The sequence below is a fragment of the Nannobrachium achirus genome (genome assembly GCF_963921795.1).
Source record: "Nannobrachium achirus genome assembly, chromosome: 24".
Lineage (NCBI taxonomy): Eukaryota > Metazoa > Chordata > Actinopteri > Myctophiformes > Myctophidae > Nannobrachium > Nannobrachium achirus.
In genome coordinates this window covers 4,809,651-4,881,739 of record NC_137831.1, presented here as the reverse complement: position 1 = coordinate 4,881,739, position 72,089 = coordinate 4,809,651, and the positions used below count along the sequence as shown (strand labels likewise).

Here is a 72,089-nt window from a genome sequence, read left to right as displayed (position 1 = left end):
CAGGTGTTAGATCCCATGGTATGTACTGTAAAAAATGTGTGTCACTCCCGGTTCCTGATTGGAGGGGAACTCTTCACAAACTCTAGTGTGTGACTCCCGGTTCCTGATTGGAGGGGAACTCTACACTACCTGGAGACCAATCACCGCTCCCCTCATCCCAGTGATTGGTCTCCAGGTAGTGTAGAGTTCCCCTCCACTCAGAAAGCGGGAGTCACACACTAGATTTGAATAGGTCTCCAGGTAGCGTACAATTCCCCTCCACTCAGAAAGCGGGAGTCACACACTAGATTTAAATAGGTCTCCAGGTAGCGTAGAGTTCCCCTCCACTCAGAAAGCGGGAGTCACACACTAGATTTAAATATGTCTCAAGGTAGTGTAGAGTTCCCCTCCAATCAGGAACCGGGAGTCACACACTAGATTTGAGTAGAATGACACACATTATTCACAGTACATACCATGGGATGTAACAGAGAGAGAGAGAGAGAGAGAGAGAGAGAGAGAAAGAGAGAAAACTATTGGATAGAAACAACAAAAACCCAAAGTAAACTAAATTGCTATCTGGCCCTAAAAAGACAATACGCCGTGGCAAAATATTTGAGCATGGTGTCTGATAACAAAGTGAGAAAAACCTTAACAATGTACAGACTCAGTGAGCAAAGCCTGGCCATGGAGAAAGGCTGACATAGACAAACATGTCTGCCCAGAGAGGACAGGCTGTGTTCTCACTGTAACCTGAAAACCCAGGGAAAAGCAGACAAAACCCGATATTTCATCTTTGCCATACCCTAGCTGTTGCAGCCAATTTGATCATTTTTATTGCAATACATTATTTCTATGTAAAGGTGCTTTTGTGTGGTTGCCATGACTACTGTTAGACCTGGGCACAGGTGGGGTGTCGGCCAATAGCAGGGCAGAGTCTAGATTAGTCACTGGGGCACAGCTGGCAAGGGATTGGCAATCACAGTGGGAAGCCACAAAGTTTTTCTACCGTGCTCTGCATTTGTTTGTTTTCAGTTATTTTGAGTTATTCTCTGTTTATTTTCAGTCACCAGTTAGTTGTTGATTTACAGTTAAACACCCGGCTTTTGTTCATGCTGTCATCATCTCATCTGGCTTCAAAATAAACGCTTTTAAATGCACTCAAGACCTGTTTTTCTAGACAACTGCACCACGCGTTGGAAAGAGCTTCACAAATGACCATATCCCTCACTGGCAAGTTTTTGTAGTCCGATTGCCTTTACATTAGCTTTTTGCTGAACTGATGCCACTGGTAAGACACCACTGGTCGGGCGCATCACTGGTTATTGGGACAGAATGCACTGCAAACACAAATAGTTTATGCTCCCACAGCCACACCATGGTGTTATCACGCCTGTAGATGAAAATATAACTTTCCTTAAAAGGTTTCTGACCTTTCACACACACACACACACACACACACACACACACACACACACACACACACACACACACACACACACACACACACACACACACACACACACACACACACACACACACACACACGCCCCTTCTCCACTGCAGGGCCGAACCAGATCTAGATCATGTAGAGCTATTTTTGGAAAATGTACTGTATCAGGATTTGTTTGACATGGAAACGATTATGAAGATTATGCAAAATAATAGCAATTAATATCCAGGACAGGTAAAGGAGCATTAATGCCAGAACAGGCAGGATGTGAAACATCCTGAGTTCAGTGAGGACTGTCAATAAATGGAGCCCCATAAATTATAATATAAAAAAAATACATAAATCACTTTAGCCCTATTATATAACCAGGCTGTTTGAAAATAGAAGATCTACAAGCTCACAACATGTCGCAATGCAAGGTGTTGTGAGCTTGTAGATCTGCTATTTTCAAATATTTTGTACTGTTACTTTTGGTGTTTTAAGTAAGCACCATTTTGATGCCAATACTTACTTACTTTTACTCAAGTACATTTGGAATTCCGGACTTGTAACAGAGTATTTCTATATTGCAGTATTGACACTTTTACTTAAGATATACTTTTCCAGCAGTACCTGGGAGTAGTATTTGATGGAGCTGGTGGTGTGTCTCCCTCTGATGGAGCTGGTGGTGTGTCTCCACCTGTGTGTAGGGAAGTGACGTTAAGCCATATTATCGTTTATCACGATTAAAAAACACTCACAATAATTGTATAGTGGAGATTTAATTTATCGTGAAATCGTCCTCCGTCATGCACTGGGATCAATTCACCTTTTATTTGCCGAGCTGATTATCTGGTACCATTTTAACCCTTTATAATTGATAAAAGCTACTTATAATATACGTACTCGATACAGTCTTTTTTTACTCTCTAACACATCTCTTTGCCCTACAGATCAACAAGCTCACAAAGCATCGCAACGCGGCGCGTTGTGAGCTTGTAGATCGGCTATTTTTTGGCAAATGTTCCACCCCAGGATAATAGACGTTGGGGATATTTTGATTATCGCGATAACATCGTAAAACGCGATGACCAAATTTCTTTGGTCACAATAATCGTAGTCTAACCTAACGCGGACATTGTATGCTGCCCGGCAGATCTCACCGGGTCCTCCGGCGTCTCGGAACGGACGCGGAGGGGGACATGACTCCTTCTGCTGTTCGCTTTGAGTAAATGAGGAAGTGATCCACGGTGGAAAACCAGTGATAAATCATGGGAGAGTGTTTTCTGCTGGTGTTTCAGTCCGAGTGTATCAAAGGGTGCGTTCGGAAATGTGCACCGGGTCTGGTTAGGGTTAGTTTTAGGCATAGTTTTACTGAGGTTAGGGTTAGGGTTGGGTTTAGGCATAGTTTTACTGAGGTTAGGGTTAGGGTGTAAAACATACTGATGTAAAATAAGATATCTGAACGGCTACATTTATTTCATATACAATTAAAATGTCATGATATTGTTATAGATGTTATAGAGGGGCTCGCCCAGCTTTATTTTTCTCCCGATCGCCAAAATAAGCCTGGGTTTCCGAGGCTACAATCATTGTGATATGAAATGTTCGTGCGGTCCCGTCCCTACCTGCGCGACGTGGAACAAGAGGACGAGGCGCCTCCGAGCGGCGTCTCCACCAGGGGGCCTCGTTCGCTCTGCTGCAGCCACAAGGAGGAGCAGGAGGAGAGGCGTCGAGCGCAGCGCACCACCTGCACCCCGGTCACCTGGACACTGACTGACATTATGGGATGTCTCTACGTTGTCTGGAGCACTGGTTCACAAACCTTTAGCCTGGGACCCAAAAGAGAAATTAGATATTCGCCCGGGATCAAAGCCATATAGTGAAAACAGCAGATAAATGGTGAATGGTAAATCTACAAGCTCTAGCAACGCGTCGCTTTCACGCTGCGTTGTTGCTTGTACTGTAGATCGACTATTTTCACTACTTGTTAGACATTTGTGTTCTAATTTCTGGAAATTACGGGAAAAATCTACTTTTATTCAAGAAAATCTTTGCTTTTTTGTGAATGTTTTTTGAAAAATGCTTTGAAATAATAATGATTAAAAACAAAATGTAGGAAACCGATAATTAAGGGACCCATAAAAATGTGTCCAAAACCCACCGCTTGGGAACCAGTGGTCTAGACAGAGAGATGCTCAAAGTCGTAGGGCTGTGATCATCCTCACTGAGTGACCTGTAGTCAAATTGTATTGACTATACTTGTACTGTTCTCCATTTTTGTCTAATAAAATAATCAATCAATCAAAAGCTGCTTTCTCTTCACCAACGCTGGAGACAGAATGGACACCAACACCATGGCAGTCAGTTCAACAAGCCTACATCATGCTGTTGATATTCCTGCTTAGGCCTACATGTACATATATTGTGATTATGATTAGAAACATATACAGTAACTGCTTCCAACAGCATGTGCTTTGTTTTGCTTTGTGTTGTCTTTGTGGACTGTCTGTCGGCAGCTTGAGGAAAACAAAAGTGCACTGGGAATGTATTATCTCTCTCTCACACACACGCACGCACGCTCGCACACGCTCGCTCGCTCGCACGCACGCACGCACGCACGCACGCACGCACGCACGCACGCACGCACGCACGCACGCACGCACGCACGCACGCACGCACGCACGCACACACACACACACACACACACACACACACACACACACACACACACACACACACACACACACACACACACACAGTTTACATTTACTTTATTTAATTAATACCACCACACCCCACACATTACTGTCTTATCATACTGGCTTCACCTGAAATGAATATAGATGTTAACTGCTTTGTTATTACATTCTGTTCTTTCATTCTATCTTGTATGACTCCTGGTCAAGTAATGCACCAGTACAGTACTACTACTATGTATTAATATTTCTGTGTTTATTAACTAATTGTGGGCTCGCCTGGAAGGCGAGCACACGTATGTTATCTTCATTATTTATTAAGTGTGCCTATGCATAGCATGGGCAGACTTATTGTTATCACTCATACTTAAGCCAGACATGGACACACACATGTATTTCCCCAAAGTTTGGCACGCTACTCCTCCCACAGTTTTTGCACCACACACTTGCGCCATATGTCAAATCGACCGGCTTACGCGGGAATCGTGTGCTATCAACTTGCTAAGAGAAAGGTTCTATAGTTTAATTGATATGAATTTATTAAGAAATTAATTAACCCTTACCTGTCCCCATTGACTTATAATGGGAATCGCATTCAATAATTTTTCTCTCGCAAACCATAGGGGCTACAGTTTCAAGACTCAGAGAGGAGGTTCATAATGATTACAAGGAATAAATAAAAAATAATAGCGTCATTTGGCCTCATGGTGGCGCTATAACAGCCCAGTGTACGTTTTGGCCTGTAACTGTTGAACCGTAGGTCGGAAAATTAAACTTATTTTTTCCCCGGATTCCTTGGGCCAAGACGCATCTCCCCATATAGGCCACGCCCATTTGCGCCAGGATAGATTTTCCGCCATCTTGAATTTTCTCCGAAACACACTTTTTGCTCCTTTTCCTACATATTTTCTTCAAATGTCTTAAAAACCGGTACACATGATCTATGAAGCCACGCGATAAACATAGTCAAAGGATATGTCGATAGTCAGTACCCTTCGTTCGTAACGCGCTTCCAAAGTTAGCGGGAGGGGCACGTTTCGCAAACGATAGCCATAAATCACAAACAATAGGTCGAGTCGACACTGAATTTCAACCACAGGTCGGGGGTGGCATACTCAACGGATCCCCAAAAGCATTTCCACTTCGACCCCTAGGGGGCGTCACAAACGCGCGAAACGTAACCGTTTCATGCCAGAACGCGTTTTTCACGGGGACCGACCCTCTCACGACGAAACGCAGACGACAATTATTTTTCTCTCGCAAACCATAGGGGCTACAGTTTCAAGACTTGGAGAAGAGGTTCAAAATGATTTCAAGGATTAAATAAAAAATAATAGTGTCATTTGGCCTCATGGTGGCGCTATAACAGCCCAGTTTACGTTTTGGCCTGTAACTGTTGAACCGTAGGTCGGAAAATGAAAATTCTTTTTTCCTTGGATTCCTTGGGTCATGACGCATCTCCCCATACAGAACGCATTTTTCACGGAGACCGACCCTCTCATGACGAAACGCGGACGACTCGGCAAACGGTCTCACGGTCCGAACCGCCGCGCGAGGTCGCGCATTTAGCGCGCTGCAGGCACACTTGTCAAAATTGACTCTGTCAATTCTAGTTAAGTGTGCCTATGCATAGCATGGGCAGACTTATTGTTATCACTCATACTTAAGCCAGACACACACACATGTATTTCCCCAAAGTTTGGCACGCTACTCCTCCCACAGTTTTTGCACCACACACTCGCGCCATATGTCAAATCGACCGGCTTACGCGGGAATCGTGTGCTATCAACTTGCTAAGAGAAAGGTTCTATAGTTTAATTGATATGAATTTATTAAGAAATTAATTAACCCTTACCTGTCCCCATTGACTTATAATGGGAATCGCATTCAATAATTTTTCTCTCGCAAACCATAGGGGCTACAGTTTCAAGACTCAGAGAGGAGGTTCATAATGATTACAAGGAATAAATAAAAAATAATAGCGTCATTTGGCCTCATGGTGGCGCTATAACAGCCCAGTGTACGTTTTGGCCTGTAACTGTTGAACCGTAGGTCGGAAAATTAAACTTATTTTTTCCCCGGATTCCTTGGGCCAAGACGCATCTCCCCATATAGGCCACGCCCATTTGCGCCAGGATAGATTTTCCGCCATCTTGAATTTTCTCCGAAACACACTTTTTGCTCCTTTTCCTACATATTTTCTTCAAATGTCTTAAAAACCGGTACACGTGATCTATGAAGCCACGCGATAAACATAGTCAAAGGATATTTCGATAGTCCATACCGTTCGTTCGTAACGCGCTTCTAAACTTAGCGGGAGGGGCACGTTTCGCAAACGATAGCCATAAATCACAAACGATAGGTCGAGTCAACACCGAATTTCAACCAAATGTCGGGGGTGGCATACTCAACGAATCCCCAAAAGCATTTCCACTTCGACCCCTAGGGGGCGTCAAAAACGCGCGAAACGTAACCGTTTCGTGCCAGAACGCGTTTTTCACGGGGACCGACCCTCTCACAACGAAACACGGGCGACTCGGCGGATATTCTCACCGTCCAAACCGCTGCACAAGGTCGCGCACTGCAGGCACACTTGTCAAAATTGACTCTGTCAATTCTAGTTAAGTGTGCCTATGCATAGCATGGGCAGACTTATTGTTATCACTCATACTTAAGCCAGACATGGACACACACATGTATTTCCCCAAAGTTTGGCACGCTACTCCTCCCACAGTTTTTGCACCACACACTTGCGCCATATGTCAAATCGACCGGCTTACGCGGGAATCGTGTGCTATCAACTTGCTAAGAGAAAGGTTCTATAGTTTAATTGATATGAATTTATTAAGAAATTAATTAACCCTTACCTGTCCCCATTGACTTATAATGGGAATCGCATTCAATAATTTTTCTCTCGCAAACCATAGGGGCTACAGTTTCAAGACTCAGAGAGGAGGTTCATAATGATTACAAGGAATAAATAAAAAATAATAGCGTCATTTGGCCTCATGGTGGCGCTATAACAGCCCAGTGTACGTTTTGGCCTGTAACTGTTGAACCGTAGGTCGGAAAATTAAACTTATTTTTTCCCCGGATTCCTTGGGCCAAGACGCATCTCCCCATATAGGCCACGCCCATTTGCGCCAGGATAGATTTTCCGCCATCTTGAATTTTCTCCGAAACACACTTTTTGCTCCTTTTCCTACATATTTTCTTCAAATGTCTTAAAAACCGGTACACATGATCTATGAAGCCACGCGATAAACATAGTCAAAGGATATGTCGATAGTCAGTACCCTTCGTTCGTAACGCGCTTCCAAAGTTAGCGGGAGGGGCACGTTTCGCAAACGATAGCCATAAATCACAAACAATAGGTCGAGTCGACACTGAATTTCAACCACAGGTCGGGGGTGGCATACTCAACGGATCCCCAAAAGCATTTCCACTTCGACCCCTAGGGGGCGTCACAAACGCGCGAAACGTAACCGTTTCATGCCAGAACGCGTTTTTCACGGGGACCGACCCTCTCACGACGAAACGCAGACGACAATTATTTTTCTCTCGCAAACCATAGGGGCTACAGTTTCAAGACTTGGAGAAGAGGTTCAAAATGATTTCAAGGATTAAATAAAAAATAATAGTGTCATTTGGCCTCATGGTGGCGCTATAACAGCCCAGTTTACGTTTTGGCCTGTAACTGTTGAACCGTAGGTCGGAAAATGAAAATTCTTTTTTCCTTGGATTCCTTGGGTCATGACGCATCTCCCCATACAGAACGCATTTTTCACGGAGACCGACCCTCTCATGACGAAACGCGGACGACTCGGCAAACGGTCTCACGGTCCGAACCGCCGCGCGAGGTCGCGCATTTAGCGCGCTGCAGGCACACTTGTCAAAATTGACTCTGTCAATTCTAGTTAAGTGTGCCTATGCATAGCATTGGCAACTTATTGCAATCGCTCATATTTATTAAGTGTGCCTATGCATAGCATGGGCAGACTTATTGTTATCGCTCATATTTACTTACTTAAGTCTGTCCATACTTTTCCCCAAAGTTTGGCACGCTACTCCTCCCACAGTTTTTGCACCACACACTCGCGCCATATGTCAAACCGACCGGGTTACTCGGGAATGGTGTGCTAGTAACTTGCTAAGAGAAAGGTTCTATAGTTTAATTGATATTAATTTATTAGTGAATTAATTTTCCCCATTGACTTATAATGGGAATCGCATACAATTATTTTTCTCTCGCAAACCATAGGGGCTACAGTTTCAAGACTCGGAGAGGAGGTTCATAATGATTTCAAGGATTAAATAAAAAATAATTGTGTCATTTGGCCTCATGGTGGCGCTATAACAGCCCAGTTTACGTTTTGGCCTGTAACTGTTGAACCGTAGGTCGGAAAATTTAAATTATTTTTTCCCTGGATTCCTTGGGTCAAGACGCATCTCCCCATATAGGCCACGCCCATTTGCGCCAGGATAGATTTTCCGCCATCTTGAATTTTCTCCAAAACACACTTTTTGCTCCTTTTCCTACATATTTTCTTCAAATGTCTTAAAAACCGGTACACATGATCTATGAAGCCACGCAATAAACATAGTCAAAGGATATTTTGATAGTCCATACCGTTCGTTCGTAACGCGCTTCCAAAGTTAGCGGGAGGGGCCCGTTTGGCAAAAAATTGCCCTAACTCACAAACAAAAGGTCGCGTCGACACTAAATTTCAACCACAGGTTGCGGGTGGCATACTCAACAGATCCCCAAAAAGATTTCCACTTCGACTCATAGGGGGCGTCACAAACGCGCGAAACGTAACCGTTACGTGCCAGAACGCGTTTTTCAGGGGGAACGACCCTCTCAAGGGCACAAAGTATCAATGAAGTATTAAAAGTAAATGTACTCATTAAGAATATAAAAGTACTCATTATGAAGTAAAACATATTTGAGTAAAAGTACTCAAAAATACCAAAGAGTAAAAGTATTGTTAAAGTATGAAAAGTAATCATTGTGAAGTAAAAGTATATTTGAGTAAATGTACTCAAAATACCAAAGAGTATAAGTAAAAATGCCAAAGAGTAAAAGTATTGTTAGTATTAAAATGTATTCATCATCTGATCCACAAGCCCACATGCAGCCTTGTAGATCGGCTGTTTTTATTGTTTTATTTTTTAAATTGTTTCCCCCTGACTTAGTCTTTTCTAGGATCACCTTTTAGTTGAGCTTGTACCAGTGACTGTACTGTCAATGACACTGTATACCTATGACAGTCCTATATCAATAATTAGTTCATTCGTGAATGACTTCCCTGTGGAAATAAGCCAAAAACATTACTAGGATCTCCTTTTAGTTGAGCTTGTACCAAATCATGTTTATTACGTATCTATCTATCTATCTATCTTCCTAAGTCACATGCATTCACATTGCACTGAACGAACGAACGAACGCACGCACGCACGCTGCGCAGGTCAGCTCAGCAGCTGGCTTTTTTTTTGTTTGTTTTTTTTGTAAAGCTCCAGCCAGAGTCAGGCGCCGAGGTGGGGGGACGGCACCAAGCCGGACTTGCGTGCTCAGGCAGCGGCCGAAGGCCGCTGCCCCCTCCCACCCCCTGGAAGTGCGGTAGGCTGGAAGCCTCTAGAACCTATCTGTAGGTCCCCGTCCATAGATGTCGCTCTATCCAAGAAATTCTTCCCCACTCACTCACCTGACAACCAGGAACTGCTGCTGCTGCACATTCAATTATTTTTCTCTCGCAAACCATAGGGGCTACAGTTTCAAGACTTGGAGAGGAGGTTCATAATGATTGTAAGAATTAATCAAAAATTAATTACATCACTCGGCCTCATGGTGGCGCTATAACGGCCAACTTTACGTTTTGCCCCGTAACTCTTGAACCGTAGGTCGGAAAATTAAAATTATTTTTTCCCTGGCTTCCTTGGGTCAAGACGCATCTCCCCATATAGGCCACGCCCATTTGCGTAGGGATAGATTTTCCGCCATCTTGAATTTTCTCCAAAACACACTTTTTGCTCCTTTTCCTACATATTTTCTTCAAATGTCTTAAAAACCGGTACACATGATCTATGAAGCCACGCAATAAACATAGTCAAAGGATATTTTGATAGTCCATACCGTTCGTTCGTAACGCGCTTCCAAAGTTAGCGGGAGGGGCCCGTTTGGCAAAAAATTGCCCTAACTCACAAACAATAGGTCGAGTCACCACTGAATTTCAACCACAGGTCGGGGGTGGCATACTCAACGGATCCCCAAAAGCATTTCCACTTCGACCCCTAGGGGGCGTCACAAACGCGCCAAACGAAACCGTTTCGTGCCAGAACGCGTTTTTCGAGGGGACCGACCCTCTCACGACGAAACGCGGACGACTCGGCGGACGGTCTCGCGGTCCGAACCGCCGCACGAGGTCGCGCATTTAGCGCGCTGCAGGCACACTTGTCAAAATTGACCCTGTCAATTCTAGTGTATGTATGTCCATGCTTTTCCCCAAAGTTTGGCACGCTACTCCTCCCACAGTTTTTGCACCACACACTCGCGCCATATGTCAAATCGACCGGCTTACTCGGGAATGGTGTGCTAGTAACTTGCTAAGAGAAAGGTTCTATAGTTTAATTTATATTAATTTATTAGTGAATTAAATTGTCCCCATTGACTTATAATGGGAGAAAGCAAAAATTCACATTCAATTATTTTTCTCTCGCAAACCATAGGGGCTACAGTTTCAAGACTTGGAGAGGAGGTTCATAATGATTGTAAGAATTAATCAAAAAATAATTACATCACTCGGCCTCATGGTGGCGCTATAACAGGCCACTTTACGTTTTGGCCTGTAACTGTTGAACCGTAGGTCGGAAAATTAAAATTATTTTTTCCCTGGATTCCTTGGGTCAAGACGCATCTCCCGATATAGGCCACGCCCATTTGCGCCAGGATAGATTTTCCGCCATCTTGAATTTTCTCCAAAACACACTTTTTGTTCCTTTTCCGACATATTTTCTTCAAATTGCACAAAAAACGGTACACATGATCTATGAACCCATGCAATGAACATACTCAAGGGATATTGCGATAGTCCATTACGTTTGTTCGTAACGTGCTTCCAAAGTTAGCGAAAGGGGCCCGTTTTGCAAACAATAGCCATAAATCACAAACAAAAGGTCCAGTCAACACTGAATTTCAACCACAGGTCGGGGGTGGCATACTCAACGATCCCCAAAAGCATTTCCAATTGGCCACATGGTGGCGCTATAACGGACCACTTGCCTCGTAACTCTTGAACCATAGGTCGGAGAATTAAAATTCTTTTTTCCCTGGATTCCTTGGGTCACGACGCATCTCTCCATATAGGACACGCCAATTTGCACATGGGAAGATTTTTCACCATTTCAAATTTTCTCCAAAACACACTTTTTGCTCCTTTTCCTACATATTTTCTTCAAATGTCTTAAAAACCGGTACACATGATCTATGAAGCCACGCGATAAACATAGTCAAAGGATATTTCGATAGTCCGTACCGTTCGTTCGTAACGCGCTTCCAAAGTTAGCGGGAGGGGCCCGTTTCGCAAACGATAGCCATAAATCACAAACAATAGGTCGAGTCAACACTGAATTTCAACCACAGGTCGCGGGCGGCATACTCAACGATTCCCCAAAAGCATTTCCACTTCGACCCCTAGGGGGCGTCACAAACGCGCGAAACGTAACCGTTTCGTGCCAGAACGCGTTTTTCACGGGGACCGACCCTCTCACGACGAAACGCGGACGACTCGGCGGACGGTCTCACGGTCCGAACCGCCGCACGAGGTCGCGCATTTAGCGCGCTGCAGGCACACTTGTCAAAATTGACTCTGTCAATTCTAGTTGACATTTACAAGCGCACTCTCTAAACTTCGCCACGCTACTAGTGCCGCACCATTTACGCCACCCGCGCAATATATACATCAAAACGTTCGGCTCGGCCGGGAATGGTGTGCTAGTAACTTTCTTTCCGATCCGCGTTACCATGGCGACGTAATTGGCAAAAAACTATGCTTAATTTTCCCCATTGACTTATAATGGGACAATGCAAAAAGTCACATTCAAGTATTTTTCTCTCGCAAACCATAGGGGCTACAGTTTCAAACCTCTGAGAGGAGATTCATAATGATTTTAAGAATAAATCGAAAAATAATTACATCACTCATCCTCATGGTGGCGCTATAACGGCCTACTTTACGTTTTGCCCCGTAACTCTTGAACAGTAGATCGGAAAATTAAAATTATTTTTTCCCTGGATTCCTTGGGTCAAGACGCATCTCCCGATATAGGCCACGCCCATTTGCGTGGGGATAGATTTTCCGCCATCTTGAATTTTCTCCAAAACACACTTTTTGCTCCTTTTCCTACATATTTTCTTCAAATGTCTTAAAAACCGGTACACATGATCTATGAAGCCACGCGATAAACATAGTCAAAGGATATTTCGATAGTCCATACCGTTCGTTCGTAACGCGCTTCCACAGTTAGCGGGAGGGGCCCGTTTCGCAAACGATAGCCATAAATCACAAACAAATCGTCGAGTCAACACTGAATTACAACCAAAGGTCGCGGGTGGCATACTCAACGTTTCCCCAAAAGCATTTCCACTTCAACCCCTAGGGGGCGTCACAAATGCGCAAAACATAACCGTTTCGTGCCAGAACGCGTTTTTCAGGGGGACCGACCCTCTCACAACGAAACGCGGACGACTCGGCAAACGGTCTCACGGTCCGAACCGCCGCACGAGGTCGCGCATTTAGCGAGCTGCACTGCAGGCACACTTGTCAAAATTGACCATGTCAATTCTAGTTTATAGCTATATGTGTATCTCCTCAAAACTTTGGCGCGCTTCATCTCTTAAACGCTTACACCTTTCAACACCATTCAAATTTTTATGTGTTCAGCTTACTGAGGACAAGTGTGCTTGTATTTTTGGTTTTGAAATGTTTTGTAGTATAAATATAAAAAAATAAAAATGTTTAACTTTAAGCACCCAATGCATTTCCAATGGGTCCCCAGAGTGGAGAGAAGGATAATAGACCCATGTTTATGTTAAGGCGCTGTGGCTGCAGTGTTCACACTTCAGATATGCTATCTATATCATTGCGTTCACACAGGTCTGCTCTCTGATTTGATCCAAATGTCTAAGCTGTGTGATGTATAAAACTATAGTTATAGTTAAAACTATAAATAAATGTCCCTCTCCACTCTACTGATTACACAGCTGTGATCAAGAATCAAGTCCGGGCGATGGGATGTAAATCCCATAGCCATATATCCTAGAGCCCGCAGGGACAGTCAGCCATATTAGTGGTTGTTGTTGGTTGTCAGGGAGATATCAAAACCAATGCATTTCCAAGTCAGATCCACAAACACAATAAAAGCCATGCTCCACTCCTCAGTCTGGAGTGGCCACATAGAAGAACGCCTTGGTTATAGACATAGTGGAGGACATATGTGATCTGGGATTGTTAGCCTACAGTATATGCACTCAATATACTCCACTACAGTTGGAGTCCATTTGACAGTTGCTGGTTCCCAAACACAGAATCAAAAATGTAGATCTAGAACACATATAATATGTACAGTACAGTAAGGTTCAGTAGAGTACAGTAAAAGTACAGTAAGGTTCAGTAGAGTACAGTAAAGTACAGTAAGGTACAGAAAGGTACAGTACAGAAAGGTACAGTAGAGTACAGTACAGTAAGGTACAGTAAAGTACAATACAGTACAGTAAGGTACAGTAGAGTACAGTAAAGTACAATAAAGTACAGTAAAGTAGAATAAAGTACAGTAAGGTACAGTGGAGTACAGTAAAGTACAGTAGAGTACAGTAAAGTACAGTATAGTAAGGTACAGTAGAGTACAGTACAGTAAGGTACAGTACGGTACAGTAGAGTACAGTATAGTATAGTACAGTAAGGTACAGTACAGTACAGTAAGGTACAGTAGAGTACAGTACAGTAAGGTACAGTAGAGTACAGTAAAGTACAGTAAGTTACAGTAGAATACAGTAAAGTACAGTACAGTAGAGTACAGTAAAGTACAGTAAGTTACAGTACAGTACAGTACAGTACAGTACAGTAAGGTGCAGTACAGTATAGTAAGGTACAGTACAATACTGTAAGGTACTGTACCTTACAGTACCTTAAAGTATCCTATTTGTTGGGTTGGAACCGAGCCCACACTGTTTCGAAGGAACAGTATTTCTAGTTAACATTAATTGCTTCACTGCAAGAAAGTTTACAAAGGACTACTTCAAAATGAATCATGATCCCTCACAATACATAATGTGTAAATGCACAACTATGTACATTTACGTAGGCCTACTTATGTAATTACTTATTATTATGTATTTATGTACTGTACTTAAGTACACTTCTGAAGTATTTGTACTTTACTTGAGTATTTCCAATACTTTTACTTCTACTCCACTATATCTCGGATCCAAATATTGTACTTTTACTCCACTACATTGCAGATCACAAAAAAAAAAACGCCTTTTTCTATTAGGATCCCAGTAAAGTGGAGCAGCAAACAGAAGCAGAACATAAATGCACACACAATGAAAACACAACTACAACTCTCTCAACCTGGGTTTATAAGCCCAGGAATAAACATGATTTAAAAGCAGCTGTGAGTAGAGGCCAGCCTGACATGAGATAAACAGATAGATTAGTCTTTATGAAGACACAAGTAAAGTTAAAGCATGAATAGACATGACATTAGTTACCTAACAGAAGTCCATGATTCCTCCAGCACGTTGTTTATGCAACCACAGCCACGCCCCCTCCATGCTGTAGAGGTGGGACGTTCGCGAACGAATCGAGTCTTTTGAACGGCTCTTTGAAATGATCCGGTTCGCAGTATAGGGCGCCGTTCCTTTCTAATGAACAGTGGTGGGAAAAGTACTCAATTGCTTTACTTGAGTAAGAAAATATCAATAGCCCACTGCAATCAATGTGGAAATACTCTGACACTAGTAGAAGTTTGGAATGTTGAGTAAAAGTACAAACGTATAAATGTAATTAAAGTAGCCTACAAAGTACCAATAGTAGAAAGTAGTATTATGCAGAATGTCCTGTTTCACAGGTTTTCCAATGAGAAAAAATCATTAGAAAATAGCAGATCTAGTTGCGATGCATTGTGAGCTTGTAGATCGGCTATTTTCAAATGCTATTTACCCTATGTCAGAAATAAATGTACATGGGGTTGAAGTTAATCAAAATCCACAAAGTACTCAAATGAGGTACGACTGCATAGTAGCCTACTGCATAGTAGCCTACTGTGTTCTATTGGTCTGTCATTCAATGTTATATGAGATACTTTAATGGTTTCCTATGGAAATAAGCTTAGTCTTTTCTAGGATCTCCTTTTAGTAGACCTTGTACATGTGAACTGTTCCGTCATGAAACGGTACCTTTTCCTATGCAAACTGACAATAAAGTATTCAATCAATCAATCAAAGCCAGTCTTTTGAACAGCTCTTTGAAAGGAACAGATCCCACAGATCCGGCTCACTTCAAAGAGCCATAAATCCCATCTCTACTGTGCGTTGCCGATATAGTTCCCCCAACTCTCTGTTATGCAAACATAAAATTACATGCATTCATAATAATAATATAAATTCAAAAATAACACTATAATAATTCATATCAATGTATAGTAGGCCTATGGCGTGTAAATGTTTGTATATGGTTGGTTAGTACTAGGCATATGTAGTTATTTATCTAATACTTCTTCATAATGATGCATTACTTGCTTGTTTCCTCGTGGGACGCAGTTGAGGCGACACCAACCGTTACCTAGCAACGGACGCCATCCAGACAGACAGAAATGGCCAGGTTTGTGCTTGCTGGTAAGAACAAACTTAAACGTTTTTAGAGACAAACAAAGCAAATAGGCCTATTTGTTTTACTAAATCAGTGGTTCTCAACCTGTGGTTCAGGAGAATCGGGACAGACTGTCCTTATGACGTATTGTGATGTTTTTCAGGGAGACCAGACTGTCCTTATTACTTAGTGTGATGTTTTTCAGGTAGAGCAGACTGTCCTTATTACTTATTGTGATGTTTTTCAGGGAGATCAGACTGTCCTTATGACTTATGCTGCATTCACACTGAGAGAAGACAAGCTAATGGTTTGCTTGGTAATTCAATGTATTCTCTATGCAAACCAGCTTTAAAAATGTCCAAGCTTTTTTTTCCAGCTTGGAAATTTTAAAAGCTGGTTTGCATAGAGAATACATTGAATTACCAAGCAAACCATTAGTTTGGCTTTTCTGTATGTGAATGAGGCATTAATGTGATGTTTTTTCTTTTTCTTTTTTTTTTTTTTCAGGTCGAGCAGACTGTCCTCATTACGCCAAAGCAGAACACCTGGCAGATCTTCTGCACAGAGCCCTGCCTCACTTCTCCATTCACTACATCTGCATCCATCCTCCTGCATGGCAGGTAAACCATTCACTGCACCTCCATTCATCTCCATTCACCTTCATAAATACCAGAACCCTCGCCCCAACACACAGTCGCCTCGGGCGTCTATCCGGCGGAGCGGTAGAACGGTCTCTGCCTGGTATTCCTAAACGTCACCACTGTAAACTATACACCTAAACGGCTAAATTTCACCTTATTCCTATCCTAATGCTGCATTCACACTGAGAGAAGCCAAGCTAATGGTTTGCTTGGTAATTCAATGTATTCTCTATGCAAACCAGCTTTAAACATTTCCAAGCTTTTTTTCCAGCTTGGAAATGTTAAAAGCTGGTTTGCATAGAGAATACATTTAATTACCAAGCAAACCATTAGCTTGGCATTTCTGTATGTGAATGAGGCATTAACCCCAGTAAAACGTTGCCAAAACCAAACACAACTTGTTCATCCACAGCACCCCAATTACACAGTACATTTTTAGAATCTTACATCATATTACGCTACGTAAATATGCACATCTTTCCAGCTGAGATACGGTAGGCCATGTCTCAGAGAAATATCAGTTTCCATCAGAACTGACTGAAAACAACTTTATACTTGACGTTTAACCACTTGAACCTCAGCATCAATATTCTGGAGGGGAGGTTCACCAAAAATAGCTGCTACAAGCTCACAAAGCGTCACAATGTAGATCTTATAGATATTTATTTTTGGCCATAGATGGAAAAAGAACTCATCAAGTACAGTGCAAATCAGGTCTGTTTTACTAAACATATAGTGAAGTGATATTGATCTAGTGATATTGATGAATTCCAAACATCATCAAAGTATTCTGAGGCACCCCTGGACTGCCATCACGGCACCCTAGGGTGCCACGGCACAGCACCCACTTTGGGGAACCCTGCTCTATACTATCAGGAATGAGTGAGCAGCATGTGCTCTGTCCTCTGGTTGGACCAGGAGTGGCTGGAGAACACATGCAGAGCCAACGGGTGGAGCCACCAGCAGTCTCCTCTGGTGTGGAGGGAACTGATCCATCGTGGGGGCAAAGCCCTGTACCTGGGAGGCTTCACTGACTTCATGGAGCACTGCCAGGTGAGCATGCATTGCATTCTGATTGATTTATTGATTGATTGATTGATTGAATGATTGATTGATTGAATGATTGAACGTGCAGAGAATGTTAGAGAGGCAGGGACTGACATTTCTAAAAGGGCCTTTTGGTACAAATATTGAAAATAGCAGACCTCCAAGCTCTGCGACGCGTTGTGAGCTTGGAGGTTGGCTATTTTCGGTACTTGATACCACACTAAACTCTGCATAATCAAGTGAATTATGGAGATGTGGCGTAACCGCATGGATTTGTACACAGAGAGGGCAATTATGTCAACATAAGATGCTGCATTCAAGTTCAGGAGAGTTTGGACAAGGCCATTCTCTTGAATGCTGCTTTCAGGTATGGCATGGAAAGCGGATCTGTCCCATTTCCCATATTCCCTCCTGATTGGCTACGATTGCCTTCTAAAGTTGCTTTATCTCCCGATTAGGGAGTCTTACGGGTGTCTGTGTGTGCACGTTTTTTTTCCTGACTATATCTACTGCATAGTACTGTGTTCTATCCGTCTGTCATTCAATGTTATATGAGATACTTAAATGGTTTCCTATGGAAATAAGCTTAGTCTTTTCTAGGATCTCCTTTTAGTAGACCTTGTACCAGTGAACTGTACTGTCATGAAACTGTACTTTTTCCTATGCAAACTTCTTCTAATAAAGTCATCAATCAATCAATCAATCAAACGTGCCTGATCACAGGGGACTGAAGCAAGTTTTATAATGTGTCAACAGGAATACTACAGCATCACATCAGACATGTCTACAGAGGTGATGCTGAAGATAGTTTTATAATGTGTCAACAGGAATACTACAGCGTCACATCACACATGTCTACAGAGGTGATGCTGAAGATAGTTTTATAATGTGTCAACAGGAATACTACAGCATCACATCACACATGTCTACAGAGGTGATGCTGAAGATAGTTTTATAATGTGTCAGCAGGAATACTACAGCATCACATCACACATGTCTACAGAGGTGATGCTGAAGATAGTTTTATAATGTGTCAACAGGAATACTACAGCATCACATCAGACATGTCTACAGAGGTGATGCTGAAGATGGTTTTATAATGTGTCAGCAGGAATACTACAGCATCACATCACACATGTCTACAGAGGTGATGCTGAAGATAGTTTTATAATGTGTCAACAGGAATACTACAGCATCACATCAGACATGTCTACAGAGGTGATGCTGAAGATGGTTTTATAATGTGTCAGCAGGAATACTACAGCATCACATCACACATGTCTACAGAGGTGATGCTGAAGATAGTTTTATAATGTGTCAACAGGAATACTACAGCGTCACATCACACATGTCTACAGAGGTGATGCTGAAGATAGTTTTATAATGTGTCAACAGGAATACTACAGCATCACATCACACATGTCTACAGAGGTGATGCTGAAGATAGTTTTATAATGTGTCAGCAGGAATACTACAGCATCACATCACACATGTCTACAGAGGTGATGCTGAAGATAGTTTTATAATGTGTCAACAGGAATACTACAGCATCACATCAGACATGTCTACAGAGGTGATGCTGAAGATGGTTTTATAATGTGTCAGCAGGAATACTACAGCATCACATCACACATGTCTACAGAGGTGATGCTGAAGATAGTTTTATAATGTGTCAACAGGAATACTACAGCATCACATCACACATGTCTACAGAGGTGATGCTGAAGATGGTTTTATAATGTGTCAACAGGAATACTACAGCATCACATCACACATGTCTACAGAGGTGATGCTGAAGATAGTTTTATAATGTGTCAACAGGAATACTACAGCATCACATCACACATGTCTACAGAGGTGATGCTGAAGATAGTTTTATAATGTGTCAACAGGAATACTACAGCGTCATATCACAGTGAGATTCCGTTAGCCGGTATTTACCGGCCATTGACCGGTAAAATGTTTAATTGGCCGGTAATTATAAAGTCCACCGGCCACCGTGGCCGGCTGGGAAAATGCCTCTTAGGCTATTTTATCATTTAATCTTATTATACAAATAATTATTTGTCTAAAGTAGTAAAGCTACAACCATTAAAACCTATCATAATTTTAAATATGTATCATGTTCTGTCTTCTGTGAGTCTGACGACAGCGGAGCTGCTGCTTCATGCTGCGCTGTAAGAGGTGGGACGTTCGCGAACGAATCAAGTCTTTTGAACGGCTCTTTGAAATGAACGATATGATTCGGTTCACAGTAGGGAGCCGTTCCTGAACAGTGGTGGGAAAAGTACGCCAGTCTTTTGAACGGCTCTTTGAAAGGAACGGATCCCAGAGATCCGGCTTACTTCAAAGAGCCATAAATCCCATCTCTATGCGCTGTGCGCACGCATTGGAAATATCAGAGCTTCAAGCTCACAACAAGTCGAAACGCGCTGCGCTGTGAGCTTGTATGTCTGCTATTTTAGACGCACACGGCCTTACGGAGAAGCATCACGTTTCACGGCTGACAGTTCAAGCACCTTGTAACAATCAGCGCTATACAGCGTGGGGTTGGGTTAGAATCAGAACAGAACTGGGGTTCTTCCAAGGTAATCTAGATCAAGCTGGACCCAGTTCGACGATAATAAACAAGAGACCCGAACTCTGTGGAATCATGGATATTATACAAGCACGCACATTACTTTCTGATCGCATGGATGTGATCCCATCGTGGTCAAAGCAACAGAGGCAAGTCAAGTTAGTAACCTTCCTTGCGCCAACATAACATTAACAAAACAAAACAAATGTTGTGTTTGCATATTAAGGTTTAATGAGACATGAAGCCAAAATCATATACAATTAACTTATTCATTTGTAGGCCACTGTGTGGCAGCTAGGGCGCGCAAACGGTTCGCTTGAGTTGCGCGCCCACTTTAACCTATTCACTTCTTTTTTGGCAAGCGATACTACTACACAAGTAGATATAGTTAGGCTATTATTTTGTTAACTCAGGAACAGATTGCAATTGCATCTGTGATAAAGAGGAAGGAAGCCCAGCGCTAACATAAAATGGTGTAATTATCAGTTGGGTGCACCATGCACATACAGTAGCCTATCTCATCTGCAAACACGTATGTGACGTTCAATATAATATGGCCGATAAATTAATTGATTGGCCGGTAAAATATAATCCTGCCGGCCAAGGTGGCCGGCGCCAAAAATGCCTAGCGGAAACCCTTAATCACACATGTCTACAGAGGTGATGCTGAAGATAGTTTTATAATGTGTCAACAGGAATACTACAGTGTCACATCAGACATGTCTACAGAGGTGATGCTGAAGATAGTTTTATAATGTGTCAGCAGGAATACTACAGCATCACATCACACATGTCTACAGAGGTGATGCTGAAGATAGTTTTATAATGTGTCAACAGGAATACTACAGCATCACATCACACATGTCTACAGAGGTGATGCTGAAGATAGTTTTATAATGTGTCAGCAGGAATACTACAGCATCACATCACACATGTCTACAGAGGTGATCCTGAAGATAGTTTTATAATGTGTCAACAGGAATACTACAGCATCACATCACACATGTCTACAGAGGTGATGCTGAAGATAGCGGAGGAGAACCTGGAGAGCAAGGTGAAGCTGATGGAGGAGGAGGAGCGTCGCCTCAGCCTCATCCAACCTCACCACATCTGGATCGCCGGGTGGGGACAAGCTCCAACCAATCACCAGACTGTCACCAAACATTATGATCGTCTCTGTTGGGTGGAGAACTCATTATGTCCACAACTCTTACTGTTCAGGATTCAGATTCAGACATGGTTCAAAAGTAGCAGATCTACAAGCTCGAAATACATTTTAGTTCAAAAGAAGCAGATCTAAGTTCGACAGTTCAAAGTAACAAATCCATAAACTCAGACATCTGCTACTTTTAAAGGGATCCCTGGCTAATACGACAAATATGCCTCATAATTGTCCTCTATAACTACAATGTAAAATTAAAAACACCTTAATTATTGTATTTCTTCTAGAAATAGCTAATCTTTCACTCAACAGGGGAAATGCCTGTCGCAAGTTGATGATGTCATAAATGTCATGTGTGATCTATCCCTATGGAATTTATGGCATGCATGTGAAAATAAAAACAAACTTAATAGGCTAGGGTGTCTTTTTTTGCACATGCATGTATTAAGGCATATTTGTCGTATTAGACAGGGATCCTTTTATTACTTTTGTGTGACACTGTAATATGATCACGCAGGGCATTCATTTGCGGAAAAAAACACAAAAAGGTAAAAAATGGAGATGAGAGGTTCCTGCCCCGACAGCAGCGATATACGTTCTCAAAGTGGTGTTCGGGGACCCCCAGGGGTCCCTGGAGGGACCCCCAGGGGTCCCTGGAAAATGTGTAAATATACAGCAACCACTTAAACTACATATTAGACCAACTGGAAAATATCTGATCGACAAGCCAAAAGGTGTTGCACTGCGATGCATTGTGAGCCATTTTCGCCAACTTTGAAAGCTGTGAACATTTTAATAGCACAAATCTTCTCCTATGAGGGTCCCTCCCTGGGACAACATCTTTTCAGATGAGGGGTCCGTGGTCAAATACTTGATCATTTTGGGGGTCACAGGATAACATGCATCTGGAAGTGACGAAAATCAGTTGCCCAGAGGCAGCACAGCAGTTTAAGTTTCAAAGAATTAAGAACAAGAAAAAGAAGTACTGTTGTGTACAGTAAAAAAAAAGCCTGTCACACAAAAAGAATATAAACATAAAGTGTCCAAGAAACATTCAACGCTCATAAGTGACACGTCACACTCTAAAAAGCTATACTCAAAGCACAACTTAACAAAGCAGTGCCAAACAAAAAGTGTACATAACAGTCAATGCCTTATCAACACAGCAACAATACTCAATACCACCAACACAGCCCAATAGTGCAGGGCCAACAAAATAAGTGTCCATAGTCAGTGCAAATAAAACAAGAATAAAAAAATCATTACATCCTGACCTGATGTGAAAGGAAACATGTCTACAGAAGAACTGACTGACTATCAAGAAGTAAGACCTTGTCTTCCCCCAGGGCTCTGAACCCCACCTGCCAGAGCCTGCTCCCCCACCTGCTGTCTAGTGAGCTGTTCCCCCAGCCCCAGGTGTCCACCTCCATCAGCCTCCACCTCCCCTCCAGTGAGGAGTTCCCCCAGGTCTCCACCTCCATCAGCCTCCACCTGCTGGACCTGGAGGCAGAGGTGGAGGTCCTGCATGGCCTAAGGATGGAGATACAAGACCTGGCCCTCCCATTACTACATCAGGTTCACACATTTTCTTTTTTCTGGATCCAGAAAATGTTTTGAATTGTAGGAATATTATGTGGCATATGTGCTGAGGTAAATGTGTTGATTTGCAATATGCACCATTATTCGCCTACCGGTATATTTGGTTACATTTGTACACACTCTGAATTCTTAGATCTACAAAGCGTCCATTTGATTTGTTTTTAAGAATAAGTTCTGGGTTTCAGGGTTAATACCTTCCGGAGCAGGGCCCAAATAAGGTTCTGAGGAACCCTATGGAGCCTTTTCCACCAAAAGAACCTTGGTTCAAGAACCAGTGCCGTTCAACTTTCTTGGAATCTTGGTTCGTTCTTGCGAACCGGCTTGTGTTTCCACCAGATTGAACCAGATTGAACCATGATTGAACCAGATTGAACCAGATTGGACCAGATTGAACCAGATTGAACCAGATTGAACCAGAGGAACCAAGGATTTTGCGGTTCCCGTTCAGAACCAACTTATACGGTTCGGAAACCAACTCCGGTTCTCGGTGGAAAAGCTCTCCTCTGGTTCATCCCATAGGCGGGAGAAAGAACCAGAACCGGTTCTTTGCCGGTCGAAAAGCGCCCAATGTGAAACCGAGACATAGAACTTTAAGGCAAGGACACCAGCACTCACTTTAGAATGAATTCTTCATGATTTATTGAAGGGATTTCTCCCAGCAGCTGCTGCACACAAACGCGAGTATATAAGTACTGTTAAAATATGTATGTGTACGTAGGCTTATACTGTAGGTAGAATAGTGTACTTAAAGTATATGTGTTTACTTCCTGGTAAAATAGTATACTTAAAGTATATGTGTATACTTCCTGGTAAACTAGTATACATAAAGTATATGTGTTACTTCCTGGTAAACTAGTATACTTAAAGTATATGTGTTTACTTCCTGGTAAACTAGTGCACTTAAAGTATATGTGTTTACTTCCTGGTAAAATAGTGTACTTAAAGTATATGTGTTACTTCCTGGTAAACTAGTATACTTAAAGTATATGTGTTTACCTCCAGGTAAGCGTTCACGTTGACTTAGAGCGGGCGTTCCAAGACGCAGACCTCATCATACTGCTGGACGACCGCTGGCCTGAAGAGGGCGACGCACAGAGCGAAGAAGAGGAGGACGAAACCAGGAAGAAGAAGAAGGATTTGCGAAGGATCTCGGCGCGCTACGAAGCTTACGGACGGCTCATGGACCAGAGGGCTCACAGGGAGGTGAAGGTGCTGGTAGCAGGTGACTGAAAGCATCCTTTATCTTCCTAATGCTTGTTATTTGGCCACCATCTTAGATACTTTGTTCCAGGGCCGTTTGTTCCCCCCGTTTGTTTCCCAAATCCCTATTAAAATGCTCGAGTAGCCTAGTGTAGTCTTGCCAGTCGCTACAAGTTGGACCAAAATATTCATACCAAACACATTTTCCAAAAGCAAAACTACGCCACATCAAGGGGTTTATTAGTTAGGTCCTAAAAGTATGTCCTTGAGCGCAGAGGAATTATTTTGGGTTAAAACAGAATCCGGTTTGACCTTTCCTGCCATAGTGTAGTCCGTTTATGACTACAACATGACGTAGAGTGGTTTCCGCTCCCGACCGGATCAAACCCCGAAAAGTGAAGGGACCCTAGGCTAGATTTTTCTAAAAAGGCAGATCTACAATGTAGATCTTCTGTGCTGGTTATGAACCCCTCAACAGAAGATTTGTCAACATTTGAGTGCACTCACTGCACACTGCGCACAGCACTCACTTAACACTGTACTGCGAAGTGAATACTGCGCACTGCATTGTGCACTGTACACTACACTCACTGCGCACTGCATTCCAGTGGACACTGCACACTGTACAGTGCTGCAAAAGTGTTGTGCGATATAGCAAAAAAGTAGGCGATCTATGTGCTATTTTCACTATAGAGGGTATGCGCGTGACATCATCATCATACCCAGAAGTTAGGCCTACTGAGTGGCAAAAACCTAGCCTTGGCAGCCCATACATCCGAAAAAAATCTGATTGCATTAAACAACGTTAAACTCACTTTGCCACTCAATTTGCCATGCACTTTATGCATGCGCAACAGATAGATAGATCAATGATATGATCTCTTGCTCCACCTACAGGTGACACCTTGGTCAACCTGAAGTGCTCCCTGCTCCTGGGCCACGCCCCCTCCATCCACAGCTGGCGCTTCGTCGCCGTGGCAACGCAGCTGGAGTATGAAGCCAGGGCCCACGTTGCTAGGAGGCTGGGTGTCAGGCCTTCAGGTAGATGTGTTCTGATCCATAACTATATAGAATATTGTGTTAAACAGGGTTCCCACGGTCATGAAATTCCTGGAAATATTTTGAAATTTTCCAGCACTGGAAAGGTTTTGGAATTGATCAAGGGTCCTGGAAGGTCCTGGAAAAAATAGCTATGCATTGTCTTTGGTCATTGATTTTGTTAATACCTCTGAAGTGACAAATTAAATATGGGCCAAATTGTCTCATATTAGAGGCAGACATTGTGAAAATGTCTGCCTCTGCGTTGCAAGGCATTGTGAGCATGTAGATCGGCTATTTTGACAATAAAACCGTGTTATACAAAATTCCTCTACTCTTAGTGCTTGTCAGGGTGCCGGGGTCCCCAGTTGAAATGTGATCATTTGCGCATAGGAGTAAGCGACTCATTATTGAGCTGAATTATTGTTATATAGTCCTGGAAATCGGGTTACATATTCTGGAAAAGTCTTGGAAAAGTTTTGGAAATGAATTGGTAAAGATGTGTGGGAACCCTGGTTAAAAGCAGCAGATGCCATAGCACCCCAAAGCATCACCGACTGTGGAAACAGTCAGACATTTCTGTATTATAAATCCTTGTTTTGAGTGGTAATATTGTAATTGTTTGAGATATGGATTTTTGATATTCATGAGCTGTAGGCCATGAAAATAAAAGGTTTTGAATATTTCACTGCATGCGCAATGTATCTAGAATATGGAAGTTTCACGTTTTGAATTATTAGATGGGAAGGGGTTTCATCACTGGAAGAAAACAATACACAGTACATTTTATTTAACCCAGATGTTACAGATGTCATGGTATGGGGGAACATCAGCGGCAGTTCCTACGTTGACCTGCAGCGGGCGCAGGTTTTCAACTATGCCGGTGCGATCAAAGGACCAGCGTTCTTCTCCAGAGCAGTTCTAGAGGTGCTGCATGACAGGTGGGAGGCAACACGGACATGTTCTTAAAGGAGTAGTTCACCCCCAACACAATGTTTTTGTCACATTCCTGAAATTCCCTCAAAGAGACTCAAAGACTCTAACCTTTCATTATCCAGACTGAACATGTCATTGGTTAGACCTCCCTTAGAACACCTAAACCTAACCTTAAGGTTAGGTTTAGGTGTTCTATTAGCCAGGGATCCTTTTAACCCTAACCTCAGTAAAACTAACGCTGGTGAATTCTAACCAACAGGAGGTCTAACCAAGAGGCCGTCCCCCCCATGGATTCACTCACACGTTCCTCCACGGTATGAGGAATCAGATCAAATGACCGGGCCAATCAGCGACTGCATTACACTGTTTCAGTTGAAACTCAGTCACCGATTGGCCCGGTCATTTTCTGATTTCTCATACTCGCTCCCTATAGGCCGAAGTCCAGACTGATACCGTGGATGAACGGGTGGTGTGAGTGAATCCACGTTCATCAGTCTGGCTAAAGCCAGGCTACTGATTGTTCATAATCTGAGTTTGACGCTAAAACTAAACGTAAACACCTTCCTGTCCGTCCGGGTTCTACCGCACAGGAAATGGTTGAACACAGACTTACCAGCCCTGGTTGGCCGTCAGCGAGCAGCGACAGTGACCTCTAGAGGCCAGAGGACAGGCTCCATGTCAGCCACCAACGCTATCCTCCATGTCCTGAAGGCCTGGAGCCAAACCTCCTCCAAGCCTGAGCAGCTGCTGTCTCTGGGGGTTCTGTGTCCAGGTAGGAGGCTCTGTCTCTGGGGGTTCTGTGTCCAGGTAGGAGTCTCTGTCTCTGGGGGTTCTGTGTCCAGGTAGGAGTCTCTGTCTCTGGGGGTTCTGTGTCCAGGTAGGAGTCTCTGTCTCTGGGGGTTCTGTGTCCAGGTAGGACCTCTGTCTCTGGGGGTTCTGTGTCCAGGTAGGAGTCTCTGTCTCTGGGGGTTCTGTGTCCAGGTAGGACCTCTGTCTCTGGGGGTTCTGTGTCCAGGTAGGACCTCTGTCTCTGGGGGTTCTGTGTCCAGGTAGGACCTCTGTCTCTGGGGGTTCTGTGTCCAGGTAGGAGTCTCTGTCTCTGGGGGTTCTGTGTCCAGGTAGGACCTCTGTCTCTGGGGGTTCTGTGTCCAGGTAGGAGGCTCTGTCTCTGGGGGTTCTGTGTCCAGGTAGGAGGCTCTGTCTCTGGGGGTTCTGTGTCCAGGTAGGAGGCTCTGTCTCTGGGGGTTCTGTGTCCAGGTAGGAGGCTGTCTCTGGGGGTTCTGTGTCCAGGTAGGAGGCTCTGTCTCTGGGGGTTCTGTGTCCAGGTAGGAGGCTCTGTCTCTGGGGGTTCTGTGTCCAGGTAGGAGGCTCTGTCTCTGGGGGTTCTGTGTCCAGGTAGGAGGCTGTCTCTGGGGGTTCTGTGTCCAGGTAGGACCTCTGTCTCTGGGGGTTCTGTGTCCAGGTAGGAGGCTCTGTCTCTGGGGGTTCTGTGTCCAGGTAGGGACCTCTGTCTCTGGGGGTTCTGTGTCCAGGTAGGAGGCTCTGTCTCTGGGGGTTCTGTGTCCAGGTAGGGACCTCTGTCTCTGGGGGTTCTGTGTCCAGGTAGGAAGATCTGTCTCTGGGGGTTCTGTGTCCAGGTAGGGACCTCTGTGGGGGAGTGGGACTGAGTTACCAGGGCCCAAGGTGGAGGGGCCTTAATTATGTTATACTTTAGCTATAAAAGAAAATAGCAGATATACAAGCGCACACCGTGGAACCGAGTGCCGCGCTGCGAGCTTGTAGATCTGAAAGATCTTTTGAAAAGTCGTGAAAATGCGTGCAAATCTTTGAATATGTATTTTTAAGCAAATATTTGTAACTCAAATTTTGCTTAATCTGGGGGGTCCCTGGAACTAAATATTTTGAGATGGGGGTCCGCGGCCAAATACCCTACATTTTGGGGCTCCTTGACATGAAAAGGTTTGAGCACCACTGACATAGAAACATAGGTTTTAAAAAAAAAACCTTAGAAGGATTTGAAATTATTCAAAGACTTGCACAAAGCCCTTCAAGTACTTGGTGCAAGTCTTTGAATAATTTCAAATCCTTCTAAGTTTTTTTTTCTCTACCATAGTCCAGGGTGAAGAGCTACTGTATCACCTCACGTGGTGTCGTTTTCTAGCTAGATAACTAACTACACCACGGTGAGGTGGTATGCTCTTCACCTTGGACCATGATAGAGGCTTAAGTATGTGTAGACACACATTACTGGAGTAAATGATGACAACTCAAGTACGGCTGCTCTTGATTGGTTCCTCAGGCCACTACGAGCTCCCGGAGGGCGTGGTCCTCTCCCTGCCTGTCACCTTCAAGGAGGGCAAATGGTCTGAGCTGTTTGACCGGACCATGATGGGACATGACCTGAGGGGGGCGCTACAGCGCTGTGCAGAGGAGCTCAAACAGGTCTGCACACCAACCTACACCACATGACATGATGCTGGGCCATAGACCATATTACAGGCATGCCTTAAAGACGCACTGAAACGGAAGTTCTCCTCATGTACACTTCCTTATGGTGACGCCGTTCCTAGGGAAACAGTCCAGAAAGGAGGGACATAACGCTGGAGGGAATGTGAGGTCAAAAAGTAGGCGGGCCAGAACTCATTGAAGCTGTAATTGTCTTGTTATAATATACCCATTCAAAGAAAAAAATAACGCACAGCCTCCGTTCTTTAACACTGGGAACAAAGACAGTAGCTCGCACTCACTTTTGGTCGCTCCAATATTTATTGACAACAAGCAGCCAGATAGATGTTTTGACCGTTAGGTCCTCTTCAGTACGGTTGACATGTCTATCTGCCACTAGGATGGGTTAGGACGTGGTGACCGCGTATCGCAGGGTTCCCCGATTAGTTTTCCCCAAGGGCCGAATTATGTCTAGGGTACCAAGCCGAGGGCCACAACATTGAATTATGTCTAGGGTACCAAGCCGAGGGCCACAACATTGAATTATGTCTAGGGTACCAAGCCGAGGGCCACAACATTGAATCATGTCTAGGGTACCAAGCCGAGGGCCACAACATTGAATTATGTCTAGGGTACCAAGCCGAGGGCCACAACATTGAATTATGTCTAGGGTACCAAGCCGAGGGCCACAACATTGAATTATGTCTAGGGTACCAAGCCGAGGGCCACAACATTGAATCATGTCTAGGGTACCAAGCCGAGGGCCACAACATTGAATTATGTCTAGGGTACCAAGCCGAGGGCCACAACATTGCAGGGGGGCGACGTCGGCGTTCCCGCTACTCCAGTGACAGTTCAGATATCGTCGTTGTCGGGTTAAAATCTCGGTCCAAAACCGTTCGTTTTGCATTTATCATTTTAAAAACAATTTAAACTAGTGAAAACAGCAGATCTACAAGCACACAACGCCTCGCACCACGAGGCGTTGTGTGCTTGTAGATCTGCTGTTTTCACTACTTTTGTGCGACGGATTCGTATGATGAAGCAGTGCTTTACTTTGTGAAAGAACGTACAAATTTGGAGATACGAGGTTTCCACCCGACAATGACGATATACTAGTGTTGTTGCTGTTCTTATACCACCATTATTACTGGGGTTGGTGGGGGCCAGACAAGTAGCCCCCCGTGGGCCGCAAATGGCATATCATCTGGACGGCCCTTTAGTCTAAAAGTTTCCTTCTGTCTTCTCCAGGAAAGGATAACGTGCTTCCAAGCGTGTTATGAAGACAGCCTGAAGACCACCGTACCTTCAGACCCCCAGCCCTCCCTGCTCACCTAGTGAAGCCAACACCATTTACACAAAGAATGTAGGCATTTAATAGATGCTCTTAATCCAGAGCGACTTACATTAAACAAGGTAAAATGTTTTATTGTATAATCTAAACCAGGGGTGGGCAACTTTGCTTATGGAGAGGGCCACTACATTTTCACACACACTCCAGGGGGCCACAATGCACAGTCAAAAATAGCCGATTTACAAGCTCAAAACACATCACACTGTGACGCGTTTTGAGCTTGTAGATCGTCTATTTTTTAAATTAGAATCCTGAAAAGTATTTTTTTTTGTATTTATTTCAAATGCATGTACAGGTTCTTGTGTTACTTCTTACTTTATGCCTTGTACTTGCACTGTACTACATTTCAATTGTATTGATTATACCAGTGTCATATAAATAGAGAGTTATGACACTTACGTCGACTCCCATAGTAAGCGTGGAAAGCCTATTTACTCTATGGTGGGAAGCTAACTTAGCCTAGCTTACGCATGCGCACGCATGGAGCCTGTTCTCATTCCTAGCGAGCCTCTGCTGCTCTTCAGCCCCGTCCGCCCCCATTATAACCCAGGCATCTTTTCCCCTCTTTTAATAATGTTATCTACCTCGGAGAGGCCCGTGAATGCGTTAACATGGTGAAAAAGTCTACTTACCAGCGAGTGAAAATACCTGGGCTAGAATGGGGGCGGACGGGGCAGGAGAGGAGCAGAGGCTCGCTAGGAATGAGAACGGCTCCATGAGACGGTACTTCCGGTCTGCGGCGAGTTCAAAGAGTGACGCCACTCTGCTTACACTGCTCTGGATTATACTTCATAAAAATAATCAATCAATCAGTCACATGTCAAAGAGTCAGAGACAGACAGTGAAATGAAAAGCCAACATCACAGGTTTCAGTTTGTTCTTTTATTCCGTGGTAACTTTCACATGTCCAGATGCACTGCTGCTGCTGCTGCTGTCACCGCTCTTGTATTAATGGCAACACATGGATTTCAGCTTTTTATTAAACTTGTGTCCCTTGTTGCCGTTGTTGACATTTATATATTATTATTATGTAAAAAGATCAAACTGAGTACTTTCTGGAAAAAAAGGAGAAATTAGAAAATAGATTTCTTTTTTTTTTTCTTTCTTGATTTTTTTTTATATTGTACAGTTCTCATTAAGTGCCTTTTTCTTTATATTAGTTCAGGAAGCGATACTTTATAAGCATAAAACAAACAAACACACAACTACAAATACACAAACTAGTTCTCTGTTAATAACAACCTTCTCTAAAATGTGACGCCGCGACTTGCCTGTATTCATTTACAACGGGGGAGTAGTTGTAAAAAATAGAAAGGAAAAAAAGAAAGAAAACAGAACAATGCAGGTGCGTTAAATTAAACGACAAGTTACACGTTTTCCCGACGGGCTGGCTTGACCTGAAAAAGCCTCAGATTGCATGTTTGTCACCAACTGTGCAGTTTCACGCGGGCGTTTTTACATGCAGGAATATCAAAACGTTCCGTTAGAAGGGTCTTTGTACACCGGGAGGCAGAGACGCCAAGACTGTAAGCCACGTTCATCATACTCAAGGTCTGTACACATCCCAGGCGCTTTCTGAGTCTTTCTCTGTTCATTAATTAGCTCGAAAATAGTATTTCTCCAAACGTATTGCTTGTGTCAACACGAGCCAGCAGATCCACTGAACATGAACGTTACGTGGCGATAAAGCAAACACACTTTTATTTCCAGGAAACAAAGCCTATATTTATCGCCGCGAATAAAGTCATCGACTTGTGTGAATGAGGCCTGAATAGCTCAATAGTTCCCATGTAAAATACTAAACGTATTCGATGTGTAAAGACCCTTTAGTTGATCGCCAGTATCGCGCAATGAAAACGACACGGCTACGAGCTCGGTAGCTTGTAAAGTAGATGTGCCGTTTACGGTGTGCGATGCTGGCGCACAACTACGCGTAAAAGAGACGTGGGAGAAAAGGCGAGGTTATTATTAGTAAAACAAGGTGCACATAATGTTTATTAGTACAAACAGTGCACTCTGGTTAGTCTACAAACGTTGTGCGCGAGGCCAAGATGGCGTACGATGGACGATGTCCCGATCACACAGGTACAGCTCACCCCTGAGAATCAGACGCTGACTAGTAACGTCAAGTACCTGAGACGAATAAAAGCCTAAGTCCGTATTTTAAAATTTTGGATAAAGACATTCTTTTGATTTACCAGACTCTAAACCACAAACTAGAAGTTTTTAATTTCTTAAAGTCTTGATGTACTCCCCCCTCATTTTGTTGAGTTAGATTTTTTTACTTAACTCATATATATTAGGAATTATAAGACATAATACTTATGGAAAGTGTAAAAACAGTATATCTCCAGCAGTTTGTGGAACAACAGTCTAAGTCCCTATAAGCAATATTCAGCAGACAAAGGGAGCAGATAACATTAAAACGGACAATTAAACAAAATGAAGGGGGATTGCATTAACAATTTAACAGATTAAAAATGACTATTTGTGGTTTACAGTCTGGTAAATCCAAACATATATATATACTTATACTGTTATTCGTCTCAGGTACTCAATTAGGGCTGGGCAATTAACCCCAAATATGTCTAAACCAATTAGGGCTTGGCAATTAACCGCAAATATGTCTAAACCAATTAGGGCTTGGCAATTAACCGCGAATACTGTACACTCAAGCCCATATTTAGTAACCTTGCTCATGAAGGTCAAACGAACTATTGAGAACACATACTGATACAACGAACTGATACCAGAAATGAAAATGTTTATAGATTTTGTAGAATCTACTAAATCGATGAGTCGAATCGAAGCCCACAACTTGTCGCGTGAGCTTACAGCGGTTCTATTTTCACTCCTCATGAGAAAAATAAATGATATCATGAATCATAATCAAGGTAAAGGTTAGACGTAATCGCGACATTGATTTGAAGTCATATCGCCCCCGGCCCTGACGTCAATGCAAAAACCAGCCTCTTCATAAAGACGAACTTCGTACAGCTAGCATTTCTGTTGTTTTTTTAATGTTTTTTTTTTTTTTTTTTTAATTAGATGAAATGTCCAGCAGAGTCCCCAGATGCATAACGTGTTAATTAGGGATGTCCCAATCGGATCGGCAGATCGGAAATCGGAATCGGGAGAAAAAGGTCAGGAAACACCTTGTCTTTATATATTTAAAAAAATATAAAAGCTGATGAGCTTTATTTTTAATGTTTTGATACAATGCTGCACTAAGTGAAAAAAGAAGCTTGGATAGAATGGATACTGTTATTTAAATAAAAAAATAAAAAATAAGGGACAACATAAAAGCATTTTTCTTTTCTTTTTTCCTTAATGCATTGCCGAAAGATCGGATCGGGATCGAATCGGGAGCAAAAATATGTGATGGGGACAACCCTAGTGTTAATGAACCTCCAAGATGTTTCTCCAGTAAGAAAATATCAATCTTTTGATTCCAATGGTTTGATTGAATGGGATATTAAAACGTGGTGCATTAGGTGGTACTGTATATGTATATATACATGCGTGAATGCATGGCATGCGCAGGGCTCCAGTAGTTAGTGGCACAGAGTAGATCTTTTTACTTTAGCCAAGTCGCGCGTCGCTGTAACCAGGGTTCCCACACATCTTTACCAATGAAAACTTTTCCAAAACCTTTCCAGAATATTTAACCCGATTTCCAGGACTATATAACAATTCAGCTCAATAACGAGTTGTTTACACCTATGCGCAATGCCCAAAGACAGGTAGTGTATGCCAGTGGTTCTCAACCTTTTCAGGCCGTTACCACCAAAATAATCATATAATACGGTTCTATTGTGAAAACGTGAGGCGAAAACGCGAGGCGTTGTGAGCATGTAGATCTGCTATTTTCACACTTTCTGCCTCTGATATGAGACAATTTGGCCAATGTTTAATTTGTCATTTCAGAGGTGTTAACAAAATCAATAACCAAAGACAATGCATAGCTAGGGGGGGCCTTTCTGCTTGGCTCGTTTCGTTTGAGAAAAAAGAGAGCGAGAAAAAAAAAACACTGGAACACAAAGAAGGTGTTTAGGATCGCAACATTCAAATTATATATATATATATATATATTTACATATACACATATATATACTGTATATATGTTCACAAGTATTTTCGATACAAAATTAGGCCTCGGGTCAAAACTTAGAAAGAAAACGTGAAAGCGATGCTTTCATGTTGCCATGTTCGTTCGCATCGCTATGATGTACAGCAGTGGTTCTCAACCTGTGGGTTGGGACCCCCAGGCCAGGGGGGTCCCCAAATTATTTTGGGGGGGTTCCCAGATGATTAACTTAATGTGAAACACGGTTTTCTCACTCGAGCAGTGAGAAAACAACGCCGTGCGTTGTGAGCAAGTAGATCTGCTATTTTCAAAATATAAGCGTGTTATACAAAACATAATGCCTCAACTCTTAGTGCTCATCAGGGTGGGGGGTCCCCAGGTAAATATGATTTTGTTTTTGGGGGGGGGGGGGGGTCCACAGCCTGAAAAGGTTGAGAACCACTGGTGTACAGGGCATAGGCAGGGGTTCCAACGTTACAAAGCCCATTCATCGCTTTCACTTAAAATATTTGAATATTGAATCATAAACCATATATTTAACATAGAATCTGTTTATGGTTATGATTGACCTAGTGCCTGGATGGCTTGGTTCCCCCTCACATACCTGGAACGCGTCCGAGTCGCGTTAGATTTTAACCACTTTAACCATTATTCTGTGCTTTAACTATTGAAAAGCAGATAGCAGATATACAAGCTCACGGCGCGGCACCGAGTGCCGCGCTGCGAGCTTGTAGATCTGCTATTTTTTTTAAAACGTGAAAATGCGTGCAAGTCTTTGAATATATTTGACCCGATTGTTTGACCCGACTCCTAAATACTTCCTCTAAATTAGTGGTTCTCAAACTTTTTCATGTCAAGGATCCCCAAAATCACATTTATTTGGCCGCGGACCCCCATCTCAAAATATGTTGTTCCAGGGAGGGACCCCCCAGAAGCAGAGATTTGAGTTACAAAAATTTGCTTTGAAAAATATATATTGAAAAGTTTGCACACATGTTCACGATTTTTCAAAGAAATAGCAGATCTACAAGCTCGCAGCGCGGCGCTGTGAGCTTGTATATCTGCTATTTTTTAAATAGTCAAAGCAGTGAATAATTCTAGGCCTAAATGGGTTAAAATAAGGTACATAAAATATTTAAACCGTAAAAACAAATTGGCTTTGTATCAATATAGAACCACAATATGACCTATGCTCTGCTGCCCCCTATGGGTGAAGAGCTGCACCTGTGCACATCAACACATTAGGATCCCATCAACACAGAGGAGTCCGTCAACTCTGTCATTATTGGATGGAAAGGATAATGCCCAGACCATATCTTCTTTAAGGCTCGGACACACTGTACATATGGTTAAGGTGCTGGCTACACAGAGCTGGATATTTCTGAAGCTAGAAATTCTTTTGTGCTGTTGGGGCTTGCAGCCACACGAAGATGGATATGTTGGCCGCAAAGCTGGATATTTTTGAAACCGGATAAATAAGTGGAGACATTGAAAAATATCCGATTCACTGGATCCGTGTAGGCATTGATCCGAGATGGGGGTCTGCGGCCAAATCCATAATAATACTAAGGGGTCCTTGACATGAAAAGAGTTTGGGAAACACTGACATAGAAACATAGGGTTTTTCAAAAAAACCTTAGAAGGATTCAAAAGACACTTATAGAATCGGGTCAAAATTCAAATTTTCACGATTTTTCAAAAATAGCAGATCTACAAGCTCGCAAATCTGCTATTTTTAAATACTTAAAGCATAAGCGTACCCGGTCTGAATGGCATAAAATAACAGTTAAAAGTGGTTAAAATCGAGAGTAACATAATTGCGTTCGGGGGTCTTAAAAGGGGGGCATTTATCCATCAGACGTATGATGTCATCCGACCACCACGAGTAACCAGACGACATAACCCCCCCCCCCCCCCCAAAGAAAAACACCACCACCTCACAGCGACAACGAAGTGCCGCCACTCACTGACCGTTAAATAAAATAATTTATATTATATATTAATAGCTATATATAACCCAAACCTTCTCTCCGTAATAAGACCTTCACAACGGACCTCCCGTAAGCCACTGAAAAACAGAGCGGTTTCAGCTCGGACTAGTGGCGCTTCTAAGCTGGATATTTCTGAAGCTAGACATTTGCTAGACATTTCTTTGTGCGTTTGGGGCTTGCAGCCACATGAAGCTGGAGATTTTGGCCCGCGAAGCTGGATATTTTTGAAACCGGATAAATAAGTGGAGACATTGAAAACTATCCGATTCACTGGATACATGTAGACACGGTACCCGGATATCTCTGAAGACTTTACTGTGTGTGTGCTTGTCCCCCTAGTGGAGGTCTGGGGACTCTTTGTCGTATGTGGACCTAGATATTTTTCTATGTGGATATCTGAAAAACCGGGATATATGAAATATCCAGCTCCGTCTGGCCTAGGCCTAAAACCTCTCCTTTTCCTCTCCCTCACCGAGAACGTACAAATTAGTTCCGTTTAGAACCCCTCAAGGGAACCCCTGGAGCCTCGCTCTGAAAACACGCCCTCCTGTGGCGACGCGAGGCATTACAACCGGGCCACGTTAGCAAAACACATTGCATTATGGGTAGGGAAATCAAAATCTCAGGACGGAGGTACGGGCTAACAACAATCAAACTGTCCTCCCAGGGGTTTGTGTGTTTTTCTTTTGTAACCACAAGAAACCCTAGCGTTAGTCCTTATTCTGGGGCAGGTAGGTCATAGTGATGGGCGAACATTCTGCAAGGAAAACAAAAACAAAAAAACAGGCGAACATTCTTGAGAAAACATCCAGTGTGCAAAGCTCGCGGTCTGGAGTGCCGTGGCGAGCTTGTCGGGGTCGTCCGTTTTGACTTGCAACGAAGCGGACGGGGTTTTAAAGTGGTTTGAACATCAGCGCTCCACAGCTTGTAGCACGCTGAACGGAGCTTCACCGCGACCGACAGGCCTTCTGGCTGTTAATTATTATCCCTGGAAGCAACCCAACCCAACCCAACCCAACCCAACCCAACCCAACCCAGAAGCCCCACAGCTGAACAAACCATGGACAGTCTCACTTCAACCACCCGCACCTCCCCACCCCATGTCTGTGTGACACACTAGGGCATTAACGACTTGTGATTTTTGCAAGTCGACTCGACTCAGCAAAAAGTTGAATTGAAGTCGACTTTATCGTTCACACACAACCCCCTAATTATTTTGGGGGGTCCCCAGATGATTAACTTAATGTGAAACATTGTTTTCTCACTCAACTGTAAACAAACCAACATAAAGTTTAAGTGTATAGAGGGTATCTGCACTTTTCTAAAGTGCCAATTGAAGGACTTTTTAATACCTCTAAAATGGCAAATTAAACATTGGACAAATTGTCAAATATATAGAGGCAGAAATTGTGAAAATAGCAGATCTACATGCTCACAATGCCTCGCGTTCAACTTCGACTTTCTCTGGTGGGAGTCGACTTGTGTAATGAAGTCGACTTGTCGACTTTTTCGTTAATGCCCTATGACACACGTATCTATAGCAGTAGGTATGTTTATAAATGGAGTTGTGACGTACAGATTAAACCCATTTAGGCCAAGCATTACTTAATACTTTAGCTGTTGAAAAATATATGTCTTTGAATATATCTTTTAAAAGCCAACATTTGTAACTCAAATATTTTGCTTCTGGGGGGTCCCTGGAACAACATGTTATTTTGAGGTGGGGGTCCGCGGCCAAATACATGTAATTTTGGGGGTTTGAGGACCACTGATTTAGAAGAAGGATTTAGAAGACATCTATAGAATCGGGTCAAACATTCAAAAATAGCAGATCTATAAGCTCTCAGCGAGCTTGTATTCATGGGTTGCATTTGTAGTCCTACACCAGCCATGTTGAGGACCAACACAGGTGTTCTGATTAGGCCTGTCAGAATGAAATTCGTTTTTCGACTATAATTAGAATATTAACTCACTTACTGCCAATTAAAAATGCCCTCGAGTGGCATTAGTGCCAGCCCTCTCCATAGACTTCCATGTAATTTGTAGTGCACAGATCATGCACACCCATGCACAGATCATGCACCATGTTTGTGCAGGCTGTTCACAGCTTTCAAACAAAAAAAAAAGATTGGAAATCCGTTCAGGCATTCTTGAGATAATAGCCATTATGTTTTCCTAAAATGTAAACAAAGATGGCTGCCATGTTTGATAGATGGGGTTGCTATGGGGGTTAAACATGCAATTTCGCGATTTCTATCATGCCTACTACATTTTTTGGGGTCCAAAAAATTTTTTTGAAAAAAAAATTTTTTTGAAAAAAAAATTTTTTTTCTAAGTAAAAGTCGCCCAAAGTCGCTTGGCAGGGAAGCCCATAGTGAGAAAGTTGCTCTAAAAGTCGCCTGGCACTGTATGAGTTAAAGAAATGGATGAAAGTCCAATACTTCAATTACTATTCGAAATGTAAAAAAAAAAGTAAACAAAAAACGTTTTTCCTGACCTCCCATTGCGAAAATAAATGCTTTCATCAAGTCACAAATGATCAACAATTACGTGTGTACATGGCATGCACTGCAGTGGACACAGAGAAAGTTATGCCACAGCACGTTGTGTGTGAGACACCCGACACCACCGTTTGCATCGCTGCAGTCTGGAGCTCTCCTCTGCCCCTCTCCTCTCCTTTCTTCAATGTATTAGCTGGTTAGCTACTTGGCTATTTCTCCTGCTGTTTCCAAGCTTCAGTTGAAAGTAACATTTAAGAAACTTATGACAACAGCGGACAGCCAAAGACTAATGTAATATTTATCTGTCAGTAACGTAGAGGAGCTGGCTTTTATGCGAGCTGCTCCTCTCTCTCTCGTTGCACTGTTGACTGTTCTGGTACGCTGGGAAGACACGCTGTCTAAACAAGCTATTTAGCTGCTAGCCACGCCTCTGCTGATCTACAAGCCCACAGCCTGTCGATGATGCAATGTAATTAGGGCTTGTAGCTTAGCTTTTTTTTCTCAGCCTGTTATAGCATCTGAATTTGCGCACATAATGTGCTTATTATTTTACAACTATACATTTTATTAAAAAAAACAAAAAAAAACTATACATTTTATATATTATATAACATATTCGACTATTTTCAAAACATTATAAAAATGAATGAATGAAATTCAAATGGAATTTTAGAGGCAAACTGACAGCTCTAGTTCTGATTAACGTAGAACATTAGTTCTATGCCAATGAGACAAATTGAACACCTGTGTTGGTCCTCAATATGGCCGGTTTAGGACTGCAAATGCAACCCATGAATATCTGCTATTCTTTTATAGTTAAAGCCTAAAATAATGGTTAGTGGTTCAAATCCAAAGTGACACGTATATTTGCGTTCAGGTCTAAATGGGTTGGGACTAATAAACGATGGGTTTAGGATCGGTGGGGGATGGGGGTGGAGTGAGTCGGGTTCGGGTTCGGGGCGAGGGGAGCCATTGGGGGGGGGAAGCTAGGACTCCCGGGGTTGGCGCTGGGGAGACGGGGGCGTGTCTGTAGCTCCCGAGGCCCCTCCTCCCACCAGGCCCAGCCCCTCCCCCTCCTCCTCAGCCTGCTCCAGTTCGCTCTGGTCCAGCAGCTCAAAGTCCTCGTCCTCCGCCAGCGTCGTCGCTTCCGCCTCGTCCACGGCGGCGGGCGTTACGGCGGCAGTCGGCACGGCGGCGGCGGCCGGCGCAGCCTCATCGGTTGTCGTCTCCGGCGGGGGGCCGGCGGGGTCCGCCGTCGTCTCTGTGGGAAGGTCCGGAGAGGGGGCCGTTTCGCCGGCGGTACGGCTGTGATCGGCGGCGGCGGTCGTCGTCTCCGAGGCGCCGGGCGACGTCTCCTCAGGGACGTCCGGAGTGGAGGAGGACGTCATGGTCGTCATCGTCTCGGTGGGGAGGGTCTGCTCCAGAGGGGAGAGGGTCTCGACGGCGGGGGACTGTCCCGCTACGGAGGGGGACGTCGTCTCGGTGGGGGTGAGCCCAGGGTCCAGGGGCGTCAACTGGGTATGGCAGGGGTATGCAGGTGCCATACCCTGGGGCCAGAGGGGGGGGAAATAAAAGTTACTTTTAAATACAAATCCATGAATGTCTCTTTGTCTATCTGTGCTGGTTATTATGTTGTTAAATTACAGTAAAATAACTACAAATGCAAAATGTTACAAAATGGTCACTTTAACAAGGTATTATAATGATATTCTCCACACTTGTATTCTCCCCATCTTGACAGAATGGTATATTCCCAGGTTCCGCAGGTCAGCTGCACAGGTGCAATGCATTATTGTTAATTGTGGCACGTTTACTAACATGCCAAGTTTAGCTGCACTTGAACAACCGTTCCAGGCTGCCATATCCAGCCCAAGAAACCATAGAAACCTGGGGAAAAAAAATGGCCAAAACTTTTTTTTTTTTTTTTCAGACATTGTGAAAATAGCAGATCTACATGCTCACAACGCCTCGCAGCGCGAGGCGTTGTGAACATGTAGATCTGCTATTTTCACTGGGGCAGTCATTTCGGAAGCCACTACTTTAGACCACAGCTGAAATTACTTTTTTTTTTTTATGTGATAAAGCCACAAAAGCATGTCATAAATATCAGGCTACATTTCACTTAAACGCCAGAGCTTAACTCTGCATGTAAATAAGACTTTTTTTTTATTAATGTGAGAGATCGGGACATAATTCTGTTGGTCCTCCCAAATTTAGAACTTGAATATCTCAAAAGTAGTATTTCAGCATGGCATCATTCTATAAGCCATATCTTCAAAACTGTTGGGTCAATCTCCACAACCAATATATCATTTTGTAGCTATGATTCCCAGCTTTCAAATGAAATGAAAAAATGAAAATAAAATTCAATGACTAGCCGTCAGCCGCGCTGGGACACATAACCGTGTTATACACAATGTAATGCCTCTTATCCATGAGGACTCCCATCTTTGCCATACCCTAGCTTCTGCTGAAGTGACGTCACTGAGCCGGTCCGGGGTGGAGGACGTCTCCGTCGGGTGGAGGTGGTGGTGGTCCAGGGAGGACAGGGTCTGGGTGGGCAGGAGGAAGGGTTCCAGGGACCCCCCATCCTCCTCATCCTCCTGGTCCTCCTGGTCCTCCTCAGAGCGCAGCAGGGCAGACAGAGTGTTCTGCACCACGGTGGAGATGGCCGTGGACACGATCTCCTCACTCAGGGCCTCCAGAGGGGAGCGATGGGGCTGGGGAGGGGCGGGACAGGCTGCTACTCCTGGGGGGTAGGGGGCGAAAACACAACATCATAATATACGATCGTATCACGATTCTTTTTCATGTTGGGTTTTATGGTTATTTTTCAATTTACTTAACAGTACGACCAGCTACAAGGTAACACAAACTAAAAGAAAAAGGAGTAACAGACCATTTAGACCAGCGGTCCTCATAGGGGCCTTTTTCACCGGCAAAGAAACGGTTCTGGTACTTTCTCCCACCTAGGGATGTCCCGATACCACTTTTTTGCTGACCGAGTACAAGTACGAGTACTTCATTTTGAGTACTTGCCGATACCGAGTACCGATACGAGTACAATTAATAATACAAAAAAAATATATATATTTTTTTTAAATCAGATGTTCCTCACTTTCTGGCTGTATATAACACGTTAAATTGCATTGCTTTCCCAGAACATGGCACAACTGCCACACATTTCACTTTTTTTTTCAGGTTTAGCCCATGGAAATTCCTGTACTGTGCATGATCTTCTAGATCTGCTATGCTCAAACATTTTGTATTTTTACTTTTGATACTTTAAGAGAGAGAGAGAAAGGTGAAGTGGCGGAACACACAGGGTACTCGGGTGCTTTGTGAGCAGTATCGGACGAGTACCGATACCGCAAAATAGGCCGGTATCGGGGCGAGTACCGATACCACGAGTACCGATACCGCATCCCGAGTCCCACCTATGGGATGAACCAGAGGTGAGCTTTTCCACCGAGAACCGGAGTTGGTTCCGAGTTGGTTCTGAACGGGAACCACAGAATCCTTGGTTCCTCTGGTTCAATCATGGTTCAATCTGGTTCAATCATGGTTCAATCTGGTGGAGACACAAGCCGGTTCACAAGAACGAACCAAGGTTCCAAGAAAGTTGAACCGGCACTGGTTCTGGAACCAAGGTTCTTTTGGTGGAAAAGGCCCCAAAGTGGGGTCCAGGGACTCTCTGGGTTCCTTTTGGGAGGTCTAAATTGACCCTTACAAGTAGGTAACTCTGACAGTATACAAATGAAACCAAATGGACCCCCATTTGGTTTCATTTGTATACTGTCAGAGTTAAGGCCGGGGAAACCTTGACATATGACATTTTGAGAACAACTGATTTAGACCAAAATGCAGGTTTAAATTGAATTCTGCAATGAATCTGCTAAACACTTTTTTCTATAAGGTAGACCCTCCAGAAAAATGCATAATCAGCCAAACGGCACAGATTATGCAGGGGTCTGTTTTCAAAAAGGCTGCATAATCGCATATTTCCGCCCGCATATTTCAGAACTATCCGCATAAAATCACATAAACCCTGCATTATTTCGCATGATTAACAACTTTTCATTGCATATTTTGCCAACTTTTTGCACAATTTCGCATGTCCCATATTTCGCAACTTTTCACATATTCCACAACTTTCGCAATTTCACCACACAAAATCACATAAAAATCGGCATATTTAATCTGCAAAATCAATGATTTTAGTTCGCATAATCAATGATTTTTGCCGGCGTTTTTCTGGAGGGTCTGATAAGGCTCCCTCATTGTATCACGATATATACTGTAGGATATCTCCCCCTCCCCTACCTGCTCCTCCTCTCCCCTCCTCCTCCTCCTCCCCTGGCTCCTCCTCCTCCTCTTCGGCCACGCCCCCCAGGAGGAGCCCCACTGAGGAGGTGGCGGGGGCGGGCCCCCCCTCCTCCCCCCCGGGCGGGCGTGAGTGTCCGTTGAAGTGCGTGTTGACAAAGTGCAGCGGGGAGGCCAGGTGCTGGAGGAGGAGGCTGGCGGAGCTCAGGGGCTCCCCGTCCGAGGGCTGCCCCGCCTGGGCTGTGTCTACTTGGGGGCCCGGGGGACCCTGGGGGGCCGGGGGGGCCTGGGGGCCCGGGGGGGCCTGGGGAACTGGGGGGGCCTGGGGGCCCTGGGAGCCTCGCAGGGGGAAGTGGAACAGGCTGTGGTCGATGGAGGGGAACTCCTCCACGGAGGGGAACTCGGGCAGGTCCCTCAGGAAGGACTCGTCCGGGTCGCTGTGGTGACTCTGCTGGTCCAGATCTGAAGGGAAATTAAAAAAAAAAAAAAAAACGTTTTATGATTTCACAGACCCCCAGTTTGTTGGATCTTTCAGAAAAACGCCAATCCACACTGAAGCGCTCTGCGCTAACTTAACGCAGAAGGTGTATGTGCGGACATGGCTCAAAATAACATTGTTTACATAGTTTTTTTTTTACTTCAACATTCTTTCGCAATGAGGTAAGCCGCTGCGCCATGTATCACAAACAAAAGAATAGGAGGCTGCAATTTTTTGTCTTTAGAGGGAAAGATGTAGACAAGACTGTCTAACAAAACAAAAATAAAAAATCGAACCTCTGTTCGAAGTGGAGCTGTGTGTGTGTGTGTGTGTGTGTGTTGCAGTTGAAAACAGCGCCCCTCCCTTAACATGTGTGGCCATAAAAGGTACTACACCACATTCTTGAGGCTACATACAGACCCACCCACACACCCACCCACACACAAACATACCTACACACACGGCCACGTATAGGGTAGCTTGTGTTCCACACAGCTCCAAAAAAGCGTGTGTTCAAAACACTTTTTTGATTGAATAGTGTGTTCAACACACTATTCAGCACTGTTTATTTTAATATGTCATAATTTCTTGTTATGGTGATGCCTTGTTTTGTATTGTGGACTCTTCTGTCAAGTACTTTGTGACTTAAAAAGCGCTATAAGGCTCTAATGCAGCCGTTTCCAGTTCCTGAAAATCTTCGCTTTTATGTCTCTCCCCATCTCTCTCTCCCCGTTTACAGTCCATTCTCCACTGTACACCATCAACTAGAACAGGGGTGGGCATCTCTAAAGATTGACAGGGCCACTATATTTCCACACTCACTCCAGATAGTCCAGGCGTTTCGGGCAGTATTTTGATGGAATCGTGCACTTTATGAAAGAAGCATGGAATTTGGCAGAGTTAGAACATGCCATATGGAACATTTTTGGCTATAGGGGCATCGCAGATTTGTCTTGGGAAACTTGTGGGAGCCAATCAAAGTTGGGCTCTCATAGACTTTACTATAGAGTAAAATAATACAAAAAATAAATATGCTTTAAGTAGCATGTGAGGGGTCAAACTAGGTGTTTTTCGGGATTCTGAATCCAATGCAAACATTTGTTTTGCAGGAAAAACATTCCTTGAGCTAAAAACTGACCCCATAATTTGGCAGTAAAACCATGATTTAGTGATGAGTCATCACTTTTCACAGTATTGTGGCGGACGTTTCTTGGAAAGGAATGTTTTTCGTGCAAAAAAAATGCTTGCATTGGATTCAGAATCACGAAAAATACCTAGTTTGACCCCTCACATGCTACTTAAAGCATATTTATTTTTTGTATTATTTTACTCTATAGTAAAGTCTATGAGAGCCCAACTTTGATTGGCTCCCACAAGTTTCCCAAGACAAATCTGTGATGCCTCTATAGCCAATAATTGCGACCGTAAGGTCGCAGTTTAGTATGAAAACCTCCACCGGCCGTCCGTCCGTCCGTCCGTCCGTCACACACGTCACACCTTTGCCCTGCTCAATGTATACGTGTAACGCCTGATACTGAGGTGATGTGTCACTGTGACATCACAGATACTGAGGTGATGTGTCACTGTGACATCACAGGTGAGATCGCAGTGATGTCAGATACTCAGAGCAGGGATCTCCATATTTAGGCATAAACAGGTGACATCACAGTGATGTCAGATACTCAGAGCAGGTATCTCCATATATGGGCATAAAATGGATTCTGTTAGGGATCTCCATACTGTATATGGGCATAAAAGGGATTAGTGATGTCAGATACTCAGAGCAGGGATCTCCATATATGGGCATAAAAGGGATTAGTGATGTCAGATACTCAGAGCAGGGATCTCCATATATGGGCATAAAAGGGATTCAGATGGAGATTCAACTTCAATGAGTAACAATGGCAAACTGTCAACTGCCCGTATGTCTTGATAATTGGTAAAACAAACTTTTGGCCTATTTGTGGCTTATCATCACATCCAACCATCTTAAGATACTCAGCTAGTGGGGAATGCTCTCTTCCCTGGTGAGAATTGCCCCTTTATATAGGGCTTGTTTGTGTATTGTATGACATCACGCCACATCATCAGCTGTGGACTCTGTGATGTCATCGTATCTCCATATATGGCCATCTCCGTATATGGAGATATAAGTCGTCCATGCCCAGGTATGGGCTGGTGAGGTCAGACTTTGTGTGATGGGTAGGTTATCTCCATATATGGAGATTCAACATTCCAGGTGTAACTATGGCTGCCCGTATGACGTGAGAGGTGGAGGCTGTGATATTTGTGGAGATAAGCGACCAACGGTCGCTTATCTCCCGATTAGGGAGTCTTACTGGTGTTCCATATGGCATGTTCTAACTGTGTGCCAAATTTCATGCTTCTTTCATAAAGTGCACGATTTTTGCCTGAAACGCTCGGACTAAGAGGGCCACAATGCATAATGCTGTCGGGTAGAAGCCTCTCATCTCGGTATCTTAACTTTTTTCGTAATTAAAGTCTTCGTCATTCTATGTCACACAAAAGTAAAAAATTGTAAAAATCGACGATCTACAAGCTCAAAACGCGTTAATTGGAATCATGAAAAGTACATTTTGTATTTGATTTCAAATGCATATAGTTATACTTGTTAACTTTATGAACTTAAATTCAAATACATTGGCCATAGATATAGACACCAAGTAATTACAGCATGTCATGAATGCATTTATGGAATTGTAACAGCAGAAATTAATAATTAGTATTCCAATATTAACCTGCGGGGCCGCATTAAGTGAAGGTGGGGGCCGCCAGTTGCCCATGTATGGCTTACAGGTAGAAATGCCCCCAAAGAGTTATTTTGTGAGTGACAGTGTGGTAGCTTACCTTCAGACAGGTCGGTCAGTTGAGGAGTGGTAGCTTACCTTCAGACAGGTCGGTCAGTTGAGGAGTGGTAGCTTACCTTCACACAGGTCGGTCAGTTGAGGAGTGGTAGCTTACCTTCACACAGGTCGGTCAGTTGAGGAGTGGTAGCTTACCTTCACACAGGTCGGTCAGTTGGGGAGTGGTAGCTTACCTTCAGACAGGTCGGTCATTTGGGGAGTGGTCGCCCTGGAGACAGAGAAGCCTCCGCTCTCCAAGATGGACGCCTCCTCGTCAGACAGCTCAGAGTCTGTGATGGCCATGGCCAGAGCCGTGGTCTTCACATCCACCTGGACAAAATAGATTAGATTAGATTAGATAGATTAGATAGATAGATAGATAGATAGATAGATAGATAGATAGATAGATAGATAATAGTCTGTGATGGCCATGGCCAGAGCCGTGGTCTTCACGTCCACCTGAACCAGGACCACATGACAAACATTTTATATTGTGATTATCGTGGCAAAAGAAATCACGATTTACAATATTATCGCGATAATCAAAATCCATTGTCCTGGGGCGGAACATTTGCCAAAAAATAGCAGATCTACAAGTTCACAACATGTAAGCTTGTAGATCTGCCAGATGTAAATGGCAGATGTGTAGAGGCAGATGTACAAGCTCATGTTTCAGTCATTGTCGTTTCAGTTGACTGTTTTACACTCAGCGTTTACATTATTAGTTTACTAGCGGATTATTGATGTAATTTCAAGGTGTTCCTGGATGTGTGCTTCTCAGACTATTTCATCTCCAGAACCACCACACTGTAGGTACATGTGTAAGCACTGTGTGGTTCATAGCTCTTCTGCTACACTGCACCACTTCAGTCCAATATCATTACAGACCACCGTGTCCCTGCAGTCACATGCTGGGACCCCCTCTAATCCCATCTCACACACTCTCTCACGCACACGCACACGCACACGCACACACACACACACACACACACACACACACACACACACACACACACACACACACACACACACACCATGGCAGAGTAATCATGGCAGCGTGAGAGTGCACCAACGCAGTGGTTCTCAACCTGTGGGTCGGGACCCCCAGGGGGGTCCGCAAATTATTTTGGGGGGTCCCCACATGATAAGCTTAATGTGAAACATTGTTTTCTCACTCAACAGAAAACAAACCAAGATAAAGTTTAAGTGTATAAACTGCATCTGCCCATTTCTAAAGTGACAATTTAAGGACTTTTTAATACCGCTAAAATGACAAATCAAACATTGGCCAAATTGTCAAATATTAGAGACAGAAAATGTGAAAATAGAAGATCTACATGCTCACGATTCAGTGAATCGAAATCACAACCTGAATCGCGATTCACTTCCGTGCATGAAAATGTCTGTTAGTTAGGGCATAAAACCCAAAGTTTATATTGCTTATGTTAAACCTTTTGTCATTCTCATTTGTTCAAATAAAAGTGACTTATTGAGAAACAAGTGTTTTTCATTATAAATCAAGATAATAGCCTAAATGTATAGCTCTCAGTGCTGAAAAAAGGAGGTTTAAAAAAGTAGTATATCCTATATTGTATCGAAAATCAAATCGGATTGTGACCATAGAATCGAAAGTTGAATCAAATCGTGGATTAGGCATATCGTGACAGCCCTAATGTAAATGTATATTGCTGTTGTTACTGTATTCTATTCTATCTTGGCTATATTGCAGATGAGGGCTTGACTCTCAATGACACTGAGAGTTTAAATAAAGGTTCTGAATGAATGAAAAGGTGTGGGGCTCACCGTAGGAGCGAAGCAGGACAGTTTAAATAAAGGTTATGAATGAATGAAGCAGGACAGTTTAAATAAAGGTTATGAATGAATGAAGCAGGACAGTTTAAATAAAGGTTATGAATGAATGAAGCAGGACAGAGTTTAAATAAATATTATGAATGAATGAATGAATGAAAAGGTGTGAGGCTCACCGTGGGAGAGAAGCAGGACAGCTCCTCCTCCTCACTGTCGCTCTCCGTCTCCGCACGAGGCTCATCGCCCTCCAGCTCCTTCTTCACCTCTCTGAGCAGGGTGATTACTGCAACACACGCACATGAATTTGATGAATTCACAATGGGTTTATATACGGAAGGAAGGGGAGACGGCCCTCAAGTATAAAAAAGGAAAACATAATGAATAACGTGGTATGGTGAAATCAGAAATAAAACTTCTCGGGGCAATGATAATAGTAGGATGGATAATTAAAGGAGTCTTGACAGCGCTGGCTTTCTTTCCTCTTGTGAATGCCATATTATAGTCTACTTGCCAGCCCATAGAGCCCCATTGTGAACCTGGACATATTGAGTACAGTAAGGTTTTATGTTAGAAATGTTGAGTATGGGTCCCCAGCATGTAGAAACTACCGGATGCTAACTTGCATATGTTGAGCAATTTTCATAATTTGCATAATTCGATTTATTTAGCATAATCCCCCATAATAATGGATAATATGTCAAAAACTGATTGGCCGATTTGAACAATATTAGAGTGGTTTTGGGGGTTATTGAGGATGCTGAATCCATTTTCTAAATTCAAAATGGCCGTTTTAAACCGGCAATGGCCTTATACCAACTTAAAGTGGGTGATTTTGATACTTTTTTGTTGATTTTCCAGTTGGTATATGGCCATTTCCGGTTTAAAACGGCCATTTTGAATTTAGAAAATGTCAAAAATGGATTCAGCATCCTCAATAACCCCCAAAACCACTCTAATATTGTTCAAATCGGCCAATCAGTTTTTGACATATTATCCATTATTATGGGGGATTATGCTAAATAAATCGAATTATGCAAATTATGAAAATTGCTCAACATATGCAAGTTAGCATCCGGTAGTTTCTACATGCTGGGGACCCATACTCAACATTTCTAACATAAAACCTTACTGTACTCAATATGCCAGGGTTCAGATTCTGGCAAGTGGACTATATAGAGCTGGCCGTGAGCGAACCGTCACTGTGGATTTCCTACGTTTTGTGATATCACATCAGGCATTCTCATCCTTAGGGCGTCTTACTGGTAATAAGGAGATATTATGTCACGTGAAGCATGACGATATTGTGATGTCACGGTCCATGCCTCTAAGTCGATTGAAGGTAGGAAAGATAGCCTATAACGTGCCCATTATCGTGGGCGAAAACCCTGTTGATTTTGAGTGTTCCTGTGCTCGCCATCCCGGCACAACGAATTGGGGGACCCTCTTGGATTATAGTAGTATAAGACGCCCTATTTGATCATACTACAGCAGGGGTTTTAAAACTTTTCTGACTCAGAGGTCACCCCTGTAAATAACCTTTTCATCAACGGCACCCCTGAATTACACAGTTTTTTGAATGTTACATCCTATTGGAGAAATATCCGTTTCCATCAGAACTGACTGAAAATAACTTTATACTTGACGTTTAACCACTTGAACCCCAGCATCCACATTCTGGGGGGAAGGTTAGACGATCTACAAGCTCACAACGCACGTTGTGAGCTTGTAGATCTGCTATTTTTGGTGAAGACAGTTGGCTGTAGATGGAAAAAGAACTCATCAAGTACAGTACAGTCAGTGCAAATAAGGTCTGTTTTACTAAGCATAGAGAAGTGATATTGATGAATTCCAAATGTAATAGATTATTCTGAGGCACCACTAGACTGGCATCACGGCAGCCACTTTGGCAAACCCTGTACTAAGGTACCGCGTCACACGGCATTATAAGTAGCAGATCCTCAAGCTCCACAAGCGCTTTTCAATTTGATTCCTGAAAATGTTCAATTTTTGGATATTCAAGGTTTCCACCCGACTGAGTCGACTTGCCAGTACATGCACATCATGATCAGGGCCGTCATGACACTGTCACAACGGATTAAATGCGTTTCTGGCACTGAAGAACACTCCAACATGAATGAACATAAAAAAGAAAATGTTTTGTTTTGCTTTGCCTTTTAGGCAACAAGAGTTGCTGTACCAACCAACAATAGCAGTGTACAAATGGCTAAAACAGACCATATATCCTTATTGCTTAATAATTGTATATGTTCAGAAATAGCCAAAATAGTAGATCTACACGCTCATATGAATATGTATGAGATACTTAAATGGTTTCCTGTGGAAATAAGCTTAGTCTTTTCCTATGCAAACTTCTAATAAAGTCTTCAATCAATCAATGTTAACGTTAACTCATTTAGTGCTGATCGCGCGTATACTCGCAAATTATTAAATTGTAATGCCCACAAATAGGGACACCAGATTCAAAGTGGTTAAACAAAACAGAAATAATGTTACGATAAAGTTATGATGATGACATTTATTTTGATTTAATTCAGCTGTTTTAAATACAGAGGAATGGAAATAAACGATTCTGGTGATTTCACAAAGATTATTGCAATCATGTAACCAGTGTGACAGGGCCACCACACAGTAATTACACACAAACACAGACATGTGATCCTATTTGTACGCCCAGACTGTTTAAGCCAGACGCCACTGACTTGGTAGAGCAGGGTTTCTCAAAGTGGGCGCGGTGGCACCCTAGGGTGCCGTGAGGCCAGTCCAGGGGTGGAGTTGATCACTTCAGTTCAACCACTAAGGCCCTCTATACTTAGTCTGAGTTGCACTGTAGTTGGTGCGTTCTTTTTCCTTATGTATAAGGTGTACGGCGGTGTGTATGATAGGGCCCTATATCTATCTCTTCGCCAAAAATAGCATATCTACAAGCTCACAACGTGTCACTATTTTAGGCAGGCAGTGACACTAAGGCTTGCCCACCTGCCCCCAGTAGGTAAATAAAACCTTCGGGCAGATGGAGTTTGCTTTCAGGTTGCCCGACCGGGCAAGTGCTTGTTTGGAATAGGGCACTGTTTACATATAATGTGTTGTTTTCACTGTTGCTACAATTAAAAATATCTATGTAGGGGAAGTATTCGCACATCCACTAGATTCAGGTGCAGGTGCGTAGGACTGTGAATACTGAAGAAATCATGAAAATATATTTCATGAACAAAAACTCCCGCACTCTGCTCTTGCTCAGCTGCTCATCTTTATTTTTTTTATTTTTTTATTATTTTTTATTTTAGTTTACAATTAAAAATATAAAATGGGTGTGAACCCATAGTCATATTCAATCACAGCTATTTAGGCATTTGGATACAACATTTGGTATGACAGTTTTTATTGCACAGCCTCCGAAAGTAAAACAAAATAAGTGTTAAATTGAACGGTAATTCAAATTTTACCTATCATTTTATAATGCACAGCTTACTTTTCGGGCAAGTGGGCATCACCTTTGGGCAAGTAGAACATGACCTGTACTTGCCCGACGGGCAAGTGCCACTGAGACCTTAGTGTCAACCCCTGCCTACTAGGTGAATCTCTCCCGCCAGATGGTGACATTTATCAGTAGGTCACACATGGCTGTGCAGTCTGGTGACATGCAGCACGGTGCGGTGTCATCTACACAACATACTGTGACCTATCTTAACTTACTAATCACACACCACCTTGATATGCCAGAGCAGAGTGGTTCCCAAACTTTACAGCTCGAGACCCAAAAGAGAGATTAAGACGTTTGGCCGGGACCCCCAAAACTAGTGACAATAGTAGATCTACAAGCTCACAAAGCATCGCTTCGCGCCGCGTTGTGATCTTGTAGATCTGCTATTTTCAGTGAATCCTTGTACCCAGGGCCCAGAATTTGGTGTGACGCCCCTGGCTACATGTGTTGACAGAGATCTCAGAAATAATCCTACTATCCATACACGGGTCAACAATATTCCTCTTTCCCCTTTAGCCGTTGTTATTCAGTCAGCAGCGTCTGACGTCAGTAAACAAAGGCAGGGGAGGAACTCTGTGTGGAAGCGTGTAATTAAAGATGTTTAGACGAAACGTGAGTACATCCAGAGAGAGATATCTGGACAGGAATGTGGCTTTATTGTAGTTTACACATTCACTGATGTTTTCACCGGCAGCTGAAACGCACCATGTGACCAGATGTAAACAAAAACAAACAAACATGTGGAGGGACGATTGTCTTTTACTTTCACCCGGAAAAGATCAATCGTATAAGCAGGGGTTGACACCAAGGTCTCAGTGGCACTTGCCCGTCGGGCAAATACAGGTCATGTTCTACTTGCCCAAAGGTGATGCCCACTTGCCCAAAAAGTAAATCGTCTATTATAAAATGATGATGATTGAATATGTCTATAGTTTCACACTTATTTTATATTTTTAAGTGTAGCAACAGTGAAAACAGCACATTGTAGGTATTGTAAGGTTATTTTACATTGCACAGACCATTAGACTGAGCGATCTGGCCTCGTTCAGGTGTTTTCAATTGCATTGTGGGATTTGTGGTCCTGGCATCACCTCACAGAGCCGGATCATATTGTCGTGTTTGCTGTGCTCATCTCCTCCCTTAAAACTGTAGTTAGTTGTGACCGACGGTCGCAGTTTAGTATGTGAAACGGCACATCATGTCTCTGTCTGGACGTGTACGGATTTTTACGGTCTATGGGTTTGCCACTTTGACATCACTGTGATGTCAGGAGAACCACACTGACGGAATCCCTTTTATTACCCATATATGGAGTTCCCTGATGTCATCAATATTAAGCCCATATCTAACAGGACTTCATATGGGAATGCCCATATATGGAGGCCACATTGGTAGGGTTGGGTACCGAAATTCGGTACCGGGACAGAACCGATAAGGACATGACGGTTCCTGGGTACCCAAAAATAATATTTACTTTCGGTACCGCTTATCGGTTCCTAGACGCACCAGTAAAAAAAAAGACGTGCTGCTATCCATTCAAAAACGGCTACATTACATTACGTGCACTTCACAGGACAAGCCCTACACGGGCTACACTACGAAGGGCGCACACACACTCTGAATTGGGAAGTGGCTCTTGTATTCCTCCAACACACACAGACACACAAGCGCACACACAATCGGGGGACAACAACGTTGCCAACAACAACAACAGCGATGCTAGCAAAATTAGCAGCCCATCCACCAGTACAGCTGAGCCCTGCACACTGTGCACAGCCACAGAGAGACGTGAGATGGAGTCGAAACATTTATGACAGCGTGGCATTCATCTGAAAGAATGTACGGCAACAGCAACAATGCTTGCGGACCCCCGTGTGTCTCTCTGGGTTATGGTGCGACTGACTGCGGGCTCAGCTCTGTCGCTCGCTCGCTGAGCTGTGTTAATTTGTCAAATCTAAGCTGGCAAATCTAACACTTCCGGTAGCCGATCTTTTCAGAATAAGAGATATGTTATACGCAATAAGACTTCCAGGCGGTGGTCGTTTTCGTAATGCAATACTTCCAGACGGTGGTCGACTTCTTAATCTCTTCAGAATAAGAGTATCGCTGAAGACATTGAAATATGATTTCATTTGTCATAATTCATTAAAACTGTAATTAAACATTCAAATTCAATTAAAAAGATTATGTTTTAAATTATTCATTAAAACTGTAAATTAAACATTAAAATTAAATTTAAAAAAAATGTTTTTGTGTAAAAACCAAACCATTTTGGAACCGAAATAGGAACCGTTTGGAACCGGAACCGATAAGCAGAACCGAAACCGGAACCGGAATCGTAAAAATCCAAACGATACCCAACCCTACACATTGGCCACATATCACACTAACAGAATCCATATATGGCCAAGCCAGCCCATATCTGTGTGGCTGGCGAGGTCGTTTGTCGCCCTGAGGTGTCTTACTGGTTATGTTAGTCTGGTATGGTCTGGTATGTTAGTTAATAGAACAGAACCCAGAACTCACTCCTCTTGTCATGTTTACGGTGCTCCGCCCCTCCCTTCATGCTGTAGTCCAGTTTCATCAGGATGGGCTCCAGACCAGTGTACATCCTCTGGATCAGCTCATGGTACACCACCAGGGGCCAGAGCAGCACACTGAGGGCTGCACGCACACACACACACAGAGCATGCACGCACACACATACACAGAGCACGCACACACACACACACACACACACACACACACACACACGCACACGCACAGAGTACGCACGCACGCACACACACACACAGAGCACGCATGCACGCACACACACACACGTAACATTACCCATCATTTTACATACATACTTACATACATAATAGAGAGGAGATGTCCATTGACCAAAAGGAACACCTGAACGGCGGCATAGCTCAGGGGTAGAGAAACCGTTATTAGAGCACGAAGGGTTCCCAAAGGGTTCCCAGTTCGAATCCGGGCTCCCCCTGAGTTAATGTCGAAGGGTCCTTGAGCAAGACTCTGAACCCCACATTGCTCCCGGTGAGCAGGTTGGTGCCTTGCATGGTTTCCTCCGCCACCGGTGTATGAATGTGTGCGTGAATGGGTGAATGTAATGCACAATCTCTGTAAAGCGCTTTGGATAAAAGCCCTATATAATATCACCATTTACCATTTACCATTTAACACCTGAATAAAGTTGTCTTTAGTGTGCAAGTGGAGGCGGTGTGCGGGTCACTTTATTCTACTCTTACATACATAATATAATACATATTCTGTGTGTGTGTCCAAAAACGGAACTTCTAATGATGATTCCTACGATTTAAAACATATGCTGTAGGTTAAATAACAAAATAAATCTGTAGTGTGTGAATGTAATGCATGCACTTCAGGGAAAGGTGCTGTAGGACTTAACAGAAACTCAACACTACACTGCACAAACCAACAGGATTACTGTCTGTCTGCCCGAGGCTTTCCTAACGACATTTAAAGAATGTAAAAGCCAACCTATTACAAACAGACAGTTACAGCAGCGCGTAGCGTCTGTTAACCATGCAGAGGTTGCCAAGTGGAGCCACGCCTCTTACAGGTAACCAGATAACTACCTGGGAACGCAGGGCTGCCAGGTCTGCTTATTACAGGTATTAAGCCACCATGGGCCTGAAAATACTTTATGCCAGGTTTGTGTTGTCAAAATGTTTCAATTTGCAATGTAGGCATTTAGCTCTTAATCCAATAAGCAAGGTAACACATCAACATCAATACATAAAATGCTTAGAAATAAAGCACCTTTTAAGTAAAGAACTTTATATAAAAACCAAAAAAATGTTACAGATAGCAGTTTCAAAAACTTTTCTCTCAAGATTTAACCCATTTAGGCCTAGAATTATTGAATGCTTTAACCAGTGAAAAATAGCAGATATACAAGCTCACAGCGCGGCACCGAGTGCCGTGCTGCGAGCTTGTAGATCTGCTATTTTAGAAAAAGTCGTGAAAATGTGTGCAAATCTTTGAATATGTGTACTTTCAAAGCGAACGTTTGTAACTCAAATTTTGCTTCTGGGTGGTCCCTGGAACTAGATATTTTGAAATGGGGGTCCGTGGCCAAATAAATATCATTTTGGGGGTCCTTCACATGAAAATGTTTGAGAACCACTGCCATAGTAGTCTCTCAAGAACAGACTAACTGAGCTCCAGTTGAAGTGAAAAGGACCTTTTCTTTGACAATGGCTGGCCAGATTGCTGACATAGAAACATAGTTTTTTTCCAAAAATCTTAGAAGGATTCAAAAGACACTTATAGAATCGGGTCAAAATTCTAATTTTCACGATTTAAAAAAAATAGCAGATCTACAAGCTCGCAGCGCGGCACTCGGTGCCGCGCTGTGAGCTTGTATATCTGCTATTTTTATTTAAAGCATAAAATATTGCGTCATAATGTGTTCAGGCCTAAATGGGTTAAAATAGCTGATCACAAGCCGGTTTAAAAAGGGCTCATTTAGCCAACAGTAAAGTCACTTCTTTTGAGCTTGATTTAGGGGCGGCATAGCTCAGGGGTAGAGAAACCGTTATTAGAGCACGAAGGGTTCCTAGTTCAGATCTGGGCTCCCCCTGAGTTAATGTCGAAGAGGAGAATAGGATGTCAGACAGGTGGGGGAGAGACACACAGAGGGAGAGAGAGACTCACCCATGATATAGGAGATCATGATTCCTGGCACGTAGTGTCCGACCACAGCCAGCACCGCACAACCACTGCACATCATGAAGCAGAACTGAGAGAGAGAGAGAGAGAGAGAGAGAGAGAGAGAGAGAGAGAGAGAGAGAGTTGTGTTAACTAGAGATGTGCCAATTGATCGGTGAGTGATCATGATCGGCCAATAATGCCTACATCAGCTTTAATCGGTATCGGTTTTGCCGATCTACAAGCAAAATCAGCCATTTTCACAATACTTATCTGTGGGACTGAATGTAACCTCAGCTTCAACTCCTACAGTTGAATTGGATACTAAAAGGACCTCAGCCTGCAACCTCCTAATGTTTATATTAATATACATTGTCAATGTTTGGTAAGAAGAATCATTAAATAATAAATGCTGCTACAGCAACACAATAAATAGAAGAATTTATGGATTTGACGCTATGATCGGGAATATATCGGTATCGGCAGATACTGATTCCAGTTGATCGGTGATCGGTATCGGCCCCAAAAATCACAATCGGAGCATCTCTAGTGTTAACGCACCTTTAACGACATACAATTTACAATGGTTGCAGACGATCTTAATCCAGGGATTTCTATTAAACAAGGTAAACACAAGGTAAGACATCAAATGCATGTAAACAGTCATCTAGGATCATAGGTAAACCAAGAAGTTCAAGAACATATCGTCAGTCTACTCTAAACCAGGTGTGTCAAGTTCATTACGGGGTGAGGTGACTCACTGTGAGTTTGTATATCTGATTTTTTTTTTCTTTTTTTTTTTTTGAAAACACTTTTTCAGATGGCATACTACTGTAGGTGAACGAGACAAAAGCATGGTAAAACAATGCAGGTTAGGAACGCGTGTGGGTGGGTGTACGAAAAGAGGAAACGAAAATAAACAAAGAAAAAACAAAAAGCGTGCGTCTCTGCAGGTGTGTGTGTTGCGTGCACTGTGCATCGTGCACGGCAGAGGAGGTCTTCTCAACAGATGAGTGACACAGAGAGAACGAGGGAAGCAGGTGCTCACTGGACACGTAATAATCAACAAAAGTTAAACTATTGGACTTGAGACTGAATTGTACAAAAACATCATTAGTTCTAACATATTCAAGATTTCTTTTTTTTTTTTTTTCAAAAATAGCTAGGATGTGCATTATGGTGATTATCTGGACTTCAGCATAGCCAATACCATGTCCCAACATGTGATTTTTGAAAAATGGCGTGCGCAGTACACACCAATATTTGGGGTGTTTCCCTGAAGTTCTGAACTGCTTTAACTGAATGTGTGTGTGCCAAATTCATACTTCATTTTATAGAAGTATCTTCTGAAGTTCTGTTGTATTCTATGCTAGTCTGGCCAATTCAAATACTCATCTTGAAATTATATCTGCTTTTGAGTTTGGAGATCACTTGACTAACGTTTTGATGACTTTGTCATTCACGCCGCGCCATCGCTAAAACTTATTTTATTTTTTGCAGGTCTGCACTGATCTCAGAAACTGCCCCTATGGATTCCTCAAGACTGAAATCAGTCCCCAGGACTTTAACCCCTGCGTACTTCAACACTGTCATGCCAATATTCACGGTAAAGAACACATATCGGGTAATATTGCTTAATTACATCCTGATAACATAAATCTAAAGAAGAATAAGAAAAATAAAGGCTCCGCAGGCCTAATATGGACAATCAAAATGTGTTGGAAATATTTTATGTCATAATTAAAGTTAATGTTGATGGCTCAGACTGACTATCAAGAAAAGAAAACGCTGCACTTGTCAAAAAGGTTGCAGACACCTGTGATAAAGACTGAGCTGAGCTGAACAGGGTTGGTTTATTTTTAACATGAATAATTAAATGATTTTAATTAAAAGACCCGAGACAGCCTGCTGCTGCTTTCTCTCACCTCACGCAATGCCGTGCCAAACAGAGAGAATTAATTAATTATCCCAAAATAGAGCCCCCCCCCCCGCACGCACGCACGCACGCCGCACGCGCGCACACACACACACACACACACACACACACACACACACACACACACACACACACACACACACACACACACACACACACACACACACACACACACACACACACACACACACACACACACACACACACACACACACACACACACACACACACACACACAGAGAATTTTAGGTAGAATTCAATTATTATTACAAATCATACATTAACCACTTCAGCTTTGACTATTTGATGTGACATGTTATGTGCTTGTATTTTCAAGAGATTTTTTCTTTTTTTTCATAAATTTGACATACTATAACTTGTGAAACAGATAATGCATAATGATTACTTTTCTTTTGGTACTTTTAAGTACATTTCGATGCCACTACTTATTTTCTTCTTCAGTACTTTTACTCACCGGACGTTTACTGGTAAACGATTCATCCCCCTAAAAATACTTAATTTCTCTCAATTAGTGGGCCGTGAATATGGCTAATTCCACACCCCAGGAACCCATGAATTCATAGAGATGTTTTTTGTCGCATTCCTGTGACAATAGTTTGCTGACGTTCCTCCTGACTCTCCTCCTGATCATGAAATTATTGGCTTAGGAATGTGTAAAAAAAAGAAGAAGAAGTTTTTTAATTTTTATTCGAGTTAGCCTGTCATGAGTCAGGCACATGGAGGCCTCAGGGCAAAACAAACATGTTGATTGTGTCTGATATTCATCAGCAGTGAGATGAGAGGGCTTATTGCCAGGGATTAAAGAAATAAACCCAACAACTGTTAGACTGGTTTTGTCAGGTGGCTCAGGCCCGGTCCCAATCTGTGCTGTGTGAAACAGTGGGAAATGAGCCGCAAGCACGCACGCACGCACGCACGCACACACACACGCGCACGCACGCACACATGCACGCATGCGTGCAGTGTACAGCGCTCCACTAGTTCAGAGACTTTGAGCTGCACGCACACGCATGCACAGAGCCATGGGCGTGCACGTGCTTACCAGTGAGAGTGCGTATCGATCAAAAACAACCATTCACAGCTCTTACAAAAGATTTCAAAAGCTGACCCTGTTGATACATATCAATGGTCCATCATGTGACCTGCTAGGTACTGTAGCTACTGATACTTTCACATGTTCAGAAGCAGTCCAAAGAGAACGTTTGCATAACAGCGGCTGACAGATTCATTACATATTCACGATTTCACGTTACATATTTCACTTAATATTAGACAATAAATGTTCCAATTATATATTTGATTAATTCCAAACCTTTTCCAAGCCTGGAAAACTGTTTTGAGGTCATAACATTTCCAGAAATGTCACGGTCGTGTTGTGCACTGGAGATAGCGGATCTTCAAGCTCACAGCGCGTCACAGCACAAACCAAGCATAAAGCCTTCTTTATAGAAAGCTCTTCTTCTCTATTGGAATCCAAATCACTGGCTGGTCCATGCATAATTCTTGGATGACAGTTTTAAATGCACTTCCCACAAGCATGCACATTTAGTCTTTTTTTCCCCTTTCCCCATATGACCTCATAACTGTAGTGTAGGACAGAGGATCACAAACTCTTTTAGCTCAAGACCCATAAGAGAAAACACAAAGTATTTTGTGACCACTGTACCACGATGATGACAGAGCTGAAGGAGGTGGGTCTTTCCTGGGACGAAGAACAGGCCAAAGCACCCGGCAGGGTTCAGTGGCAGTGTGTGATTGCGGCCTTATGTCCCAACCAGGACCAAGAGGATAAGTAAAAGTAAAGTAAGCACCATATTGGTGTTGTTAAAACATAATATTCAAAATGTTGAATATATATATATATATATATATATTTTTTTTTTCTACCTGTACAAGCTTGTGGATCAGCTATTTTCAAATAGCCGATGCTCATAGCAGTGGCTTATTTCCATGGAGCTAGTTGGCGGTACCTTGCTGTGGTGTTGGTGATTGTACTGTGTTTCCATAGACCTAGTAGCCGGTGCTGCTGTGTTGTCGTTTGGACTGTGTATTTTCTTACAATTTACAATATACAATTTAAGCATTTAGCAGACGATCTTAATCCAGAGCGACTTAAACAAGGCAACACATCAAATGCAAATAAATAGAAGGCTAATGTAAGAAAAACATAGTTAGACACCTATTCAGTAAACACCTAAGAAACATATCCAACTATTAATTTGCCGAATGTCTGTCCGTCTGTCTGCATGCTGACATCACTGATACTACACAGTGTTGCCACCATGGTAACAGCCGCATGCTGAAACAATGCCTACATCACAGACAGATATTGCACAACTGAACATCAATGGTGACTGTTCTGCCCAATGGGCACCGGTCTGGGTTCTCCAACATTACTTCTGAGACTCCTACATTCAATCCCTGATATACTGTGCATACCCACCGGGCAGATGACTAGTAATAATAAGTAAAGAAACATATAATGGTACAGATGCTATCTAAATGACATGTATGGTCATTGAGGGTGGGCAAGTGCTACGGTAAGTGCTATGCGCTAAGGTGGAGTCTGAAGAGGTGAGTCTTCAGACCACGGCAGAAGCTAGGGAGTGAGTCTGCAGCTCCAAGTGCAACTGGGAGTTTATTCCACAGTTTGGGGGGCAAGAGGGCTAAAGCCCCTATCAGAGGCGGTACCGCGGTGAAGAGCTATCCACCGCGGTGTAGTCTTTTTGAGTTATAAAACTACAACGTTACGTCATTCCTCACGGTGAAGAGCTTTCCACCGCGACACATCTCTCTGTTTTTACTTTCAGACAGATAGGCTCTTCACCCCGTTCACGGATTGGTCGATCTAGACCAGTCAGTCACGGTGAATAGGACTCCACCGTGACGGACTATGATGGCCTTCACTTATTTTCTGACTTGAGGTGGAAAGCTTTCCACCTAAACTTTGCTGTGGATAGCTCTTCACCTTGGACTCTGATAGAGGCTTAAGAGTCTAGGACGAGTGGATTGTTCGTAGACCTATACTGTAGGTGCTTGTTTCTCTGTACCTTTCCATGGTGCAGTCTCTACTGTGTGTTTTCTTACCTTTGTGTTTTCTTACCTTCCCATGGTACAGTCTCTTGTATTGCATCATCTCCTGCAGGTACAGACAGCAGGTCAGGTAGCTGTCGGCCAGGTGGTGGCTGAGCTCTGAAACACTGAGCAGACGAGGCTCCACACTGCCCGCCTCTCTGTGGGCGGAACAGGATGCACACACACACACACACACACACACACACACACACACACACACACACACACACACACACACACACACACACACACACACACACACACACACACACACACACACACACACACACACACACACACACACACACACACACACACACAGCATATGTGCAGCACACACAGAGAAACAAGCACACACAGACACTCGCGATTACTAGGGGTGGGCAATATAATCGATATGGCAATACATTGTGATAGTTTATTTGCCAATACTGTATCAATACTTCAGGCCGTAGTATTGCAATACTTTGAGGAAAATAAAATATGTTTATGTTATGAAAATAAAAAATATTAGGAACCAATGGTAGAAGTCCGGTCCTGACACTCCGCTGCCTCTAGATGTCGCTGTACTAGTAGCTACTTCGGCTTCCTACAAACGGTAACGTCATGTCGTTTTTAGAATGAGGGGAAGAGGATGGGTCCAATTCATTCTCTATGGAAGTCACATGGTTTCATGTCTCTTCCAAGCCTCTTGGCCAAGAGACAAGAAGATCCAAGCCCAGAGGCTTGGAAGAGACATAAAACCAAGTGACTTCCATAGAGAATGAATTGGACCCATCCTCCCCCCCACATTCTCAAACGACACAGAGACAATATATGACTCTTTAGTGTGAATGCGGCCTTTCCCTTCCCACAGTTCAGTGAGTGAGGTCTCTCGAGAAAATGGCTGTGAACGACGAAAACAACAACATTAGAGCAGCGCCTTCAGCTTTTAAAGCTGACATATCGCAATAGTATCGTATCGCAAAGATTCACAATATATCGTGATACGTATTGCATTGAGAGATTCTTGCCAATATCTACCTATAGCGATTACCACTTTTACACTAATGAAGAGAAGCATTTAACACGCCCCTGGCTAGATTTGGGGTTAGGGTTGTCTGAGTGAGATAGAGCGGTTGGCTGGGATTCTACGGCCGGGTGACCAGAAGGGGAGGGCGAGAAAGAGAGTCCATGCATATGATGAGGGCATGACGGGTTCAGGGGTTCAACAAGCGTAAGAACACAAGCATTTGGTTGTACAGGTACTGTACATGACAATGTGCAATTATTAATGGTAGAGACTCAAACCTACCTTTGTGCTTGGCTGGGCTCAGGCTCTGGATGTTGAACTGTAGCAAAACATACAATTTTCAAATCACGTGTCAAAAACTATATCATAGAATCAAAGTCAGATATATCAGCTAAACTAGCTAACAAGGTGGTTTCTTTATACCTATCTATACTATAATTTTGCGAATGTCTGAGTGAGTGTCTGTCTGTCTGAAACAGTGTTTCTCCTCAGTGGCTGGAGCAATTGATCTGAAATTGCATCACCATTAGCATATGAACACACCTAACATAACTGTGAAGCCCGTTTGTCACTTTCACAAATCATATACTGTATATTAGCATTTTTATGGTGTATCTACTATCTATTCTGCATCTAGCATGAGGCACATCTATTCTGCATCTAGCATGAGGCAACATGTTTAACCAGCTCTCTCTGTGTGTGTGTGTGTGTGTGTGTGTGTGTGTGTGTGTGTGTGTGTGTGTGTGTGTGTGTGTGTGTGTGTGTGTGTGCAGGCAGGCGGGTGTGTGCGCAGGCGGGTGGGCGGGTGGGCGGGCGGGCTGGGGGGGGGGGGGGGGGGGGGGTTAGCCATTAAACGAAACGGGTATTTCTTACATTGATGCTCCTACATATTATCATGCAAGCACCAGTTAAAGTTACTTTCCATCCCTCATATACTGTATGCACAGTGCACATACCATAACCCACACACTGCACATCATTTTGGAGCTCATATCTTTGAACGGGTAAGGGCTAGTTTATTTAATTTGTATTCCTTACTTTATTATTTAGAAAGATTTAAAAAGGTTTAACATTAAGTAAAAACATTTTTTTTTTCAAGTATTTCATCAATACAATAAATAAAATAATTTCCACAAATAAACAGAAAATGTGTTTAAGAAGTACCGGTAGTGAAAATAGCAGATCTACAGGATCACAGTGCAGCACAAAGCAACGGGTTATATGCTTGTAGAGATGAGTTGAAGGCAAACATCTCATTTCTCTTTTTGGGTCTCGGAACTAAAAGGTTTGGGAACCACTGAGGTACTGTCAACTCATGACTCTTACTAAACATTACCAAATGTTATAATATACTGTATATATTATAACTTGTTTTTGGCTGGCGTTTTACCAAGCCCAGCCAACGGGTAAAAAGTTACCAGACTAATTGCAGCGTCTCTTTACTGATCCGCTCTTCTCAAGCTGATAAAAACACTAAAAACACGTTATTATTACACCCAGCGGCTAAACGGAGACACACAGACATTTGCTTGAGTAAAGACTGTCAGGTCAGGAGTGTCAGATTCAAGGTAAATATATTCAAACTAGAGGAGAAACTGGTTCCTGCAAATTGTAGTCCCGAGGGTGTACAAATGTTCTCCTGATGCGCACAGCGCCTCAAGTTCAATAGTTGCACAACCTTTATACCGAGCGCTGTTGCAAATCCCTTTGACATTTTATGGAAAACATTTTACAGTACCATAACAGCACGTAACAGGGTTCACACACCTTTTGACAGATGAATTTCCAAAACCTTTCTAAAATATTTAACTCAATTTCCAAGCCTACAGGTGTATAACAATCATTCAGCACAATAATCAGTCTATTTTCCTATGGAGGTGGCAGTGTAGCAAAAATAAAGCATAGAATATAGAATGGTATAATTCCATTCCAGATTTCGTGCCAGATCTTTTGCTGCACCACCTAACCTAGGGCATCACGTTGTGAGCTTGTAGATCTGTTCTTTTTGTCCGGTAAACATTAGGCTACAATCACACAGCCCGTTCGGAGAAAGATCACTTAGGTTCATATTTCATGTTTTAAATGTTTTGGAAATGTAATTTTTGTTAACAAAATTAATAGACAAAAACAACGAATAGCTAACGCATAAATTTCACAAAAACAAATACCCGTCTTGCGTTTCTTACTGCTATCCGATACCAGTTTGGGAAAAGCGTCTAAAATGCTGGTATTGGCATCAGTAGTATGCCAGTCTGATGCCATTCTAATACCATACGTCATTCATCACATATTGTTCTATTTTATTTTTTTGAATGTTTCAGTTAACGTTGCACTGCCGCTTTAGACTGTAAAGCCCTTTGCACACAGGCGCGTTTATCCGCACGGATAAAGCGGACAATTTCATTTTTTAAAAAGAAAACAATGATTCTCTACGACCTCATGCACACCGGATCCGAATTAGCCGTGCAACGAGTGGCTGCGGCCGTGCATTTTTTTTTCTCTCGATTGAACCCAGTTCGATTCGTGCGTCTTGTCGCATGCGGTAAAAAACTCATCACTCCTTTTAGGAATCGCAGCGCCGATTCCGCACAGCCTTGCACACCAAATCCAATGTGTTTTATTCATGCAGCAAACGAAGAAAAAAAAACGCAACTGTCCTGTGTGCAAAGGGCTTTATAACTGTAAGTAGGATGAATAAATGGTACCAGTGATGAGGGGCAGCTTGTGCTTCCATCTCTCCAGCAGCACCAGACCCAGCAGAGACACACTGAGCAGGAACAGAGGACGCAGGGAGGTGGAGGACAGCAGCCTGGAGAGAGGGGGGACACAATCATACATTATCCAGGGGTTAAAGCCAAAAAACTGACCATGTCCCAACATGTGATTCTTGAAACATGGCGCGCGCAGCGCACATCAATATTTGGGGAGTTTCCCTGAAGTTCTGAACTGCCTTCAACCATTTGGTTCCATTTGTACAATGTCAAAGTTACAGACTTGGGGGTCAATTTAGACCCCCATAAAGGAACCTAGAGGGTCCCAGAAATCCACTTTGAGAACCACTGCTTTAGGATAGATGAGTGATGATATATGTGAGCAGCACACATCATACACATTTCCACCTCCACGTTCTACCTCCTTGCTCAGTAAGTTCAAAGTGTTAGTGGGGGGGGGGGCAATGCCTAAAATACTCTCCATTTAAATCAAGTGAAATGTATCCTCCTGCACGCTACGTGATCTGTAAAGGGCCACGGGTTTGGCAAAGTACCAGAACACTTTGTTTAGGAGACGTCTTGTACTCTGTGACACAAAAAAATGCAGCCTTGTCATATTTAGCTAAGGGTCAGTGTTGTGATTTGGATGTGAAGTTGTTGGGTAGATTATATTCCAAACAGAAAATAATCTACTGATCAAAATCACTGAATCAATCAAATCAAAGCTAAGACTAGGGCTGGGACTTTAACTGATTAATTGCGATTAATTAATTACAGAAAATTAACGCGATTAAAATAATTAACGCATTTTAATCGCACTTAGTTTTTGCACCACAGAACCTTCAGTTTGGGGCATACCGATCATAGCCATGCACCAACCAAGAAGAGACAACAGACGCAAAGGGAGAAGTAGCCGATCAAAGCGCTTTGCTTGGCCCCGTGGATGCGAAATTTATATTTAAAAGAACTCACTTGTTGATTCACTCGTACAACAAAATGTGTTTTACTTGAAAAAAATGCTTCTCAGGTCAAATATGTATATGCGATTAATTTCGATTAATTAATTACAAAGCCTCTGATTAATTAGATTATTATTTTTATTCGAGTCCCAGCCCAAGCTAAGACCTTACAATCTAAAATAATATTACTATGAAAAGGTTGAGTGGCACCCACTGTTTACAGCGATGCAAAAGCTTGCACACTGCAGCTGCAGTTAAACAAGCATAAAGGCTAACAGACAACAGCTTGTAGTTTCACTTTCCTCACCTGCAAAAATAAATCTACCAGGATTAGAAATGTATATTCTTTCCTTTTCCGCCAGTGTGATAACAAGCTTAAATCTATAATCGAATCATCATAACCAGAGAAATGGATGAGTCACATGATGGAATGGTGGATTTGGTAGAACCGTGACTGACACACAAAGTCAGCAGTTGTCGTGCGGCCCTTCCTGCTGCCTCTCACATACACAGCACTGTATGATCCCAACTGTTGATTCATGTCATTTTGGCGGGTAGGAAAATAATACTAATAGTAATAACCGCTACTCATCAGTTAAGAGTGGGTGGCTCAGAGTAGATGACAGAGTACAGCATCTTGCAATGGGCCTGGTGTACAAGATACACACATACACTACACCACTAAGATACCCATGTACCTGGCAAAATACTTTATAAACGTTAAGGACGTCCACAATTACAACACCAGAGGAGCGCCACAGATCACGACATCACGCTCAACCCAGAGTCAACTCAAACAAAGGGTCGTTCTCCTGCTATACCACCAAAATGTAGAACGCCTTACCGAAGGCCTTTAAGTAATGTAAATCCCTAACATCCTTTAAAATCGCCCTGAAAACCCACTTACAGGCAGCAGCCGCTCGTAACTGGTAAAATAAACCTAGCCTGACCCTTCTATTGTAAATATCTATATTTTTTTGCATTTTTTTTGTTGTTTTTTTCTGACGATATCTACTGCATAGTACTGTGTTCTATCCGTCTGTCATTCAATGTTATATGAGTTACATAAAGGTTTCCTGTGCAAATAAGCCGAAAAGCTTACTAGGCTCTCCTTTTAGTACTAGCATTCAGATACAAGCATTCAGGTACAGAACACATTGACTAGGCAACATTTGTCAGGTAATAATAATAAAGTAAGGCGATATTAACAACAACAACAATAACAATAATAATGTCAATGACATGATGATGGTCTTAGCCTTACATAGATATACGTTGCACCTTTTGGATCTCTGTTGTTGTATCCATTTTCCATGTATACTGTAATTTTATGTACTCTACTCTGTTGCTGTTGTTGTTTTTTTATGGAGACTCCGTATTGTAAATTCGCTGGTGTATTTAGATTACATTGATGGCTGTTGTTAACTGTTAATTGTTCATTAATATGCAGTGTCACATCTAAATAAACCAATTGAAATAAAATAGATGGAACTCAACCCAATGCAGGGCAAGGCTCAGCCAGCATGACATGAAAGTTTGCTATAGCAGCATTCAGCTACACTCTCACACACACAACAAAGTGAATAACAGGCCAACATTTGTCCGATAGGGTCTCTTATAATAAAGTAAGGTACTATTAACACAATAATAATAGCAATGTTGTTACATGGTTGAACCCAACAGGGCAAGGAGGGCCACTCAGCCAGTAAGCATGACAAGGAGGGTTTCCTAGCAGCATTCACTTAAGATTCTCACACAAAACAACACAGTGAATAATAGGCCTACATCTGTCCGATAGGGCAGTAATAATAATATTGTTGTTACAGGTCGCAGCCAGTTAGCATGACAAGGAGGGTTTGCTATAGCATTCAGCTACTCTCTCACACTGACACAACACAGTGAATAATAGGCCAACATTTGCCAGGAAGGGTAATATAATAAACTAAATAAAGTAAGTTAATATTAACAACAATAATATTATGGTCGTTACAGGTCAAGGAGGGCCACTCAGCCAGTAAGCATGACATGAAGGTTTTGCTATAGCATTCAGCTACTCTCTCACAACACAGGGGCAGGGGCTGGGTGGGTGTTAGCACCCATATAAACATGGGTGACACTGCAACAATAACAACAACTTTAGCTCTGCTATTAAAACCTCCTAGACTTTTGATCGATAGAATGCCGTGTTAACAAAGTACCAGTGGTTAATACGGTTATTACAATATGATGCTGAAAAGGATAACACAATACAAGCCCCATATATGAGAGGGCTGCTGGTTAGTTTGGACTGTGGTTTCTGTGTATTCAAGTCATGTTGACATTTTAGAGACATGCATTATACTATAGCCTTGAATGATAGATGTATTTTATCCAGTGAGTCTTGCCTGATCAAATATTTCTATGACAGTCTTGATCCAAGGCTAACGACATACAATAACATAACAAGAACACATCAACACATCAACACACAACAATAAAAACGGCCCATAACCTGACCTGAACTCTCCCGGACAAGAGCATAGCCTTGGATCAATAACACTATCACTGACGTATTTGTTTTAAAATATTTTTGACATTTGCATATCTAAGTAAAAAAGTCAGACTCAATGTAATAACACATCTATGACAGTCTTGACCTCAGGCTATGGGAAGAGGTAAAGTACAGTAACATAAGAAGGAATCACCAAGAAGACACTACAATAAAAATACATATGGATCCTGAGCTCAAGACTTGGATCAAGAAGACTAATAGCATCATAGATGGATATATTATCCATTTTTGACACTTGCATTATGTAAATCAAAAGTCAGACTCGATACAAATATATCAATAAGAAAGTCTAACTGATCCAAGGCTATAAGGGACCAGAGCAGATCTAGCCTAAATTGAATCAAGAAAACTATAGCATCATAGGTGGATATACTATCCTATTTTTGACACTTGCATATCATGTAAATCAAAAGTCAGACTCAAAAAAATATATCTACATGGAAGTCTAACTGATCCATTGGGACCAGCAGGTCTAGCCTTGGATCAATAATCACTATCACTGTCATAAATGATCGATTTTGACATTATTAGCATGTCTTATGATCGATACTAAAGAGTCAGACTCAATAAAACACATCCATGACATAGTCTCGAGTCCAAGGCTATGACACCAAACAAGAGCTATTAGATCTCCAAGCTTATAGCAACGCAGTCGCTTTAAACTAAAGCGAGTCCTGCGTTGCTAAGCTTGTAGATCTATAGCTCTTAATTCTTATTACCGTATTTTGTGTGTTTGTGTGTGTTTTTGGTATGTTACCAGAACAGCGTGTTGAGTGTGAGCGCGGTGCACACGCTGTACAGCGGCCTCTCCCACACCAGCAGCCGCTGCAGGGCCATCAGCAGCCCGCCGTAGGGCCACAGCCAGCCCTGGAGCCTCCGCCGGAGGCCGCGCAGCTCCGGGTCCTCTCCGTCCAGCTCGTCCCCGGCCTCCGCGGCCTCCTCCCCGGCCTGCCCGGCCCCGGCAGCCCGCAGCAGAGCCTCGGTCTCCCCGCCGCTGCGGTGGAACAACAGCAGGCTCTCCTCCTCCTCCAGACCTCCTCCTCCTGCTTCTCCTCCTCCGCTCGCCATTTGTTTTGTTTTGCTTTGTGTTTGTATTTCTTCTTGTCTTCTTTTACCCCCCCACCACCACTCTCTCACTCACTACCAGCAGCTCCACTTCTTTTTCTGTTGTTGTTGTGTTTTGTTTTTTTTTTATTACAGGAGGAGGTGATCATCACGGGCTATGGGATGGGATGGGATGGGATGGGTGGATGGCGAGGCCCCTCCGCCAGGTTTTGTGAGAGAAACAGGTAATCGGGTCTATGAAAACTGTAACAGCCCAAAAGAAGCAACTACTAGCACAGATATAAAAAGCTAGATACCTCCTCCACCGCTGCAGTTCATTAGAGCGACTGGTCAAACACCCCTGGCGGAAGTGCATAACTGTGGAACTGCGGAAGGCACTCTGCCCCCTCCAATGGGAAAGAGGGAGTCCTGCCAGGACTGCATCTGATTGGACTACCGAGCTTCCCATTCTGTGACGCACAAGGAAGCGTCCTTCAGAATTCCCAAGAGCCCCGCCTCAGAATTCTGGAGGCCCATAGAGTTATTGGGAGGCTTGCCAGGAGTCTTGGACCAGCACCCCCCAGCCGGAAGAGGCGTCTACCTTTCTATGTCTGTGACTACTAGGCTGTTCTGCATCCAGCTTAAAGGGATATTCCACTTTCAAATTAAAAACTGTTCAGGGTGTTCATAAAAGCCTGATTAGACGATAAAATGACCAAAAGTTTTTTTGAAAGTGAAATATCCCTTTAAGGCAAGACCCAAATTCAGAGTGAACATTTTTAACTCAAATCTTTGCTTCTGGGGGTCCAGTTTTAGATGGGGGTCTGCGACCAAATGCATATCATTTTGGAGTTTGAGAACCACTGATAGCCCATAGGCCGATTCTACAAATAAATGTCTTCTAAATCCTAATAAGTGTTCTGAAGAAAATAAAATGAAGGGCGGGAGGGGGGTATGTTGCTATATCAGTGGTTCTCAAACTTTGTCATGTCCCCACAATGATATGTATTAATTTAGCTAGGGCACTTTAGGTCAAGGCCAGAGGTCGGCAACCTTTTTGAGATGAAGGGCCATGTTTTTAGTGTGTCGGCATGTTATCAACATTAGGTTTAATTATGACATCAAATTAAAGTACTTACAACTTATTTTGATTGTCCATAAATATAACAACCTTATAACAAACTCGAAACACGGATCCTAATTCAGGTGCCACCTCGTACAGTTGCCCAGTGCCCACATGTCCCTAGTGCCCAGATGGTTTTGGTGCCCGGTTATCCCCAGTGCCCACATGTCCCTAGTGCCCAGCTGGTTTTGGTGCCCAGTTATCCCCAGTGCCCAGCTGGTTTTGGTGCCCAGTTATCCCCAGTGCCCAGCTGGTTTTGGTGCCCAGTTATCCCCAGTGCCCAGATGGTTTTGGTGCCCAGTTATCCCTAGTGCCCAGCTGGTTTTGGTGCCCAGTTATCCCCAGTGCCCAGATGGTTTTGGTGCCCAGTTATCCCCCAGTGCCCAGATGGTTTTGGTGCCCAGTTATCCCCCAGTGCCCAGATGGTTTTGGTGCCCAGTTATCCCCAGTGCCCAGATGGTTTTGGTGCCCACCTGAGCTGTTCCCATTCAGAATAATAACCCACCTATCTCCCAGACTCCCTCCCCAGTCAGAATTCAGAGTTTGGATGAATCTAGAATCAAGTACAGAGTGTATACAGATGGGAGGGGAGGGGGACTTCATTAAATTGACTACAGTACGGTATATGGTTTTTAAACAACCTCTCTCAAACTTAGCCTCATAACCCCCCCCCCCCCCCCCCCTATAGGCTATCTCAAACCTCTGCCAGCACCATGGCAGTCACTCACCTGTGTGCTGTGTCTATGGTTGCCTATCCTTAGCCTAGGGCTAGGCCATTACTGTATCCACAACTTTCCAACATCCCATCGTGCATTGCACAGAAGTTGCACGGAGCTTCCAGCGCTGCAGCGCCGCGACGTGAGCTTGTATGTCTGCTGTTAACCGGAAGTGTGGTGCAAATAATTCTGGTGGTGGATATAGAAAACAATCTACAAAAAAAAAACAATCTACAAGATCACAGTTGTGAGCTTGTAGATCTGCTATTTTCCCCAAATCTTGAAATATTGGATTAAAAAGAAAAAGGAAAAACGTGAAGCAAGCCCAAATATGCAACTATATACTTTATAAACAAGACCCATCTATCTATTTAATATTTAATTTACAAGCAACTTTACAGGAAAATAATCCCAAAGTCGCTTATAATAAGAGGACATGGCAACACTGTTGACGAGCCCTCTGTCGTCACGGATCACGCTGCAGAAGGTAGAGAGGTTACATCCCATGGCCCGGAGGAGTGACAGGAGGCTGGGTAGGTCGCTGATTGGCTGTATGGCTGGTTGTCCGGGGCGACGCCAGAGCAGAGAGGTAGAATAATAAATAATGTCTCCTTTCTTTTCTCTCTTTTTCTGTTCTTTTTAAGTTTTTGTTGTCGTTGTCTTCTTTTTAACGCACAGTACCTCTTTGGTTTGTATTTAATCTATTTTAATATAGCTTTTAATCTATTT

The 72,089-nt window shown here is 43.0% G+C and overlaps 2 protein-coding genes across 3 annotated transcripts; one reads left to right on the top strand and one right to left on the bottom strand.

Moving 5' to 3' along the window:
* Positions 1-15,981: 15,981 nt before the first annotated feature.
* On the top strand, positions 15,982-26,498 carry mdh1b (malate dehydrogenase 1B, NAD (soluble); the record flags this gene model as incomplete). Its single annotated transcript, XM_080720123.1, has 10 exons — positions 15,982-16,003; positions 16,485-16,597; positions 17,537-17,671; positions 18,422-18,457; positions 21,259-21,365; positions 22,752-22,923; positions 24,007-24,226; positions 25,102-25,245; positions 26,042-26,183; positions 26,438-26,498. 10 exons carry the CDS (start codon positions 15,982-15,984, stop codon positions 26,496-26,498), a joined length of 1,152 nt encoding a protein of 383 aa, XP_080576249.1.
* A 13,041-nt stretch (positions 26,499-39,539) lies between these two features.
* Positions 39,540-69,645, bottom strand: retreg2 (reticulophagy regulator family member 2). 2 transcript variants are annotated; one of them, XM_080720897.1, is made up of 11 exons: positions 69,235-69,645; positions 64,962-65,065; positions 62,539-62,575; positions 61,273-61,402; positions 56,219-56,303; positions 54,059-54,196; positions 48,207-48,313; positions 46,416-46,551; positions 42,880-43,341; positions 41,016-41,305; positions 39,540-40,103 (listed from the first exon to the last, which is right to left on the bottom strand). In XM_080720897.1, the coding sequence occupies exons 1-11, from the start codon at positions 69,543-69,545 to the stop codon at positions 39,543-39,545; spliced, it is 2,361 nt and encodes a 786-aa protein (XP_080577023.1). In that variant the 5' UTR covers positions 69,546-69,645; the 3' UTR covers positions 39,540-39,542. The 2 variants fall into 2 exon arrangements, with proteins under 2 accessions (XP_080577023.1, XP_080577024.1); XM_080720898.1 differs by having other exon boundaries at positions 41,016-41,302.
* Between the last annotated feature and the right edge of the window lie 2,444 nt (positions 69,646-72,089).

Excerpts from the sequence above, each read along its gene's own strand:
- retreg2 (XM_080720897.1), bottom strand. The coding sequence starts at position 69,545 with ATGGCGAGCGGAGGAGGAGAAGCAGGAGGAGGAGGTCTGGAGGAGGAG. Across the intron at positions 62,576-64,961 it reads CAAGCTGCCCCTCATCACTG|TTCAACATCCAGAGCCTGAG; the intron begins GTACCATTTATT and ends GTTTTGCTACAG. Across the intron at positions 43,342-46,415 it reads AATGACCGACCTGTCTGAAG|ATCTGGACCAGCAGAGTCAC; the intron begins GTAAGCTACCAC and ends ATTTCCCTTCAG.